The sequence below is a fragment of the Ruditapes philippinarum genome, unplaced genomic scaffold (assembly GCF_026571515.1).
Source record: "Ruditapes philippinarum isolate M1 unplaced genomic scaffold, ASM2657151v2 ctg1577_1_1_1_1, whole genome shotgun sequence".
NCBI classification, from domain to species: Eukaryota; Metazoa; Mollusca; class Bivalvia; order Venerida; family Veneridae; genus Ruditapes; species Ruditapes philippinarum.
Genome location: NW_026863342.1, coordinates 1040 through 73128, shown reverse-complemented (window position 1 = coordinate 73128; position 72089 = coordinate 1040). Strand labels below are relative to the sequence as shown.

General features: G+C 31.2%; 1 protein-coding gene across 1 annotated transcript; it reads left to right on the top strand.

The window, feature by feature from the left end:
- The first annotated feature begins 61901 nt into the window (after window positions 1-61901).
- LOC132721884 (proprotein convertase subtilisin/kexin type 5-like) lies at window positions 61902-69960 on the top strand. The gene is made up of 6 exons (XM_060706259.1): window positions 61902-62019; window positions 65199-65834; window positions 67191-67314; window positions 68213-68271; window positions 69451-69502; window positions 69675-69960. Exons 1-6 carry the CDS (start codon window positions 61902-61904, stop codon window positions 69685-69687), a joined length of 1002 nt encoding a protein of 333 aa, XP_060562242.1. The 3' UTR covers window positions 69688-69960.
- Window positions 69961-72089: the final 2129 nt, after the last annotated feature.

Below are 72089 nucleotides of genomic sequence, written 5' to 3'. Positions count from 1 at the left end.
ACAATACAATTTTTCTGTAACATAACTTTATCGGCAGACATATAACTAAAGATATCAATTTCTTAGGCAAATCACAAGTGCTGCCGATGATATGAAGACATCCAGACGTAAACTTAAGAATCCCTAAAGAACTCCTAAAACGGCAACAATAAAAACAAATGCTATGTACAGACTGTAGTTGATCCTGTTCACCTGTAAAAACAAGCTACCGGTCACGCAACCTCACAATCTTAAACTCTTATACTATATTAAGAAAATAAAATATTCTATTACAGTCAATACCATTAAAGATAATTAAATTTTTCTACCTTTTTATTATCGTCATATTTCAATAGCGCGATCACAAAAAAAATGTAGAGCTAAATTATTTTTTTCATATCAATAACATTTACGCAAAATATTTGTATCATATACAATATATATCCATTATTCTTTTTGTATACAAATGTATTCGCACGCTGACGTTGCATGACAAAGTGTAATTATTCTCTCATATATACACCATTATCACCATTTTAATATTGCACTAAAGAAATTACAGTTGGGAGTTTATTGCCGGAATTCGGCAAACTCTGACTCGCGATGTATTTGCCTGCCATCAAATATGATGAGCATGTACTTTTCTCCACTTTCGCTGACACGAGCCTTTACTGAGGAATGAGTGTCAGCATTTTCTCACACTGCGTACTGCAGATTAGTTTCAGAGTAAAAATGAAAACATAACATATCTGATTCTCGTCTATTGTTATAATTTTATTCAAGAAACTGTCTCCGCCATTTTCTTAAATGCCTTAGGAATAGCATTTAATTGGCAACGCTTCTGTTTTTTCCTATTTCTGAGAACTGCTAAAAGACGAACATATACCGGTGTTATTTTTTTAAGTAAGAACCATGTGAATAGTTGTGTGGCTGAATCCTTATTTATCAGCGATAAAACGGATAGAGAGACGTCTGTCTGCATCGATGACGTCATTTATTTTAACATTTAAAAAATTTGATTTCTGTCACGCACTTCCTCGTCTTCAAAACTTAGTGAACCCTTTTCCTTCCTCGACGCGTTCACAAGTGTGTCACATAAATACAATATAAAAACAAAGATCAACAAGAAAGGAAGGAAAGCCGCATCCCCAAACACAACCCAGCCGCAACTGACAAGCCCACGAGACACCAAACAAAATCAGGAGAGGGCAACACAAACGCTGAAGAGCATTTAAGCCACCGAATTCAGCACCTTTCATTTACTTTAGCGTTTGTTTATGTAATTAGTATTTACAAATGTTTATAAATTTCTAACTTTTTTAGAGATACATCATAACGTTAAACTTAGTTACCTCCCTTTAGAATTTATATGCTTATTTGAATAAGAGGTGTCCAATCAGCGTCATATTTGTCACGACGACATTAATAAAATTTAGATAATTGGCTGCTGCTTACAACTATGCGATTATGGCAACGTTGGGGTTATTGTTGTCCAGGGTATTATTTGTTGACACCTTGAATATTACCTAAAAAGTCTCTGAAACTTTTGTTATTGTACGCGGAAATACTTTTTATACACGGTAGTACTAAACGGGCCCATATATTTTCCTTGCTGTTTTAGGCTTGTTCAGATATGCACGCCATTTTTTTAATGCATATAAAGAAATTCTAAAATAACTCTTGCTTTAATTATCTGTTTTGCGTTTCGTTCATATATATGTTTTGTGAAGCCGTTACTCAAAAACGAGACAAACCCGGTCCTGAATCCGATAATAACAACAACAATAACAACAACACAATTATATCTAAAATCGAAACGACGTTACTCTCAATCAGCATTTGTAAGAAAGGAGAGATGTGAAAGGGAGTTAAGTACAGACGGAGAAAATCGTTCATTTTTTCAGTTTACGTAAATGTTAACAATATCAATATTTGGCACACTTAAAGGGACTGAAATTATTTGTTCGGTATTAATTTTCAATTTGATTTCGGTCTAGAAGTTGTGCGCATAATTTCAGATCCTTCGCTCACTCCATTTTTCTAGAATACTTATTTTAATAGTGAAAAAAAAAACACATAATTAAAATGTAAAAAAAGCACATTGCAAAATGTGTCACTAAAATCAGGCTATGAAAAGCATTATACGATTTTCAATTTATTTCTAAGTAAATTTCACATATATCGTTTGTTTATCTACACAAACTGATCTATGCAAGAAATTTATTTTTTAGGCTTTTGAACTTCAGTGTGTCTTCTTTTACTTATTCAAGAGGACCAAAAGTGTCTTGTAATCTATTTTTCAATAAAACAATGTTATTAAAGGTATACATTTATGGCGTCACAGTAAGTTAACTTATTGCTTGCACAATTGACATATTTTCCATAAGTATTTTATATTGATGATAAAAAATAGAAAAAAGAGAAAAGTATCATGTGCATATTCTTACGAATACACACTTGAAAAAGGTTGTTTGACTTTTAAGTGATTTTAAATGAACTTTTATATGATGAATGATGCTTTCTGTCTTTGTTTTTGTGTTGTTGTTGTTGTTGCTATTGTTGTTTTTCTTTTGTCCTAGAACAATTCATTGTCTGATTTATAAATGTACGTAACATCGGATTATGCATCTCACACTGATTCGAAACATTCTGATCAACATAATATTTATTTATAATTGTTTTACAATCATTTCTTTTTGACCATCATTATGTTGATGGTTGCTTTTATAATTACTTAATAACGCTCTATCTATGATATGCCTTTGTATCCTCTGCTTTTTGTGTTTCATATTTTCTGTTATTCACCAAACTGTTTTGTCGTGCACTAGATTCCATAAAATAACGTCATTGTGGTTTTCATACACCTTGATTAAAGGTTAAAAATTCCGCTCACATTTACTTTGTATTTTTCATTTGGTAACATTTTTCCGAAGGAAGACTTTTATTTTTATTTCCCAAAATATTTTTATTTTTGGTGTCCTGTTATACTTTCTGAAAACGTTCGTCATTAGGCAGTTACTTGAATCATCTTTTGTTTCTTTTGCCTTTTGGTAATAAGTACATTTATAGTTATTTTGTATAGAAGTCAAAATACTTCTTTGTTTACATTTCTCTACTATCTTGACAAGAAATATCACATTCTGCCTTTAGGCAACTTGCTTCAGGAGATAAGCATTTAGCATTCTCTATAGCAGTTATCTAAATGTTATGAATCTTATGTTTTCCCTATTCAAAGAATGACATATTTATTCGTTTCTGACGTATAATTTGCAATACAAACACGTGCTTTATGCGGCTGATACTTCATAAAGGAATTAATCAAACAATTATACGCTATTATCTTCAAAGTAGGCTTGTGCCCCCTGAGGTTGGTTTTATATTTCTGTCTTCAATTCAAAGAAAGTTTTCGTCAGAAAAGGTTCACACGTCGGTCATGGTGTGACACATTTCACCGACTTATTACGAGGATTAAAAAATATAACTTTTAAGTGCTTCTTATAGTTGTTGTGCTATAAACAATACGAATTTCATTAACTGCTAAATTGTTTACACTCAGTCTTATAGTTAAATGTTAACAAATAAGGGAACCATGTGTCAGTGTGCGTGCGCATGTGTGAGTGTTTTCTTTTGTGTTTTTGTTGTTGTTGCTGTTTTTATTTTAATTTTATTTTTTGTTCATCCACTTAACATAATAAAGAAAGAGAAAACATACACATGCGAGTAGGTATATGAAATAACTAAGACTGACTGTAAATCTTAAAGCCAGATAAATGATGTAAGCGTATTATTTCAATACTATAAATATATGTTGAGGAAGTATTATTTCATCCATTATTGTAATTTTGTATTATTCTTTCATATGTTTCATACAAAGTATATGTATGGTTTTCCCTTCATTGTTTTACGACGATGAGCTTGCATAGTCAAATAAAATATATGTTCTGTTCTGTTCTATAATAATCTTTGACGTTTTATGTAACAAACCTGAACATGTAACTGTTAAATGCACTGTCAACTATATGGTAAGAAATTTGTCAAGGGAGTTAATGTCTAAAATACAAGTGACTTGTCAATGTAGAAGTTGCGTGTCTGTGGATAATAAATTATTTTAAGATTATATAAGATTAAGTCACATAATGCGAATAACTGCCAGTGACATTCTTCGCTCATAGACTATTTATAAATAGCAATCAAAATGACCGCATTTTAATTTTGTCTTTTCTATCGTTAATAATGTCCACGTACAGGGTCGATCACACACACATTCAATTTTGCCGTTTTGTGCGTTTTTTAGGGATTCAGTATTTCTGAATTCCGTTATCTTTTGTTATTGAGCATTTGTCTTTGACTTACTTATAACAATATAAAGTAACATAATTAATAGAAATCATGTTCAATCGGAAAAAGTGTACAAACATGTCAAATTTAAAAGATGTTGTGGTTATCGTGCCAATTGTCAAATTATCTCCTCCAAGTCATTAGGAAAGATCATATTAAGAACACAAACCTACTGATAATTTGTTAACTACTTTAGATGAGTGTTAATTTAGTTTAAACAACATTTTATTTCAATCAAACATGTATACGCAATATACTTACAATCAGGTGCAATAAGGATTGACTAGAAAGCTAGAATATTTTTTTTCCAGAATTTATCGTTGGAATGAAATAATTGTCATAAATGATAATATTCAAGACTATTGACTGTTGCATTTACAAAAAGCATTTTGTCGCTGCACAGTAAACTACGTCATTACATGCATAGAGTTAGCATTTGTAGTTGTTTGATGGATAATAAAATGGTCAGTGGAGTTTAAAATGATGATAAATGCTTAGAAAATATGTTGTTGCCGTAAAAGCAAACACAGAAAACACAACTTGAGCACATTCAAAAAGATTGCACACTAGATAATATTTCGGAACGTGATTTAAATGTATTCTCCATGAAACTTTATTGATCCATTTTAACAGGTATGCTTTTAAAAAGTAATATTATCTCGTTTCAAATCTGGAGAAAGCTTAAAAGCGATTGCTTTGTGGCAAATGAGACACGTTACCTGACATTTTAACTATATCATTGTCATTTCGTCCTTGTGACAGTACTGTACTCCCCATTTACTCGATCATTACCCTAAAAGAACCATAAATGACAAATAGATTAGGATAATGACATATTTTTGCCGACAAAACATACTTAATTTTGAAGACAAAACGTCCCTAAACTTATCTCAAATTTATCAAGTGGTGATAATGATGGGCACACTTTACATTTGCTTTGAATGATTATTATTATTTCTATAGGAAAATATACTCATGCACAATTAATCTGCAGGCATGACTACCCCGGATTTCTATAAGCTCATGAGACCAAGGTTTAGGAAGATGAATATCGCAACAGGGCCACTATTATAAGTTAGAACAAGAGCCATGTTAGTATGGCCTTACCATGCCGAATGTGTTCGCTCATTGTAAGAATGTATATGTAGTAGAGCAGAATAATTCAATCTAAAGAGGTCTTTTGGTAATGAAAACTGATGGCTGAAGTGATTACAGATTTGAAACCTATGTGAATACTGATGGCTGAAAATAACAAAGGACAATAACTGAAAACTAATGCCGGGTATGTTATCATTCTTGTGTGCTGCACTCCTCCTCAATGAGATCTATCCACCTATGAAGTTTCAAGTTGATACCTCTAACACTTTTTGAGATAAGCTCCGGACAAAAAGGAAGAATGAAAAATAACAAAGGGCAACAACTCAAAAAATATGAATGGTAAAGTTATCTTTCTTATGCACTGAACATCTCCTGAGTGAGAACTATCCACCTATGAAGTTTCATGTTGATATCTCAAAGGCTTTTTGAGTTATGCTCTGGACAAAATTTAAGTTTGAAAAATAACAAAGGGCAATAACTGAAAAATTATGCAAGGTAGAGTTATCATTTTTGTATACTGCACTCCTCCTGAATATGATCTATCCACCTATGAAGTTTCAAGTTAAGACCTCAAATACTTTTTGAGATATGCTCTGGACAAAAATGTCGGACGAAAGGACGGACGGAAGGACGGATGTTCTAACAGGAGAGTAATAATGTGGCTACTCCTTTGTTCGCTTTATTGTTCTTTTTTGCCACACAAAAGAAAATAGCCACATAGAAACATTACGGAATGAATGACATCAAAGAGAAAGAACAGTTACCTATTGTCCCTCTAGCCACATAATTACTGTCCTGTGAGTGCGGACGGACGGATGGACGGACAGACGGAAGGAGACTATTTCTATATCCCGGCCGACTTTCGGCGGGAGATAAAAAACATGACAACAAAAAATTGTATTCCTTACCTCACCATGCTCACTGCCCTGAAATAGTGAGCAACTATGGTAGCTAGAAATTTCATCTGCCGTCCACTTATATGCGTATTTAAAACAAGCCTCCGATTTTTTTATTTTGCCGTTTTTTTTAGCGATTCTGTTTTCTCTATTTTACAGTCTACTTCTGATATTTGAAATAAGTATTAAACAACGTATTCTCTCTTGTATTTTTATTAATAGAAGGTTTAAAAGTTTATTGCATTTTGAGCAACCATTCTGACAATATCGACCTTATTTTGGGTTTGATTTATTTTATAAAATGATACGATGTAAGTAAATTAACTATGTATTTTTCCTGTGATTTCTATGATATTTATTTATAGGTGGTAATAGAGCGAAGATACGTGTAAAATTAGCCAAACATCTTATTTCTAAAATTACTTTGTAATACGAGTAACATCCTTTGAAACTTTGATCAGTCAAACGTATGAATTTTTCCATAAACGACGCTTCATTTCTATAATTGGAATTTGATTTATATTAATATTTAGATGATATTATTTTCGTTGGGTTCAAATGAAGATCATTGCAATGGTTTGAGTTTTGTTATGGCCGCTTGTTGTTTCATATAAATATAATAAAGATATATTGTTCTTATCATGATAATTAAATATAGAAAATCGGAATCCCTTAAAGATCCTGTAACACATTTTTTTATGATTTTATTTCATAAAAATGATACTCAAATTAGATTTGTCAATATTGTAAGTTCCAAAAAGCAATATTTATAAAGAAATGACCGAATTTAACATTTCATGAAAATAAAGGGAGGTAATTAGAAATTTATTTTCTTTAAATTTTAAGTCAAAGTTTTCAATAAGAAATGAAAGCATATAACTCATTGATTGCATATAATGTGCACAAATATTTGCAGTACATATTTTACATATTCTTCGATGTTTGAAAATTGTTTCATTTGTATAATTATATACATATATGATTTCTTGTGAGTGTGTTACACACACAGTAACAATATCCCAAAACATACGGGAAATCTTTAAAATTCCCTACAGGCCGGTTTGATCAAAGCCCTGTAAACCGCACCCCACCATGGGGAAAAGGGCTTTGGGTTTTTTAAGCAAAATTCCCAAATTTTTTCCCGAAAAGGGGGGAAAATTTGGTTCATACGCCTTTTGATTATGAGTTTAAATTGTGACAATCTTAAACATTCCCATAAAAAGCGGCTAAAAAAACCCTGTGACGCCCAAATCAAAGCAAAAAAACAAAAAGCAATTTTGAAAAGGGTTAAAAGGGGTTTAAATTTACCCCTTCAAAAAAAAAATTTTGGAAAATTACATTTAAAAATTTAAACAAAAAAGCATTGTCCTTTAACATTTCTTTTTTATGCCGCGACTTTTTCCCCCGGTTTGATTAAATGATGCTAGACATGTTAGGTTTATAAAAATTTTGAATTTTTACAGTATATTCCCCCTTAAAAGCTAAAGGTTAAGAACAGTGTCTGGCTATAAATCGCTAAATTCCACCTAATGCTTTTACATGTATCCTTTTATGGGCACTTCGGAAACATATTACTTTGCTTAAGGGCTAATTTTATGTAATAAAAGTGTGAAATTATTGCGGACATTTAAAGTTTATCTCTCTTAGACGTTTAATACGTCGACAGCGTTTCCGGTGTAAACAAAAGAATTGTGAAAGCTTTAGCAAATCAATGATCTTAATTTTAATAGCAGCGAACGAAATAAATAAGGCATTTTCTTCAAAAAAGCATATTGATCAGATAGGAGACATTGCATGACTATCAATATTTTTTTAAGACAATGATTATAATAACCATTCTAAAGCCTAATAGAAGCTGTATTTTGTTAAGAATTTTAACTTTCATTCTGGGGCTCAAATTGTAAAGGGGAAGAATGAGAAAAGGGAACTTTATGCTCACCTTATTGCGGGAATGAGTTTGGAACTTAGGAATTTGATTCAATTGAAGAGTGTATGAATTTACCAGAAAAACCTCAAAAATATTTTCCATTCTAAGAAGTTAAATTTATGTGACAAAATGCACTAACTTATATATGAGCTAACATTAAATTCCTTATTATCTTCCCGGTATCTATTTAATAAAATACTTTTCGTAAATGTCTTCGGTATCTTTGCGTTGTTCCATACCCGGTCCCAGTAAGGGTTAATTAACAATTAAAGTATGAAGACTGAGGACAGGAAACACTATTTTACTGGTAGTGGAATCTAAAAATAAATGTCTGTCCGCTCCGACATCTCTTGTCTTCGGTCCGTCTTGATGCATGTACAATAAGAATGAAAGAAACAAAAAACAACACAGAGTAACGGCCTAACTAATTGCTATGTAAAGAATTATTTTTTGTTTATTTATTTTTTTTAATTTGTACTCTAATCAATTATCAATTATCAAGTTTTATATTTAAATGAAGAATAGCCAATATTTTGTTCGATAAGGTGAATGCAGTATCATTAGCCGTGGCATGTCTGCAGATTCATTATTTTTTTTTTGATTTAAGTAGAATAGTGTGCAGGTAACAAAGAAAGTTATTTACATATTAAAAATCCAGGTAAATTGTCAAAAAAATCAACATAATTATGCATAAATAGTATAAACTGAGTTTGTCATTCAGTAGAGGTGGTGATTAATTAATACAGCAAAATCTGTCGATAATATCACTAAACATGTTATTTATTACATGAGCCTTGAATCGTGTTACTTTTCTGTTAGCATGCAGCTTTAACCTTTCTTATACACTATGCTTGAAGAAAACATTTCTTATCGTTACTACTTATCTTATTCAGTGAAGCTGCAGTCTTGCTTTCTTAAATTGCAAATTGATAATTTTGAACTTTTCTATCGGTAATTGATTTGGGATTGAAATCATGTTTTTTTCATAATATATGTTTTTCAGACGTGATAAATTAAATACTCGTGTTTTTCTAAAAAGTCAACCAAATACGTTGTGTTGTAAACGAATAAGTTTCTGTCAATGACGTTTCTTACTACTAATAATTCAAGTGAAGTGAAGTTTTTTTTTGTGTTTTAACAATGCAAGTCGATTATATTAAATTACCTTAATACACATTTCTAACCCATGCATGTTCAGTATAGGGTTTTAGAATTTAGTTTATTAGCACTAAGGCACTAGTCGTCTTTACATTATATGAACTGTTCAACACTGTTACGTTATCAACTAGACATTTTGTCTCACGGAGCCAAAAACTATTTTAAATTTACTTCCGTTCAGCGGATGAATCTAGCAAGCATGTAATCATCACCCCTCCTATTACTGAGAACTTCTCGGGTCTATTATCGCATATAATAATTATCTTTCAATTAAGCTAAATTGTTCCTCTGTTAACACTACTAGAAATAGACAGGCAGTCAAAGAAAATGATAACTTTCAGGACGTAATGACGGCCTTATAAAATTCTTTTTCCAGACAAAATGTCCCACCGTCTTACGCTATGATCTTATATTAAGTCGCTCTCCTTATTCACAACATGAAGTTGTACATGCATTTGATAACCCGTTTCGCCAAAAAAAAATGATATTGTAAATATAATCATCTATATTTTGATCTTGTCATCAAATGAACACAAAAATACCATTTACTGTACTGAACAAACCAACTAACAAACTCTTCAGATATTGTAAGATCATTTTTGGATTTAACCACTTCATCATTAACAAAAATAGTTAAACTAAATCTATGATAAAAGTGATTATCTGATTAAAATATCTTAAATTATCCATCTTATGAAATTTGATCCCATTTAAAAGTACAACTTTATTTAGTTTCGCTCATTAAGTTCTTGTTAAGGGCACACGAGTTTTTCTTGGAGACAATACTTTTCATGGAATTGCACGTACGAGTCACATTGAGGATTCCATAGTAATCGCCGTATCTGCGCACCTGTGGATATTTCTAAACTCAAAGTACATGTTAAGTGTTGAATTCTGCTTTAGCTAATGGACGATGACAGTTTTTGCATATTCTTATGTGCGTCATTTATAAACATGGTAATTGATAAACAAATGAAATATTTTTAATAATGAAATGTCTTCTTAATACTCAATGTATCATAATTGCAAGTCATATGTCTGTAATTCTATAGTTCTTAACTTTTTTATTTTTTCGGTTAAACATTAATTTTATGCTTTCAAAAAAGTGTTGAAATAAAGTAACCCCTGCGAGACTTACAATTTAAAGCCTGACGCTTTCATTTTCCTCAAAGGTTCCCCCATAATTTAACGCGTATGATATAATTATACCTCAATTTTCGCTAATCGCACTCTCTTTTAATATACCAAAAAGGACATTACATGGAAGAAAATAACAATTTGCAAGACGCTTTTACGACCTAACTGAAAAATATTCTCAACAGAATGTCTCATTCGGTTGCGAGGCAGTCGTGTCCTTTATGACTTTGATATAGACGCATTATTTACTGCGGGATAACACGATTAATTATGTTAGTATTAAAATAAAGTAAATAAAAACATTCACATACATATGCTTAACATTTTTGTACCATTTTTTTCAGTTTATTGCAAAACATTGGTTATTTATATTTTTGGCTATTTGACGAAACATTTGTCCTTATCTCCGTAAATAAATAACAGACTGTTTATCTGGTTTATTTCCTATAATGAGGAAGATTTTTTAGACTAAGTAATAAGGAACCAGACTAAAAAGCACAGGAAAAATAAATGACGCCTTGAACACGTTTTTCATCTATTTAAAGGTGTATTATTTTGCATTGGACAACACTGCATCAGCGAAGGGACCTTATATGGTGATAGTATATTCAAAATCGGTGTAATCAATTGCTTTTCTTATTGTTTCCGTCGCTATTACCCACTCAGACGTATTTTCGAATTTACACTCGCGTGAAATAAGATACACAGCGATTAAAGAAATAAAAAAAGACGAAAAAACTGCGTGCCGTTACTGAATTTCGCTATGTGTGAGAACGCTTCCCAATTAATAAACTCCCGCAAAACTATTCTTAAAATATATTTTACCCAATGGACAAGCGATTAGTAAGTACACGTTAATTATTATTACCCCTCACATTTTTCGTAATGCTAATTTCCCATAGGCCTCTGGGAGTTATTTTTACTGTTAATGCAAGTGTACCACGTAACTAAGAATTTTGTACTGTTACATAGGTAACAGTATTTTTTAACAGTATAAAATCTGGTCACGTGGTCTATTTTCTAAATAAAATGAAATAAAATGGCCGCCATTTTTTTCTCGATTCATTCTTATTTTCAACGTTAAAACCCGATAGGACATCAATTTCTTCTCTGGAGTAACTATGACACTCATAAAATTTAGTTGTTTGCAACCTGGTGTGCTTTTTGCGTATAAAATATCTTTTTGTTGAATAGTTAAAAAGTGAACATCCGTTTTCAACGGAAGTAATTGCAATGTAAATAATAATGTGTCAAACTGGAACATGCAGACGATTTAAGCATGCAACAAAGGATTATTTTACAATTTTAATCAGTGAAACGATACAGGTGGACAGACATAGGATATCATCGTTATTTTGTCAAAAACCATACTAAGAATATTCTGGAACAGAAGGATCAGATTTCACAGATCCTAATCATGTAAATGGGTTAGTGTTTTGTTTTCTAAATAAAACCTAGCTTATTGTATGTTTATGATTTGTAGATATCATCACTTGCTTAAAGAATAAAAGAAAAAGAAAACTTCTCATGTAGGCCTAAAGTACACTTAAAACTTAAAAGGTAAGGACAGTTTAGTAATTGTTACTCTTTGTTTATTTTTGTTACAGTTAGATTTAGTTGACAATTTCAGATCATTACAGTATTTTTGTTCGGAGTAATAAAATAAATAACACATGGGTTTGTGAGTAACAGTAAAAATATCATCTTTCGTAAAAATACTGTTACCCTTGGCTACGCCTCGGGTAACAGTATTTTCCTCGGGATGATATTTTTACTGTTACCCACAAACCCATGTGTTATTTATATACTGGTAATATACATGTTGTTAACCAGCGAATAATTGCAATATGTAAAGAATTTATAAATAATTGTAAGAAGAAACAAGTTGAAAATCGAATTTATTGTGAAACGGAAAGGGACAACTAAACACTGTGCTTGTGGTACTTGCAAAAGTGACTCAAGACTCGATATACACTGACAGGTCAGGAATGGATTATTTTTTTCAAAGGATTTCTGCAAAATAAAAGGTAGCCAGAAATGCACACGCTGGGGAAAAATTAAAGAAATACACCATAATTTGCCGGTGATTTTAGCCTAGTATAGTTATGGTTATTTAGTATTTTGAACGGAAGTCAAATTCTACTATCACATTCTGCTACTTTTATGACAAATCATTTCACATTCATCACATGTTTCTTCAGATAATATTTGACTTATCCCTTTCCGTTTAACCAATTCCTTCGCAGCCTTTTTACGCTTGCGTAAAACCTCGCTTGTTAGTGATATGTAGTTTATAAGACATATAACAAAATTGAATAAAGAATACAGAAAAATAAGATCGCTAACGAACGCTCAACACGGCTAAATTGAAAATGTTGCAGGCTCGATTTGTTTGAGCCTCTTCATGGACGGTTGTGAAAAGTGCATGTTCCCGTCTATGCCCTTTAGCACTGGCTTAAGCAGAATTCAACATTTAATCATGGTAATGGTTTACCTATTAGTGTTGAATTTGACAACTATGTTATAAAACATCATGATGACCCATTATTAAATATTTTTTGTAACCAGCTTTTTGATCATTATGATTTCCTTTTACACACTTTGCAATCGCCCAACATAGTTTTGTTTTACATGTTCTTTCCATTTTAAAAAATTATACATCCATTGCAAGTGCACTAGATTGAGGATGTCTTTTTTATTTCCTATCTCCCTGCTTTTTTGCCAAGTCGATAAAATGTGAATAATTCAAAAGAACCAATGCAGACAACGTGTCTTTTAACACAGACACATGTGCTTTGTAACAAGAATAATGTTTGTTTCACACCTTTTAAAATATAAACAAAGCACTTTCAGCATTAAAGCTTCTTCTTCATTTCAGGGTTCCAAAAACTCCATATCAAATGTTATTTGCATCCCTTAAAGTCTCGTGTCCATTTCCAGTGTCCAAAAGATTGAAATCAAATCAATTTCGTATCCGCATACAGCCTCGCTTTCATTTTCTCACAGTCCAAAACTGGTGTTGTGTAAAAAGGATGTCATAAACGAAGGTGTAGAACAGTACTTATTCTATTAGACACGTACACAGCTGCAAAACCTATGACACACTCATCCCGCCTTTCGTCCAATATAGTTTTGAAAGCTGGTTGTGTACTCGTCCAATGTAATAGTAATACAGTATTGTATTCAACAATGTATTATAACTTCATAATATTTCATCTTTTCAATATATGAATGCTAAAAGTGTTTAAACAACAAAACATTGCATTTATACAAAGTTCATGTTGTCGACTAAATTGTGTCTAGACATCTCTTAGCTCCAGCAGGTAAGGCAGTTTGGCACCTGTTATTGCTTTAAGTGTGTAACACCTGATATTAGCCAAATTCATATTTCCTGTTTCGACGCTAAATGCTTTAGTTTTGTTAGTGCACCGAGAAAGCAAAGGAAACATATCATCATGAAGTAAATTAACGTTCGTGAAGCGGATTACTCACGTTATCATCACCACGCTTCTAAGTAAGATTTTCTACAGATTATTCTCCCATATTATAATTATGTTTCAATATAAAAGCTAAACTGCTTGTCATTAAGACCGCATATAATAGTCAGTTAGTACCACAAAATGATAGACTTCCAAGACATTATAACGACCTTATTCAGTTCAAGACAGTATGTCCTGACCTCTCACGTTTGATGGTCCAGTTTATACTATAATGCTTAAATTAAAGACTAGTCACAATTAATTTCTACTGATAATTTAATATCTAACTCATGCCTTTCTATGGGAACGGTTTAATGAACAGGCTTAATCAAATAAAACGTGCACAATTGTAATTTTGACGTTTTGAACTTTGTTTATAATATTTATAATCTGTTTTGTCTATTTATCGCAACAAGCGTTGTTGGCACCATTTCAGGATAATGTCACCCTGTACATTTAGTCAGATTTTTATGCATCCGGCAGGGCATAATTGTTGTGTTTGTGGCATTAATAATTTTTAATTGGTCTTTTTGCTATAGATGGGTTCCAGTATTCCACGCGTGACTGTATAATCAACTTTATGATATATTGGTTGTTTGTTCAGTTTTTTAGAAATAAAATACATAAAGAAACAAAACGACATTAAAGTATACCAAGGCTCGACCGATTTGCCAAAATTATTTACAATTTAATCATATTTTACTTAGCGGAGAATGAATTCCAAGCAATTTTATTTGCTGTAGATATGTCCAACAATTGTTATACATGCACATTAGATGACGCCGTTCTTTTTGATAAAACGGCGCCTAGCTCCTTACCGCGAACACGCACTGTCGCAAATTGGATGTAAGTTTGTATGAGATATGATAACCAGAACTGATTGTCTAGATAGACTTTGAATGATAGCAGGAATAAAGTATTCTGTATGATTATCTAATACATCATGTTTAACCTTAAATGTCAATCTTCATTTGAATGGTTTCTAAAAAATGTTGTAATCTGACATAAATTTATATCAATATAAACATTTGTTGGGTGTGCATATATCTAGATTAAAGTTTATTGGTAAAGCAATATGATAGTTTGAACGTATTCATTTAGGATTGAATAATTATCATTGTTACATGCAAATAGAGGAAGAGATACTTTAAAATCAATCTTTTAACAAGGAATATATTAATGTCATGCTGTGGATTGATTGAGTATAATTTATTTCCACCTTTCAACTGTATACAGCAATAGGAACCTAATGCACTTATAGTTATTAATTGAATTTTATTGTAAATTGAACATGAACGTGTAAAAATATTTTTTCAAGCTTATAATTTTATTATACATTTATATATGAAAATACACGGCTGTATAAGAAACAATCTCAGCTAGTTCTTTCTTTTTTGTACGAAAGGCGTGGTTTGTAGACATGCATTATTTGACAGCTGCAAGTTTTAAAGACACATAAACGCCATCTTATTTATTTTCATCTTGACTCACGTTTGTCATATAAATTTAAAACGTAGACGATGATTTTAATTTAACAACACAAGTGTGATATTGAAGAGAGACTGTACATGTATATAGATATCAAATGACAATTTTTTTATAATAAAACACACACGCTGAGGAATCAATAATTTATACAAATCAGTATCTTTGTGTTAAGAAACCATTCTGTTAAATACACTTCCCATGCAGCTTAAGGATTGAGTTTCCGGTCATGAGTAAGACAAGAATCATCTTTTGGTTCTTAATATCATGAGGATTGGTGTATAGAACTAACCTTATATAACATATTAAAATAATATTTAGTTATTTATATCTTTATTATTATTTCTTATCTATATCTTTATTATTAAAAATATTCATAAATTATTAAAAATGAATTTTATTATTCTCTTAAATAGCCATTTCAATTTTTATAAAAGAATAAAAACAGTTAATTTTGTTGAATTAATTATAATTACATGAAAAGTACCGGAATAAATATGATAATATGAGAACATTGACGTTTTGGGAAGGGCTGTTGCTAATGTTCTTTTTATAACTTGTAGCCCTATATCTCTTTGTGAATATTTGTGTTTGTATTATTCCTATAACTTTACATTTATGTATGCATAGCATAATAGTTACAAATGTACAATAAAATATTATTAAACTAAAGAAGAAATTAAAAAAATGATTAAAAAAGTAAAAAAAAAACACACACAGAAAAAAAACTGGATGATGCAATTTCTGATAATAATCGGATAGATACACTGTCTCAAAATTCTGGAAAATGGGAGAAATATTTATAATCTCAGAAACAAGAACATAATTTAATATGCAAATTATGTTAGTAATACAAGCTTTATTTGAGAATTAAAGCTTACAATCGCAGGGACCCATATGCATTTTTATTGGTTATAAAATATTAACCAATAAGATGTTTTAATAGTGTGTTGATTTATTTATATTTATAAAGCCAAAGGTTGAAACTCTGGTCAAAACTAAATTGTAGTTGCAGTGATCAAGGCAAATATGGATTGATCATTTCCCACGTTTACAGCTACTTATAAAAACAAAGCGTAAAATGGCTGCTTACATAGAATTGTCATGTTTATTTCTCTTTTTTGTAATAAATTGCATATAGGAAAAAAACGACAATAAGGTATACCAAAGCTCGACAGATTGTTATATAGCACATTAGATCACGGCGTTCTTTTTGATTAAACGGCGCCTAGCTCCTTACCGCGAACACGAACAGTCGCAAATTGGATGTAAGTTTGTATGAGATATGATATCCAGAACTGATTGCCTAGATAGACTTTGAATAGTTGCAGGAATAAAGTCTCCTGTATGATTATCTAATACATCATGTTTAACCTTAAATGTCAATCTTCATTGAAATGGTTTCTAAAAAATGTTATCTGACATAAATAGTTATCAATATAAAAAACATGTGATGGGGTATACATATCTAATTTAATGTTTTATTGTAAATCAATCAGATCATTTGAAAGTATTACTTATTGTTTGAATAATTATTGTGTTATCTTTAAACGGAAGAAAATGTATTTGAAAATCAATCCTTTAATAAAGACACTATTAATGTAATGTTGATTAATTATTGATTGATTGATTAAATTTTCATTAATATAATTTGTTTTAATCTTTCAGCCGTATGCAGCAAAAGGAACGTAATTACTTATATTTAGTTATTGAATTTGTAGGTGTATTCCTCCAAGTCAATGTAGCTATAGTAAATTTAACCTGAATATTTAAAAACATTTTGTCAAGCTTATCATTTTATTTTAGATTTGTATTCGAATATGAAAATATGTGCATCAGTCTCCGCTAGTTTTTTTTCCAGTACGAAATGTGTGGTTTGTAGAAATGTATTATTTGACAGCTGCAAGTTTTAAAGACACACAAACACCATCCTATTGATTTTCATCTTGAGCCACGTTTGTCATATCAATATGAAAGGAAGGATAAAAGAAAACTTAAAAACGAATTATTAATTAACAAAGCAAATGTTTGCACACGAGTATCATTTTCAAATGGCATTTTTTTTATGAGAATCACACACACGCTGAGAAATAAATACATAATACACATGTGATATTAAAGAATGTTTGTACATGTATATCAATTTCAAATGACGACTTTTAATGATAAATCACACACGCTGAGGAATAAATAATTAATACAAATCCGTCTCTTTGTGTTAAGGAACCATACTGATAAATACACAGTAGCCTACGGCTTAAGAGTTCAGTTGTCGGTCATGAGTAAGAATCATCTTTAGTTCTTAATATAATTTTGATTGGTGTCTAGCACTAACCTTACAAACTATTTTAAAATAATATTAATTTATTTATACCTTTATTATAAACATTTGTTTTATAATTTACTTAAATAGCCTTTGGGCTCTTTTCCTGTGGTTCTGTGTGGGGGTTGCTTTCATTGAACGCCGCCCTTCCTTGTTGATCACGTTTATCATATTTCATATTTTTTTCTATTAAAGAGCACAAACAGTTATTTGTGTTCAATTAGAAATAATTGCATGAAAGTAGCGGAATACATATGGTATATATAGAACAATTGACGGTTTTCGAAAGGGTTGATGCTAATGTTTTTCTGTTGTTTTTTTTATAATTCGTAGCCCACACCTTTTGCACTATATCTCCTTGGGAATATTTGTTGTTTTTGTATTGATATTTGTATAAGTCATGTAACCTTACATGTATTTATGTATAGACAATACGCTATAAAACATTATGATTCTAAAAGAAAAAAATGTAATATAATAAACTTTAACATTAAATTAAAATAAAAGTAAAGCTTACAGAAATAACGTCTGGATGTGGTATTTTCTGATTATAACCGAATAATAACACTGACTCAAAATTCTAGAGAATGGGTGATCCTTAATGTTCTCAGAAACAAGAACACGTGTAACATTATAGGCTTTATGTAAGAATTAAAGATAACAATGACAGGGACGCATGTGCGTCTTTATAGAGTATTAAATATTAACCCATAAGATGTTTAAATGATGTGTTGATTTTTTTCTATTTATAAACTCAAGAGTTGAAACGATGGTCAACTATATTGCAGTCGTACTGATGAAGGCAAATACGGATTGTTAATTTCCCACGTAAACAGCTCCATATGGAACAAAGCGTAACCCTGGGGTTTATAAAGGAGGTCATGCGTCGTTCTATGCATGCAAGGCCGTTTTAAGACCATACATCAATAACATATTTCTGGAGTAAAACAGTTGGGCAGTTAACGTGACGTGATAAAAGCGAAGCCTCTGATCAAATGCAGAACTTTATAAGCATTCGAATTAGATTTTTATGTTCCAAATAACAGCCATTTCTAAAATAAAAATGTATTAAACTATATCCACAATGAATATAATATTTTTAATAGTACAATTATATAAGTAAACGAAAATTAAATTTATATAAATATCCAAGTTATTTAAACAGAAAATTACATAATATTATAAGTAGGCACAATGGACAATTCAATTCCCTGTTGACAAATAGAAACATCTCAATTATAATACATAAAATATAATCAAACATAAGACACATAGAAGACAATATTACAATTATATGTTATATAAGTAGACAATATATCAAATGAACAAGCAGACAAGTAAGCGATTTTAAAAGATGTTACAGTTATATAGAAAACAGAACAATTATATGTTAAGACAATCTTAAATTTAAACAGACAATAACACAGTTTTTTTTCAAACCTTATCAATTGTAACCAGTGAAATAACATCGTTTAAACCAGTTAATGTTCCAATATAAATCATTTCTGAGACAATCTTTTCAATTTAGCCCCGTTGCTATTTCCTAATGTCCAAAGAAATCCATATTAAATGTATACAATACCTAGAATATTGATTTTCACGATATACTCGTAAAATATCAAAATGCATTATACTCCATCTAGACTGAATTTCCATGCTAAAGCTATATTAGACTCGGCTAGGTCGTCGTCCAGTTTATGTTTTACAACAGTGTTTTTGTCAAAAAAAATCAGTATAAGTGTACCTTACAATGTATAAAAACCTCATTGTATTGAATGCTAATGGTGCAATTATAGAAGAAGACAGTCATAAAGTTATATAATTAGACAGCAGTACAAAATTAATATAAAGCAATTTTGTAAGACTAGTATGCAATATTCAAAATTGAAAGACAAAAGTAGGATAGTAAACAATAAGAAAACACAAGTTAAGCAACAATAGGACAATTATGTAAGTAGAAATTATTACAAAAATATAAGTAATCAATAGTATAATTATGTACAATTGTTTAAGAAGCCAATAGTACATTCAATTGAATAAGTTGACAATGGTACAATTGCATTGCAGTGAACGTCAGAAAATTTTGTAGTTATAATTATGCAGGCGTCACACTGTCCCGAAATTAACACCAGATGAGCACACGAATTTGGAATTCGAAATTTCACGCAAAGATGCCCCGAAATTGGTCGACAGCCCCTTAACAGCCAAAGCAAGTACGATTTCTACCGAAGGTCACGCGATGGCATCAGGTCCACACACGAAGTTACCTCAAAGATGCAATTTTTATTAAGTAGTTAACCCGTAAGACATGCGAAGTTCTTTACATGTATATATGCATAGAATAGCCGCTATAAAATATTATGAAACAAGAAGAAAACATGTTATACATGTATAATAAATTTTAAATTAAAATTAAAATAAACAATAACCTTACAGAAATAACGTCTGGATGTGGTATTTTCTGATTATAACTGAATAATAACACTGACTCAAAATTCTGGAGAATGGGTGATCCTTAATGATCTCAGAAACAAGAACACATGTACCTAACATTATAGGCTTTATTTGATAACTAAAGCTAACAATGACAGGGACGCATGTGCGTCTGTATAGATTATTAAATATTAACCAATAATATGTTTAAATAGGATGTTGATTTTTTTTCTATATATAAACTCAAGAGTTGATACGCTTGTCAATAAAACTAAATTGCAGTCATACTGATGAAGGCAAATACGGATTGTTAATTTCCCACGTTAACAACTCCTTATGGAACAAAGCGTTACCATGGCGTTTATAAAGGAAGTCATGCGTCGTTCGTTTCATGCAAAGCCGTTTTAAGACCATACATCAATAACATGGAGTAAAACAGTTGGACAGTTAACGCAACGTGATACAGGCGATGCCTCTGATTAAATGCAGAACTTTATAAGCAATCGAATTAAATGTTATGTTCCAAATAACAGCCATTTCTAAAATAGAAATGTATTAAACTATATCCACAATGAATATAATATTTTAAGCAGTACAATTATATAAGTAAACGAAAATTAAATCTATATACATATCCAAGTTATTTAAACAGAAAAGTATATAATATTATAAGCAGACAAAAAGACAATTAAATTGCCTGTTGACAGATGGAAACATGTCAATTATAATACATAGAATATAATAAAATATAAGACACATAGAAGACAATATTACAATTTTATTTTATTTAAGAAGACAATATTGCAATTAAATGTTATATAAGTAGACAATATATCAAATGAACAAGCAGACAAGTAAGCGATTTTAAAAGATGTTACAGTTATATAGAAAACAGCACAATTATATGTTAAGACAATCTTAAATTTAAACAGACAATAACACATTTTTTTTTTCAAACCTTATAAATTGTAAACAGTGAAATAACATCGTTTAAACCAGGTAATGTTCCAATATTAATCACTTCTGAGACAATCTTTTCAATTTAGCCCGTTGCTATTTCCGATGTCCGGTATACTCGTAAAATAACAAAATCAAATGCATTGTACTCCATCGAGACTAAATTTCCATGCTAAAGCCATGTCAGACTCGTCTAGGTCGTCGTCCAGTTTAGGTTTTACAGCAGTGTTTTGTCCATTATAAGTCAGTATAAGTGTACCTAACAATGTATAATAACCTCATAGTATTGGATGACAATGGTGCAATTACAGAAGAAGACAACCATAAAGTTGTATTATTAGATAACAGTATAAAATTAATATATAAGCAATTTTGTAAGTATGCAATATTCATCATAAGATAGTTAACAATAAGAAAAAAAGTAAAGAGACAATAGGACAATTATGTAAGTAGACAATATTACAATAAGATCCGTAGTTAATGGTAAAATTATGTACAATTGTTTAAGTAGGCAATAGTATATTCAATTGAATTCAGTTGACAATGGTACAAGTGCATAAGTTGTTTAAGTGATATAATTTTATAAGTTGACAATTGTATGTTTATATAAGTAGGCAATTGTACAATTACACACGTAGACATTAGTACAGTTAAATAAGTTGACAGTAGTACAACAGTTTGACTGTTTCACCAATAATGATGCTGAGTATATAATTTTGACGTCACGGGAACTGGAAATTAATTTGATAAAACCCATTCGCCCATATTCGCGAAAAGTTTTATAGACTTTACGACAATTTGCAACGCAAGTAGCTTATATAATTCAATTGTATGACATGTGTGTATCATGTGTGTATATATAAAATATCAATTTACACTTTATCAAGTAAAACCATTCATAAAATTATAAATTGTTGTTGTTACTTTTAACTTTTCATTATTAAAAACAAAGGTCTGATTCCTGAAGGACGTCAGCTGATCTCCAATTTGATCTGATATATTTAGATAATAAACGTACATGTATATCTAAAATAATTATCTCATGTTGTGTCTGCAAATTATCATGATGACGTCATCTCAGATTTTGATAACATTAGAAACGAATGAGAAAGGGAGGAATGGAAACTGGCATGTTACTGTTACGTTAGAAGAAACAGAAAAAAATATAATGGCGACGTCAAAAGAACTGCGGCGCAGGAGGCAGTTTCCCAGATCTCCGCGGACCTCGTTATGACCTGTTTTAATTTTGCACATCACAACCAATTCACCGCACATGAAATATACGCAGCAACATATTTCCTGCATTTGTATTCAATATGAAAAACAAGATCAACAAGCAAAGGGCGGCGTTCAATGACCGCAACCCCCACACGACCAAAGACACCGGACCACCGGCAAGGAGCCCAGCAGGACACCAAACAAAAGCAGAACAGGGCACAATGCAAAGCACAGACGTATGTGAACTTTAATAATAAAAATGGCACCGGCATTGGCTTTGTTACTATTTCAGTCCTATGTTAACGGTTTTTTTGTCCTGAATGTGTATTTTTTCGTTCCGCATATTTGTAGTGTACTGTCATTAAAATGTGTCGAAATATCTTAAACATTTTTATGTGGATCGGTGTCAAATAATTTATGGCCTTACTTATCTCCGATTTGCCATTTAAATACTATTGACTGCTAGTATTTAACCAATCCTCCTCTAATACGTGTGTTTGGACGTGTAGTCCTGCACAAGCGTCTTAACTACTTGTGCTTTAATCCTTATAACATTTTGACCAATCTTTATCACACCATACGAGAAAAATTCCAAGTTATATCAAGAGAACATAAAAACCATTCGTCACAAATTAAAGGCCCCAGTGGCACAGACACGTCAATTATTGTAGTCTTACTGAGAGGAACGAGGAACCACGAGGAAATAAGCTTACAATGTATTGTTTACGTCTACCCTTAAGATAAAAAACAGACATTTCAATTGATTATTCATATGGTTCACTGTATTATTATTTAATAAGGAAATTATGGACAGTTTCCTAAAGGACAGTTGCTATCATTTATCAATTTAGATGTAGTCAATACTACGGATATTACTAATAGTGTAGACAAATTAATTAACAACTAATGCAGAATCAGTTCGAACATTATTTTTAGAAGTGATTAGTTACCGATGCAACGTTTATTTGTTCACACACCGTCAAACAACAAATATGTCGAATTTACAGTTTTTATTTTATATTTACATAAAAAAAAATATAACAGGGAGTTGTTGTCGGTGGTTATTAAATTTAAGGCATTTAAGGCAAAACATGCAACTAAAAGACATACGTTTCGTTTTATTTTGTAAAATATTTTAACTGTATGCAATAAGGTATACACTATAAGGCATTAACATGTCTTTTTTTTACAAATACCATAACATAATAATAATAATAATAATCGAAATAATGATGTTGGTCTTGAACCTTTGCTGTTCTGTGACATTACATCTTACTCGGTTGCCCACACGTGCCTGATATAGTGCACGTAGGGGCATCTTAGGTATTTCTCCACCGACCAGTTAAGCTAAAAACTCGAAATATTACCATAACAGTGCCGGTGTAAGATAATACTTCAAAAACTCGCTTTTACAACAAAGTAGATTTCGTCTTTAAGATTTTAAGTTTTTAGATTTTTTCGGGCATTTAGTACGAACGGATTTTAAGTTTAACGAACTTACTTTACCAAGCCAAAAAAGTTCAGGTTACTAGTATTCATAGAGAACGCGAGGATACTTATCACATGTTAAAATTCTCGGTGGCATAGAAATGTCATTCACTGATAATTTATTGAACAATACGTGGCGCAGAGTACAAATGCCGTTAGTCAAGTATACATGTATATCTCTAAACTTTGAGTAACAACGCTGTATTAACTTAAATATCCTGTAACACAATTTTTTATGGTTTTATATCATAAATATGATGCTCAATTGTAGTTCTAAAAAGCATTATTAATAAAAATATTACCGAATTTAACATTTCATGTCAATAAAGGGAGATAATAAAAAACTTATTTTCTATAAAATCTAAGTCAATTTTTTTAATAAGAATGAATGCATATATTTTAATGATACCATATGCAGTACATATTTTACATATTCTTCGGTGTTTGAAAATTGTGTTATAAGCATTATTATAAACAAATATATCATTTCACTTAAGTGTGGTATGCAACATCAATTTAAAAAATACAAGGTCTCTAATAAAGTGTAAGGGGCAATTGTAAGTGTTAAAGGCAAACCCTTTTAAAATTCTTCCAGAGAAATGTTTCAAAAAGAAGAGTTAAGAAATGGAGTTATTGCATTAAAGGGCATTTATATAGTGCTTTGTTTTGTAACGTGTAGATTTCCATTTTGCATTTTCTGTACATAATTGACATGAAATATGTTCACGAAAATAACATTGTTTATCTCCATTGTGTTGGGTAATAAGGTCTCATTTAAATATAATATGACTGTTTAAGTGTACGTTTAATTAATTTCTTATTCAATTGTCAATATCATCATTTTAGAATACCTTTAAGAACTGTTACTTAAGAGAAATGTTCACCAAAAATCAAAGAAATATACTAAAAAGCGTCTTTACAAACACAACAACAACGACGACGAAAAAAAATATGACTGTGCATTACACTGCCGGGATTATTTATTATATATTTACATTGCAATGCAACTATTTTATATAACTGTTTAATTTCGTTTCCAAAAATGTTTTTATTCTTCTGTTCTAGCAATTAGAAATCTAGCTATTTTTATATAAAATATTCAATTGTTTAAGAATAATGAACATAATAATGAAAAGAAATTCGCAGTTAGTGCATTTGTTGCATATCTTATCGTTGTAAAATTTAGAAATATCTGTTGTAGTATACTAAAATTATAAACTTTGTAACTTGTCGACATGTGATATTCTGAGTACGAAATGAATGACGAATCATGCTAAATGAAAATTTGTCGTCTGAAATGATGGACAAACAGTCGCTGACAATGAACTTCGCTTGAACTACTAACGATCATATATTATATCCATTTTTTAGAAGATTAGACATTTTTCATCCGTAAGAGAACACCTACTAATTCAGCATACAATTAAAGGTAGGAGCGTTGCTGAGGTCTTATGTTACCTTAATTGCCTTCATAAAAAGCCGACATGTCCAGGTATACGAGTATATGCTGTAGGAGATGATTAATCAGTTGATAAAGTAAATTTCACCTTTAATACAAGTCATCGTCATCCATGATTAAATCTCAATAGCGTTATTTTTAAGACCGTCTAAAATAAAGTACATGTGCTATTTTTGTTGCGTCATGTCTGTCAAAGTCCGGTCAATGTTTCAAATTAGCAGAATTTATACGAAATAAAATTTTGAAACAAGGCTAAAGGTAGGGGTATAAATGCAAAAATGTACTACACAGTTCGTATTCATGTATTTGACAGGTAAATTATTATTTTCAGTCATGTGGGAAAGAAGAAGCCTCAGTTTAAATGATGTTATGGTTCATACTTCATGAAAATATTCAAATAAGATATGACTGCCTTCTTGAATTAGATTATAATTTTATTTAAGACACACGACGCATTGTTTTTTTTTATTCCTGTATTCCTAGAAACTAATCCGCGCTATTTAAGTAAGCGCTTTACGCGGTAGATACATTTTAGCGGATGTTTGTATCCGCTGAAAGGTTGCATGTTACCAATTCGCGAATATTTGTTACTTGAATAACTAAGGTTATCATCATGTCATTAAGAAGAACCATGTAGTATTCATAATTTTTACAATGTAAATATTCTTAACTGATACACATTTCAAGTGAAAATTTCTATTTGCCAAACATTCTTGCTGTTTGAAAGTATTTATTATTTACAAATTAAATGAATCATATAATACGATATTTATTTACAATTTGCATGCATACTTTGAATGAAGGTAATTTTACTCGCTAAACAGGAAGCCGATTGTTTGTTTATTCTACATTGCAAATTTGTGGACTCTTAAAGGCAACGTGTACGCACAGTGAGCTATTATTTGCAATTATTACAATTAAACTATAGTTTTTAAACACAATATAACTGTATGTTACTTTTATTTCAAGATATCAACAATGTATATTTACATCCAATCATGATTAGATGGGTCACTTAAAAGAAACACTAGCGTGTTTTCAACAATTAATAAAATAAAAATTTCATATACCAAAGCCAACAAACCATTGTATTGATATTTTGAATATATTCTTTCCAATTAGAACAATGTTTTGAAGATGTAGAATAAATCCAGTCTTAAACAATAAACGCTGTTTTAACTATAGAAATCAGTTTATAAAAAATAATAAAACGTTATTATTGAAATACATTTAATAACAAAAAAGGATACATTTAGTAGGCGATAAACAAGATTTTGAAAGTTTGGTCTGATTGAATTTGTGAGGCACTCAATCCCAAAACTATCCGCCTAAGAATTACTCGTGGACATAATAAAGATAAACAGTGCAGAATTCATAATCATTCTCAATAAATGGCGAATGACACCCCCGCCCCGCCCAACACACACACACACTTAACTTTATTTAAATATCACATACGTTATTAGATATTTGTTTAGTTAAAGTGTATAAAGCTATAGCTCAGGTTCCTGCAGTTACCAAAATTTATATTTGAGTTTTGAAAAAGAACATTTCTTTAATGCCTGCTCGTTAGAAATATGTTCGATATTTGTCCTTTGGGCGAATTGCGCATGGACGAAATCATTGCTACATGTACAAGAAATGGGTTACAAAATTAAAAAAGATTCATATCTGTTCTGTTCTTAATTCGTTCTTAACGCGTTAAAGATTTTATGACACATTGAGACAACAACAGACACATTGTTATAATAAAAAAGTCCTTTATTTTGCTTAATAGCCTTGCAATTTATCTGTTATTATCAAATAATTTGAACTTTAATGTATTGAATGTTCTTAATATCCATATTCTCTGATTTGGAGTGAAAATGGTAATTATAAATATTGTATTTTACAAAGCTGCTGTATGTACATATATTTTGAATTTACATTCAGTCATATAAAAATTTGTTGAAATAGTTTATCTAAAAAAACAAATCTAAACTAAAAACAAAACACAACAACTACATGAGGATCTGAAAATAAATATTGGAAAACAATTTGCTACCATATTAAATTTTAAAATACAAATATTTCTTTACTATGCGAAAAAAATAAATGAAAGTTGCTTAAGTTAAATAATGTTTAAATTATGAAGTCACATTAATAAATTAATAAGTAAAAAATATACCGTCGTCAGTACAATTTGCAAAATAAGTAAAGCCTCTCTTGGGTCATTAATTTAGAAATAAAAATAGACATAGAAGTAATGAGTTTTGACATAATTACCTTAAATCGTAATTGTTTATTTAGTACTTATCCCGTTTTTCGGAAAATAGTTTTTATTTAGTTTAAGGCGTCAATACACGCACGAACAAACGAACGCACATACACTCATATACATATATTATCATATCATAGATAGGGTCTCTTTTCAAAAAAGCAATCATAAGTTAATCATTTGCTTGTTTTTATCTTTTATTAGAAAAATAAAATGATAATGCCATTTAAAAATATATAATCAAAGCTGTTACTTTACAAGAATTTACTGTATAGAAAGCAAAACTATGCAACAATTGCTTAAAGCTGTAATATAAGTAACCATATCAAGTGATCATGTGTTGAACTACTGGGATGCTAAAGACAAAGATGGAACTGTGATGAATGCTTTTCGGAAAGAACATAACAAAAAATACGCACCTACACGAACAACGAACAAATGAACAATCGCACTTACACTCATATACATATAAATATAATCATTATATAAAACCATAACTTTATCATAGAAAAGGCCTCTTTACAAGAATGATGCATTTATTGCTCACTTATGTAAATCTTTTGTTTGTTTTTATTTTTAGATACAGCAATCATGGTATATGACATTTGAAAATCAACAAAATAGCTACTTTACGAAATATCACTGCATAGATAACAAACTTCAAAGAAGCAAATATCTATTTATCATGATTTTGTTGACTTTTTGTGTATAGAAAACAAAGAAATGGAGATGATCAATGTTTTCCGGAGACAGCTTTCAAATGGTCGTTTGTGACTGCCTACTCGATCAAATTGATATTTGATAATGTCGTTATTATACACATAGGGGTATGCTATCATCTGTTTCAATACATTTCACAAGCTTCAGAGCTAGTATAACAGGGAAAAAGGATTTAAGTGCATTAAGGCCTGTGCTTTGATATGAATATGTGTATTAACGTGTGTAAATATCATTCTTCATGATAAATTAGTTTCTAATTTACAAGTGATTTTTTATATAAGACAAAATGTTTTTTATTGAACTGTCTACTTTGTAGATATGTACAAATTAATAAACGCTTTTGTTTATTCACAACTTCAATAGAGGATTGAATTAGTTTTTACTTTCAAAATATTGTTTGCAATAGAAATCCCTATACTAGATATAACTATGCTAAAAACAAAATCGCAAACACTTTTCTGACACGGTAAAGCTTGAATTTGACTTAAACACTGATACAATAGGCCGACCAGATTGAAAATATTTACTTGTTTCCCTAAGGAAATTGTAATAGAGCGATCGTAAATATTGTAGAAAAAATATTATCAAGGTAATAACTTAACTTAAAATAAGTTTTTTTTTTTTTTTTACTTTATTTTTATTTCCCTTTGTGTATATTTTGCAATCGGATATTATCTACGAAGGATTAAAAGTTGATAAGCCTTGATTGGCTACATTCTCTCGCAATATTCGATGAATTAAAATACAAGTTAATGAGGTCATGGAATTTAAATAGTGTATTAACTTATTTCACTTAAATATAGGAAAGAAATTCTATTCTATTCTATTCTTTCAAAAAAAAAAACAACAACAAAAAAAAAAAACTGAAAAAGTGCAGGTTGTAATGTATTGATTAAAGCCGTTACTTATTATTTGTGTTAAGAATATGTTTAATTTTGTATCTGATACATATCTGAGCAGAATTATAATACTATTATGAAGACATTTCTTACAAAACTGTATAATTTCACGATAACACAATAAAATCTCCCGAAACAATAAAGTAAAAAGACATATTTTCAAAGATGTTGCAAGATGAAAACACCGAAAGCGAGACATTTTTCTTAATTAAATATAAGTGTACACAACTTGCTTTTGAGATATTAAAGAAACTTCTTTTTATTAGCGAAAATGACCTGATCTGTCACAAACTTTTATAGATAAAAAAGTGTACTGTCCATCCCTTTATAATCAAAGTACAAGACTTTGCAAAGATGCAAATGTCATAAATGTACCTTTACTTAGAGAATTGCTTTCAGACAACTTGACATATTGTTTGCAAATGTTAAAGGTTAGTCAGAATCACATCAATCTCTACGTTACGCTGTACAAATGTTCTTATTGAACTTGTGCCTTAGTTGCGTATGATATGTTCGTAAAACCGAACCATCGACTTATTTGTATAATATATAAAGAGATGAGTGATCGGATTACTTCTTTACTCTCGCTCTTTTAATTGAAAGGGCGGACAAGTTCTAATACAACTGCCTGACTATTCTCTATACTATACTCAGGCATGTCATGACTGACCAGTCTCTAAACTACTAGCTGACAAGTCTCTATACAAATGGCTGATCGGTCTATATACTACTTGCTTACAAGTACCTGTACTAGTGGCTGACCAGTCTCTATACTACTGGCTGGCCAGTTTGTATACTAGTGGCTGACCTTTTTCTATACTAATGGCTTACAGGTCTTACGTATTTATACCAGTAGTTATGACAACAATTCAACAGAATGAGTGAACACTTGAAAGATGATCAATTCAATACAAGGTCAATTTCAACACCTTTAATCATTGTTTGCAAACTCGTGTTTTTGTTTCTCTACGGAAGCATTCATATTTTTTTTATATTCAATTCGGAAACAGGACGAAACGTTAGTGAGTATATGTCATACACAAAGTCATAAAGATGGCGATTGCTAAAAAAGACAGGTAAATTCTATACACGAATTCTGTAACACTGTATAAAGAGCATTTAAAAAAACATCGAGCTAAGATAACCGTATACAAAAGATTCACAGCAAGAACTGTCGGAGGACAGTAACGCTCCACTATTCGAAAAGTTGTCACAAGGGTGTTTCATTGAGTATAATAATGCTTACCTATGTAAATACATAAAATTGTCCGAAAAGGTACAAAGGCTTGTTATTAAGATGTGTATCGAGTTAACCACTGCTTTATTATTATGAATGCATATAATTGTTCCAAAGAAGACACAAATCCTTCAGTAGTTATGCAGATACAAGCTTAAAAGCAGAACTTTCTAAGCTCAAAAAGGGGCATAATTATGCAGAAAAATCAGAGTTATGGGACTTGTGCCAATCATGTTAGATATTCACAAGAGAACAAGTGTGTGAAGTTTTAATCCATTCCTTTCAGTTGTTATGGAGATACCAGCTTACACGCAAAAACTAACCGAGAATTTCTAAGTCGAAAAAGGGGCATAACTATGCAAAAAAAAAAATCAGAGTTATGGGACTTGTGTCAATCATGTTCGATAATCACAGAGAACAAGTGTGTGAATTTTCAATCCATTCCCTTCAGTAGTTATGGAGATACCAGCTTACACACAAAAACTTAACCAAGAATTTCTAAGTCGAAGAAGGCATAATTATGCAAAAAAAGCAAACCAGAGTAATGGGACTTATGTGAACCATGTAAGATGATCACAGAGAACAAGTGTGTGAAGATTCAATGTATTCTCTTCAGTAGTTATGGAGATACCGGCTTACACGCAAAAACTTAACCACAGGTTAATAGTCGAGCTAAACAATATTTATTTCTGAAGTAAATATCTTTTTCACATCAGTCATATATACTGTAAAAAATTAAAGATGAATCAAGAGCTTATTTTGATATGGTTTGAATATCAAAACTAAGGTACGACTTGAAAATGTTAAGCTTTACCTCATTCTCAAAAAGAAAAAACAAATTTGCATATAATTCACTTCCATAACTTTTTTATGAATTGTGGTTTCGATTGAAAACTCTTTACGACGCTTATTTCTCCATGATATTTGCTGTTACAAAAATAAAACATAACGATATAAACTTAAAATGTAACTTGTTTTCATTATGAGATAAGAAAGGTTTGATGTAAAATAAAGCAAACTACATGTAAATTATCAATGAATATCACCATGTATATGGTCATTTTAATACGAGCGGTAGTATTGTTTAATGGGCAAAAGGCATTGTTAATTCATTTAATCCATTTAATTCATTAAGAACGTTCATTGCACATATTTTGTCATGAAATGAGAACCATAAGCTTGTATAGTTATGCACTAAATATGACCATGCGCAATTTCAACACATTTTGGTGATGCCAAAAAGATAGATTAGTTTCCTTTCTGCTCTAATAAGCATTAACTCAATACTTCGAATTGGCATGCGTCACTGAAATAGATTTACAATGACCAGACACGATTGTGTGACAGAAACAACCTTTAAATTATATGTAGATATCATCATATTGAATAATAATTTATGTTTGCTATTACTACACAATCAAATTGATCTAATTGGAACCGTGGTGTATGATGTTACAGATTTTGAAGACGGACGTTGTATTAGCATTTAATTATTTGTTAGTGTTCTTCTTGAAAAATGCTGAATCTGTTTTAACATTCATTGTTAAATTTATTGTTGTTAAGAACATTACAAAACGCTTAATATACATTCACGTTAAGCTACGAATGAATTACATAATCAAAATTGAAAGTCAAACAAAGCTATGATTTAATGTCAACCAAACCCAACTAAATGATGACAAAGAATATTGCACACTTGTTTCAAGCAAGATTATTGTTACCTAAGTTTCGTTTGAAGCTTTGATACACAAAACATTAACAGTGAAAGGAAAAGATTGATAATCACTCGATGTAACCTTTAAGCTCTGTCAGAAATCTACAATATCATTGCTATTGGAGAAATCAAGCACAAATATGCACTTAAGAATATTAGAAATGGTACGAATATACCGAATTAGAAAGTCAAAGAATAAGATATGGCAGTATAATATGTTATAGCCACTTTTATTATGCATTTTTTATCTTGTGTATGTTTTAAAATAATAATGCCAACGTTTTTGTCAAAGATAATGTTAACCTGCGAATTAAAAACGGTGATTTTCCACAAAATTGATATTCTTTTCCATAATATACTTTTTATACATTGTAACTGTTTTAATCACAATTTAACCTGTTTCAACTTTTAAACAAAATGTGTGCTTTAAATTGAAAAAATAATGTTAAAAGAGTGCCAAAGCACAAACAATTGAAATTGAGAAAAACAGAATCCCTAAAGATAGCCCAACACGGCAAAATTGTAAAATGATACAGGCTCGGTTTGATTGAGCCTCTTCATGGACGGAACTGGAAAGTGCAAGTAACCTTCCACGCCCCCCTAGTATTAGCTTAAGCAGAATTCAACATTTAAACTCGAAAATGGTGAAATTTTGAATTTAGAATCATCTGCGGATGTGTTCATACGGCAGTTATCATGGAACCTTCTTGAACAGTGTGCCCTAAACGAGAAAACAATGGGCGGAACTAAATAAAATATGATTTTGAAAGGGGATCTGAGGTTATGAAGCCTGCATATCACAGACAAGACGTCAAAAGACAAATTTAAAAAGCAGGCAACATATCCTAAGGTTGATGATAAAGTATTCAAGTAGGAATACTGGAACCACCCAAGTTGACAAAGGCCAAATACAAAAAACTAAAAATACCATCTAAATGTATACACAACAATAATGTCGTACTGAACGATCTTCAAGGATCGAAAATAAAACATTATTGATTAAATGTACGGGGAGATTTTTTACAGCCGTCACACGGCACAAATAACATTGATGTGACAATGAAATAGAGAAAAACAGAATCCCTAAAGATAGCCTAACACGGCAAAATTGTGAGATTGTGGTAAATGACACTGACTTAGGATGTAATGGGACATAAACAATAATTATGTTCGCGAAACAAAATACTATATATTATTAATTTGGTCATTTTGGTGTAGTGTTGACTTTACAAGTGTCATTTAATCAAGCTCTGAAACCTTGACATCACAAATAACAAATATGATTCTATGACCTGCCCTGTTATTAAGAGACCCTAATTAGTGAAGTTGTGGTATAAACTGCAAAACAAAAAGAAATGAACGTTAAACTTAGGAAATATACTTTGCATTTATTGTAAGGTCGTTATAAAAACAAGGAAGTTTTTTTATATCTTCATACAATGACGCATTCTTTTACTTGGGGACCATACGCCGCTTTTCATGGAATGGCACTACCAAGTCACATTGAAGGTTCTATGATAACCGCCGTATGAACACATCTGCGGATGTTTCTAAATTCAAAATTTCACCATTTTCGTGTTTATATGTTTAATTCTGCTTAAGCCGGTGCTAGGTGCATGGACGGTAACTGGCACCTTTCATTACCATCCATGAACAGTCTCAGTCAAACCTAGCTTGCAACATTTTCAATTTTGCCGTTTTGGGTGTTCTGTGTGGATTCTGTATTTCACTTTTTTAAATATCATGATTGTATTAAAGTCAAATGTAAGTCACTGGTAATTTATTGAAAGCACGATAAGCAGCATGTAAAAATTGTAAGCAAAATAAATACACATCACAAACAATATTAATATGTTCTTGACATGTAACAGTTGACGATCATGTTATATACTGTTACGGACAAAATGACAAAATCTTTAATCACGATTTATTTTACAAAAAAATATATGTTTGAATAACAATAACTTTTTTTGAATGTTTCTAATCATGGTGTCAACGACAACTTTAAAGTTCCGATTTTGTATTTTCAATACAAAATTGAAGATAAGGTCATAAAAGTTACATCTTGAATCTGATGTTAATCTCTTTTTTTTAAAATGGGTATACGTTCTCATTTGACTTATGAAGTGTATATAATTAGTTCGGTGCACTTTTATCAGCGTTTGCTTAACAATATTATACAATAGATGTTCACCAGTAATAAATATATATCCGCAAAAGTGTTTTCAAAATGCAACAGATACGTAATTATTTTGATGATTATATTTGTGTGTTGCGATGTATTTAACTTATACAACTGTACCACTTTTATACCAGAAATGTTTTAATGCCTTGGTAAATCATTCAATGATATAATTTTGGATATTTAATTTTTCAGTTTATTAATTTGAAACTATCACTGTGAGTGCATTCAGTGCATATTATTACTCGTATGAAAAATTAATTAATTTATCAGCAAAAGAAATATCTTTACTCAAAAAGGAACGGTGTGTCGTAATATAATAATGATGGAAATGTCGGACAGGATGGAAAATAGATGCGCTAGCATTGAACTATTTTTGAACTTAAAACAATAACATGTATATGATATATTCTTATCTTACTAGATTACGAATTTTTCACCCGTAAGAGAACACTAACTTAATAAGTGAGCAATTAAAGACAGGAGCGTTTTTGTGTTCTAATATTACCTCAATCGCCCTCATAAAAACCGTAACGCTAGCAACTGTGTGGGAGATAATAAATGATATAAGAAATTTGAGTAAGATTTGATGAAAGCTATTGCTGGCGAGCATATTTCACCTCGAACTGTATGTGATAAAGCAATTTTCAGTTAAAATACACCATTGTTCGTGCTTAAATCGTCACAGCGATAATTGTTTTAAATCTTTTGATAAAATAATAACAATGATATTAATCATTACGACATCTCTGTCAAAATACGTCAGTTTTTAACAAAAAAATAAAATAAAAATATTTTCTTTAACTGAAACTTACATGTTGTCATATAATTGTAAACATGTGCAACCGTTGTCGTTTTCTTGTATTTGACAGGTTATTAATTATTTTCATATATGTTTCCATTTGAAAGAAGATGCTCATTATAAAGATATTATGGGTCATGTTTTTTTTTAAATAATCATAATTATACAAAAAGATGACTGTTTTCATAAATAAGTTTCTAATATATACATGAATAAGAAACACAGTATAACTTGAAATCAAAGACACATTATGTATCTATATTTGTTTAATTTTTTAGAAATGTCAAACATGAATTTAGTAATGTTTTAATGTTTTTATTATAGATTATATGCATGTTAGATTTTTATTAGCTACCTAAAGTAGCGCTTAATATGCAGTAATATTTCGTTAAGGTAGCAAAAGGTAAACAAAGTCATTTTTTGACTTCCACACAAAATACTAATATTTACTTTAATTATACCTTTTGGCAACAAATTAAAAGATACATAGACAGTTCATCTAAAAGGCTAAAGAGTATTTCTGTGAAAACTGTTAGAAGATACCAACAATTTAAAGTTTTTGTAAACTAAAAATGATAGCATTTCTGAAGCAGAATGGGATTTTACTATTTACTCTAAATAAATGGACGCTAAAAAGCAATGTGTATGCTTATATTTTCAAAGTGTCTCAATAAGAATAATGTAAGGAAATATCGTTTTCAAAAACATTATGACTATATGTTACACTTCAAAAACTTGAAATATATTCATTTACTTAAACATCACTACGTAACCATATTAACGAATATTTTAAATATTTTCGAATAGCAAAATTCCTTGATACTGAAGAATTGCTATTTTCCATTCATTTAATCATTGGACGTTTAGATGAAGCAATATAATAAATTGATGTTAAATTGACCATTATCAATCCATCGCTGATTTTAGTGAACAAATTATTTTGCTTAATTTACGTAAAATAAGAGAAAAATGGTATGAAATACGATTAATGTTTTTATTGATAAGGAAATCAACTTTTTAAATGTTTTGTAGAAATAATTATGAAAACGGAAAACATTAAGTCTTTATGGTCGATTTACATGATTTTGCAAGTTTGGTGTAATTCAGTTTGTTTGGCATTGGTCTAACTCCAAAAAAACCGCATAAGAAGACATAAAAAGTTGTTTGGTCCAGAATTCAAAAATGTTCATATGGTGTTTACTAAGAACCATACATGTGATATTTTCACGACGTAAAGCAATATATGGTGAACGCTATCCATGTCCCCTCCCTATATTAACCTGAAAATATGTGACCCAACTGAATTAACAGTAAAAACACTGGAAACAAAAGTCCTTAATTTTAAAAGAATTCTTATACAAAATGATCTTCAAACAACATCAGTTTTATTTATTGTTATAGTTTTATTTCATTTTCGTATATTCCGATATTTTTCAATAATCTATTCTAATCACAGTAATCTATGTACTTTTTTTTTCTTTTACAGACACAGTACTTATAAACAATATCTTAAAATTTCCTTTTTTCAAAAACTTTTGTATTTTAGGTATCCTGATAAACTGGAAAAAACATAGCTGTGTTATAATAAGCTATTTTGTATTTCGACAATTAGATTAGAATTAAAGTGATTAAATTTTTTGTATTGAAGTCAAAATACCAATTTCTTCATAACGTGCTATCTTAATCACATTTCTCTTAACATTCATCGCTATTATTTTCACATGATAAACATCTTAGTACATGCTCTTTAAAGCTATTGAAAAAAAATAAGTGCATTAAGTTCTCCGTTTTGATATAAATATGTGTGATAAAGTGTATAAATATATTTTTATTAAAAATTGTTTCTAAGTTAAAAATGATTTTTATGTGAGAAGAAGGTCCTTATTGAACTGTCGATTTTGTAGATGTGTAGAAATAAGAAATATGTTTTGTTTTATCACAAATTTTAACTGTCAAATACATCGTTTACAGAAATACCTATACTAGATATAACTTTACTGAAATCAAAATTGCACTTTTCTGACACGGAAAAGCTGGATATAGACTAAAATAACACAGGTACAATAGGCCGACCAGATTGAAAATATCTACTTTACATGTTTTCCCTAATAAAATTGACATAGACCGATCTTAGATATTGTAGTTATTTATTATCAATGTAATTACATAATTTAAAATAAGTTTTTTTCTGTATTTTTTATGGGTTTTTTTGTAATCGAATAATATCTACGAAAGATTAGAAAATGGCGGCTCGCTATTATTACTCGCAAAATACGATAAATTAAAAACTGCGTTGATACATGTAAATTAGATCATGAAATTTGAATAGTGCATTACTTATCTCACTTTAAGGGTATAAAACTATATCTTATGAAATATTTCAATAAATTTTATCGACAGTAAAATTGTATTGGTTCCATTTTTATATGGCTGATTACCGAAAAATTTGTAACATAGAAAGTCTCTGTTATGTAAAACACTTGAAAAATGTATGTTAATAGAATAAAATGTTCCGGACTTTTTTACTATTTTAAGGAGTGTTTTATCCGTTTAGCAATAATTTTGTGCATCCGCCATTCGCTTTTAAGACAATAAATAACCATATTTTTTCATACAAGTATTTTGTTAATATACTTTTTTTTTTTAAATTAAAACAATAATTTTTTCATTACATATATAGCTTTATACACTTTAAATGGCGTGAAAAAATCGTTTTCGGCTGCGAAGCAGCAGAGTCTCTCATGATTTTGAATTAGACGCATGATTTACTGCGGGATGACACGATTTATTTTGCTGGTCGTCAATAAAAACATACAACTATAAAAAAAAACATTCACTTTATATCAGTTTTACACTTCCTAGCCAATTTTAAATTTCTGGCTTTTTTGCATATCATGTTTTTATTTACATTTTCTTTAACAGGAAAGACAATTATTTCATGTTTACGTAATTTTGCAAATAATAGACAATAGACTGTAGAATTCGAAATTTAATATCGTAGATCCAGGCCAAAAATAATCATTCGTAAACACGTTATCTCCAGCTAAAGGGGAACTATTTCGCATTTTGACAAAACGCATCGGTGTAAGAGCTGTTGCATTGCACTGTAATAAATCCTCTGATTGTTTTAATATATCCATTTGTTGACTTTTAGAAATAAGGGAACACGTTCGTTTTGAAACAAATTTATCTTATAAAGTTTTGTATTTTTCTTCTGAGATGATTTGGATGGTGCTGGTGGACATAGGTCTTGTTTCAAAAGTTTGAATAGCCGCATTTTATATATTAAAGCAAGGTCACACGTATGTTTGTTTTAATTTTTTTTTGTTAAATCTGGTAACGGGTCTGATTCCTACATAGCCATTTTACGTGTGCGTAAAACCTCACTTAATCTATTCATATTTTTTTTAAACAGAAATGATGTAGATCTCAATGTATTATTTGAAGCAGATACTAATTACTTTTGTTTAAAATATGTTTGATTTCGTGTCCGATACATATAAGTTGAGTAGAAAAAGCTATAATATTCAAAGACATCTCTAATAAAACTGTATTAGTGTGTACGAGTGTTCGGGACTAGCTTTTATTAATCGAGTCTATGATAAAGAAACTCCCCTCAAAATGAAAGTGATCTGATCTATGACAAATTGTTATTGATAAAAAGGTGTACTGCCCATCCCTATATATTCTAAGTAATAGACATTGTAAATGATTCAAATGTCATAAAAGTACATTTACTTACAGAATTGCTTTTAGACAACTTGACATATTGTTTGCAAATGTTAAAGGTTAGTCAGAATCATATTAATCTCTACGTTACACTGTACAAACGTGTGCTTTAGTAACAAATGATTTTATTTTCTTTACACACAACCTTCGCCTTATTTGTATAATACGTAAAGCACTCGCACTGCTGAAATTGAAATGGCGAAGGTTTCTTTTAAATATTATGAAGCGATATATCTGTTCAGTCTGAGAAGTCTCTTTCTTACAGTCCCTAAATTTATGACCAGTCTCCATACTACTTGATGACAAGTCTTTATACTACTTGCTGACCAGTGTCCATACAATTGGCTGATCAGTCTATATACTACTTGCTGACTAGTCTCTATACTACTGGCTGACCACTCCCTATAGTACATGCTTATAATTCTCTACAGTACTGGCTGATCAGTCTAAACACAACTGACTGATTATTATTTATCCTACTGGCTGACTAGTCTATTTACTACTGGCTGACTAGTCTATTTACTACTGGCTGACTAGTCCCTATACTACTAGCTTATGAGTATCTATACTACTAGCTCATTAGTCTCAATACTATTTACTAATTAGTCTCAATACTATTTGCTAATTAGTCTCTCTACTACTGATTGACTAGTTTTCATACTACTTGCTAATTAGTCTATACTACTGGTTGACTAGTCTCTATACTACTTGTTGACTTGTCTGTATACAACTGGTTGACTAGTCTATATGCTACTGGCTGACCTGTCTTTACTTATGGCTAACTAGTCTTTATACTACTGGCTTACTAGGTCTTTATACTACTGGCTGACCCATCTCTATGCTACTGGCTGACAAGTCTATACTGCTGGCTGACTAGCCTTTACATAACTGGCTGAACAATCTTTATACTACTGACTGACTAATCTCTATACTTCTGGCGTATCAGTCTCAATATAACTGGCTGACGAGTATTTATACAACTGGTTGAATAGTCTTTATCCTACTAAATGACTAGTCTCTATGCTACTGGCGGACCAGTCTCCGTTCTATCGGCTGACTAGTCTCTATGCTACTGGCTGACAAGTCTCGATACTACTGGCTGACTAGTCTTTATACTACTGGCTGGTTAGTATTTATACTACTGACTGACTAGACTCTATGCTACTGGCTGTCCAGTCTCGATACTACTGGCTTGACAATTATATAGAGTTATACTAAAAACATGACATTATTTTTTACGAAAACTAAATTAATGCAAAACTTATAAAAAGAGGATACACAATTGTTATTATATATTTCGAGATGCATAATTATGATATTAAGGTGAACTAACTGTTAACATATCGGACTTGCAAATATAGATTAATACCGCAATCAACATCACACTATCGGAAAGCGTCTGCTTACCCAGGCATCAATGAAGAATGCATACAGTAACACGATTAACTTTCTAAAACCATTGTGTAACAATGATTGTTATTTAAATTCTAGCCACTGAGGCGTTATTTCTTCTCGTCATGTTAAGTGTAAATATTAAATTGTCAATAGTGGAAGATTCACGCAATAATTTCCAATTAACAGCAGCGATTTTCTGCTATGCCTTGAAGAGTCTGTTTAAACTTAATAGTAGCGTTTTCCAATACTGCACTGAACCATTGCCTTGCACTGTAACAAAAAATCATGACAAGTTGATAACACAAAAAGAGATATGTTTTACGAAATCGTTATGGTATAACGTAAAATTTGAAAGAATATTTGAAAAAAAATCGAGTAATATACTGATGTTAAACGATTAACTTGAGCGTTGTATTGATAATAAAACAAATGTACATCGTTATATATTTAAGAGAAATGAAAAAAGCAATCTTTCCAAATGATTATATAAAAAATATCAAACTGTTACAAAAGCGGAAGAAAAAAATGTTTGTTTGTTTCATTTTACGCCTTGTCCAAACAGTATTTCAGTCATAAAGGCGGGTAGTTTCCTAACCATCGTTCCTGGTGAGTTACACCAGTACTAGACTACCTTCCTCAGCGCTAAACTACCAAAGCATCTCCCGGGGATCGAACTTAAGCCAGAGAGGTAACTGGATTAGAAGTCATCGACTCTAACCCCTCGACCACGAAGGCGGTATGTGTAAAAATTTAACTGTGTTAGGTTGGAAAAATGATTATAACATTTGATGTTTCTTTGTTTTTTGTTGTTGTTCTTTTTTTTAAATTGAAATTCATAAGTCCGTGAATCATAGCCATAATAAAATAATACAATATTTATTTAATTTCAAAGATTTTCAAACCGTTACATAGCGTTCTTTTTAAAATAAATATTCTTCAGCAATTAGGCCTCTAACATGAAACCCTTCCCTAATCACTGCGGCAAGGTGTCACCTGCAGAGTCCGTGTTTTGTCGTTAATCAAATTTATGTCACAATGTTAAATGGTAACGAAATAAGCAACTTTAACTTACATTAGAATATGAGCAACGGAATGAGAGGTCGTTATAAAAAATTGAATTCAATACTTATTCTGTTGAAGTCATACCTTGTTGTCACTTGAAATAAGTTCAATTCAATACAGGGTCAACTTCAACACCTTAACCTTTGTTAGAAATTGGCAAACACGTGCAATTGTTTCTCTACATAATCAATCATATCATTTATTTATGAAAACAGAATGAACGTTTTTTTGTTGTTTTTTTATGTTTTTTTTTTAATACACGGACGTCAATGACACAAAGATCAACCTCATAAGTGATAATCTATGTAATGATTAAATAAGAACGTAAGTATCGTGAAGCATCAAGATAATAATTATGACTTATCAAGATAAGGCATTATTTGTAAAATTTAATTATCATAATTTATCATTATTATTATATCAATCAGTTTATATTACATTCACGTACGATTTTCTTACTATCAAATATATTTCTTAGATATGATGTATCTTTTATGCAGTGCAGTTACAATTATACTTTTATGATTGTTTTTTTTTTGTTTAATTTAAACTTCAATGCCATCATTTCATTAGTTTACTGTTTACATGAAATTAATTTTGTTGTTTATTTTTTACAAAGCTGTAACAAAACACTGGTGTCGTCAGAGGTAACGAAACACCGATGACGTCAATTTCTGTCTTCCTCAAAAGATTGAAACCGAACATAACAATTTGCTGAAAAGACTTATCAAAATATGACGGGTGACGAAACAGTGAAAAACAGAATCGCTAAAGAAAGCCCAACACGGCAAAAATGTAAAATGTTGCAGGCTCGGTTTGATTGAGCCTCTTCTAACTTTAGTTAGGTGAAAAAAAAAATAAGTACACAAATGTTGCTGCTATTTACAGAACAAATGAACAACAATGCCAATACCCGTCCTGGTCTGAAAAACAAGACATCATTTTGGCAATTATCTCTGACAAAGATAGACAACAGTCATAAAAGAATGATTTTTCACAATGATTTCACTTTGCATTGCTTTATAGCGGAAATAAAACGTAATTTATAAAAATGACATCGGCCTATGATTTGCCTCCTGCAGGAAATAAAAGATAAACGAAAATAATTTTTTAAGTGAACTGATTTTGTAAATAATACAAATAAGTTGTAAAACTCTATGGTTAATTTTTGCTCTCACTATTAAATACAAAAATAATCAAAAGGGATGGGTCTAAAAATATTAAGCTTAAACTAATTATTCAAAAAAGATACATTCTACCACAGAATTCACATCAATAACTCACCTTTGAATAAAGTTTTCAAACTGTTAGCGATTATGAAATTTGCTTTTACATAGCCTATAAACATCATAAGATTGTGAAGTAACGCACTAAGTATGGACAAGCTCTATTTCAACCGATTGGGGTGATGACAATAACATAGATAAGTTTCCTTTCTGCTCCGATAAGCAAAAACTCAATACTCTGATTTGGCATGCTTCACGGAAATAGATACACAATTACCAGAAATTATTGGCAACTGACATAATAAGTTTGACTTTGATTTTGTTTTCTCATCATTGGTAATCGTCCAAATGTCAATTATAACACAATACTTTTCTAATAATTCTGAACAATAGCTGCTTAGTTGGAATCATGCAAAAAATGAAGAAAACAAAAAATACTGATAAGGTGAGTTAACACTACTTTTGACAAAAACAACTTTTAATGCAGCTATCATAAAATTACTTTATCTTTTTATGATAGCAAAGTGTATATTCCAAATACACTTAATTTGAGCAATAATTTTAAGTTTATTAAAGTTGATTTCAGACATAACGTTGCCCATTTTTGCTATAAAAGGCCTTGATGAAATCAGGACATACATGTATATAACACTACGCTTTAGGATCAGACAGTCACAAACAGGAGGTCAGATGCCATTTACCTTTCATTAAAAAAAAAAATGAAAAAATATAAAAAAAATTGTCACATTTTAGCAAATGACAAGCCCGTTTAACTCACAACGAGTGAAAAATGTCCATCGGTAAAAATGTTGTGAGCAACTTCCGTTCCTCGTTGTGAGCACCCATCTTTGACGTGTGACACGATAAACAATGTGAGTTTTTCATAATTTTTGAAGATTACAGACATTTATGTAAAAATATCGGAATGCAGTTAGCTAGCGATGTGTTTTCCGAGTATGCACATGTAAGGATATTGTCTGTTGGTGGACAATTTGATGGAAATACCGTGCGACGCAGTCACTCGGGTTAGCTGGAAAACTGGAGACAACTTCTCTTTGGAACTAATTTAACATTTAAAACGTCGATTCTGGTGACGTTTTGTGCATTTTAACCTAAAACAGATGCCCACAAGTCTTCAGCGTAAATTATTATCTGAAAGTCTTCATAGAAACGAAGATATACCCTTTTTTGCTTTAATCCTCGTTGTGAGCACCATAACCTCGTTGTGAGCAAGACAAGCGCAGTGCGTGTATGGTTTTAATATGTACTTCAGATGGTGAAAATATAATTTTCAATCTACCACAGCAATTAAAACGTTTTTGCACAGCAGCATTTCTTTGCAAGACGTTGTGCATACCCAAAAGGGAGGCATATTAGTTTTGAACTGTCCGTCTGTCAGTCCGTCAATCTGTCCGAAAACTTTAACATTGGCCATAACTTCCTTATTAGTGAACGAATTTGATTCATATTTGAACACAACATCCCTTAGCACAAGACCTTCCTACTGACCTGTATTTTTTTACCTTGACCCCTGAATGGCCTTTACCTTGAAGGTCAAATTGTCCAAAAACATTTAAGATTGGCCATAATGCCCTGGCATAACGTTTAGGCACAACACATCTTTAGACAAGGCCTTTCAACTATCCTATATTCTTTTGACCTTGACCCCTGAATGACCTTCACCTTGAAGGTCAAATTGTCCAAAAACTTAAAAATTGGTCATAACTTCCTTATTAGCATACGGATTCTACTCATATTTTGAAACAACACCCCTTTAGGCAAGACCTTCAAACTGATCTGTATTTTTTTACCTTGTACCCTGAATGACCTTCTAGAACATCCAAAAACTTTAACATTGGTCATAACTTCTTTATAAGTAAGTGGAATTAATTCATATTTGGACACAATGCCCCTTTGGACAAGACCTTCCAACTGACCTATATTTATTTCACCTTGACCTTGAATGACCTTCACATTGAAGATCTAATTGTCCAAAAACAAATAATCTATCTGGTCCATAAATCAAAGGACAAAGCACCACTTCAGGGGCATTGTCAACTTACCGTGATAGTTCTTGTTTTACATAACTTTGTCAGTCTTCAGCTCAGGATAAACACATGACTGTATGTGTGTATCACACAGATTGTGAAATTGTTGAAATATTCATAAACTCCCCGTGATGTTCACTCGTGCCACACTAGAGTATACGAAATAAAATACCTGATTTACCTCCACTGATTAGTTCTACTGTTAATCTGACGACTTGTGAATATGAAGAATAATTTTCAAAAAAAGAAAAAGAAGAACTATTGCAAAGAAAAACTATTGTACAAAAACGTTTTGGTTGCTTTTGGTAGATTGAAAATTGTATTCTTGCCATTTGAATTACATATTAAAACAAGACAAGCACTGCGCTTGTCTTGCTCACAACGAGGTTATGGTGCTCACAACGAGGATTAAAGCAAAAAAGAGTATATCTTCGTTTCTATGAAGACTTTCAGATAATAATTTACGCTGAAGACTTGTTGGCATCTGTTTAGGTTAGAATGCACAAAAAGTCACCAGAATCGACGTTTTAAATGTTAAATTAGGTCTAAAGAGAAGTTGTCTCCAGTTTTCCAGCTACCCCGAGTGACTGCGTCGCACGGTATTTCCATCAAATTGTCCACCAACAGGCAATATCCTTAAAAATAATTTTACCAAATGTCTTCTTATTTATCATAATTGTAATGATCAAGTTTAGTGCAAAATTTAAGATCTTGACAACACATTTTTATCACATCATTAAATAAATTATATAATGACAAATTACAACAAACTTGTCAAGACGTCGCAGACAAATGGTACAAAAGCATTATAAAAAAATGCGCTTATTGTAATAAACACATATTGTTACCAGGGTGACCAAGTACAAAGACCTGAGCAAAACACAAGGTCTAATACCGGTGAATGACTTCAACAGATCATGCACCGAGGCATAAATAATATGTAATTTATTTGCTATTTATAAACTATTTATTAAGTCACTTAAGTGTAAATGATATACCGATGGTAAAAAGAATTGACATATAAAGTGTCTATTTATAAGTGCGAATGCCTAATACATCTGCGTGATTAACTAAACATATGTTATCTGACACATGCTTATCTTTAATTATAAATAAAATAAAAGGGCTTTCCTGAAACATGTGTAAATGAGTGCTACCTCGCGCAAATAACTGATTTGAATCTGAGACACGTATTGAGACAAATATACCCTTAACAATGTGGTTGAAGAATTAGCTATTAGACAGCATATCAAGTTAAACTAAGGAAATTTACTTGGCATATATTGTAAGGTCGATGATCAAAACTAAGATGTTATTTATTTTATTAACGTATTTCTCCCTGAAAAGCAATAAAAAGAAAATAAAGTGTCGATAACTCCTGACAGACACTTCAATGTCAACGCAATTAATAGTACACTTTCAAGAAGTGAATAGCATGTATCAAATAATGAAAGAAACGTACGTATTATCATGATACTTTGATAGCAATGTATGCCCCAAAGAATTCTATTTTCTCAATCATGTTGATGAATTTGTTAAAATTGTCCTTACCATCTAAATAAGGGATTACATGTAGCTATTATGATATAATTATGATATATCAGTAGTTTATAATGTTAATGTGGATATTAGATAAGGTCATTGTTGTATTGAAAATCTGTTAAATGATACAAAAGAAAACACTGTAGCCTTAACAATTGTGTGGTAAAAACCATGTCAGTAGTTGAGCAAATGAAATACATTTTGATCCTCTAATACTCTTATTTTGTACATTTTAAGGGTAAATTCTCGGGTGTTTCAAAATTCAATATTTCACCATTTAAGTTTAATTGTTAAATTTTATTCAAGCCCGTGCTGCAGAAGGAGAAGGGGACGTGGTCGGTTACTTCTGCTATATAGTCCCGCCATTGAAGAGACTCAATCAAACCGAGCGTGAAATATTAGAGTTTTGAGTTTCTTAAAGGATTCCATTTTTCTCTTATTTTATTCTATCTCACGCTGTAATATTCAATGTATAGACCAGTTTTGATGTTTATTTGTTATTTTTTGAAACGAAATATATATCATTTTCATTAAATATGAAATAAACAACATTTATGTGTTAAAGGCATTTGTAAACAACTGAATCCGAAGTGATCACGATTAAATTCTTCATATATTCAATAACTATTTTTATGAAAGCAATAATAATATAATATTGACTCTGATTTGATTACACATTCATGAAGTCTCATTGAATTCACAACAAAGACTTGGTAGAAACATTTATCACTTATAATAATTATTACTGTCACGATCGCATAAAATTGAAATCAAAGTTTTCCTGAGAAGAGCATATAATTTATCTCATTACGTCGAGGAAATTGTAATTATATTATTTTAACATCTAAAAATTTGGTATTCATTTTTAGGTTAATCATGATAACAATGTTGTAAAATACTTATCCATACTGCAGTGAGAATAAAGATTTATAGGGTGACCAAGAACAAAAACAGACGTTTATGCTCTGAAAAATAAAAGGTATTACTCCAGTTAATGTCTTGAATAGATGATACAAAATGACAATGAAAAGTGGCTTTCAATTGTCAGCACATAAAAGGTAAGTAAGCAAAACAAACACTATGATAAATAGTGAAAAAAGTGCTCCCTCGGAAGCATTTAAAACAGCAAAATTACATGACACGGTTTGATTCATTCTGCACATGAGGGTTAATGAAAAGGTGCAACATCCCTCATGCCCCTTAGCACCAGGCTTAGCGGTACTGAATTATCAACACTTAATAGACGCAATGAACCCGAAGGACCAGAAAAAATATTACAACACTGGAGTGAAGTTTGCATTTCATAGGTTTATTTATGTGTAAAGAGTTCTCTTTATGCAAGTGTTTTATAAGACAATTATTGTATATAATGAAATTGCAGATACTTACCAATTCAGAGTAAGAAAATAAAGGGTCACTTAAGAATGCTCAAAACGAAAAAACAATAGAAAAAGATTCAGTCTCAGGTTTAAATGGCATTTTCATGAACGGAATTGTCCAAAAGGTTAAGGTGAGGCTGCGTGATCGTATGAGACGACTTAACGAGTTCGAGTAACTTGAGTTTCGGTGAGGTGGTTTTGACCTCTGGTGTTGCTTTGATGTTGGTGTACTGTGTTGGTCCGCCGTAAAAACAAACGCATCAAATAAACAAGAGGGCCATCATCAAGAGGGCAATGATGGCCCTAAGTCGCTCACCAAAAACAACTGTTTTTCGGTGTTGGAATATCAATATTTTCTAATTTTGAATTTGAGCATAGAATATGTTTAAACATTAATTTGAAGAAATGCCATGACCTGGGGCATTTAAGCTTTGGCTTAAACGGCGCTAATCAAATTAATATGAGCAAACTTGATAAAATACAACCTAAGAATGCTACAAATTTTGGTGATCATCAATTATTTCACTAGGAAATGATGTTCGAAGGTTTTTTTTTTTCAATTTTTAGCTTTAGGGGCTACTCAAATTTATGAGAGCAAACTTGATAAAAGATTACCAAAATGCTACAGGCAAAGTTTGGTGATCATCCATCAATTAGTTCTGTAGGAGAAGATGTTAAATGTATTTCTATTTTTAATTTTAGCGGCCCCTAAAAGGGGCCTAATCAAATTAATATGAGCAAACTTGTTAAAAGACTCCCCAAGAATGCCACAGACATGGTTTGTTGATCATCCATCAATTAGTTTTGTAAAAATAGACGTTAAAAGGTATTTTATTTTTAGCTTTAGCCGCCCTTAAAAGGGGGCGAATCAAATCATTATGTGCATACCGTATATAAGACTACCTGAGAATGCTACAGACAAAGTTTGGTGATCATCAACCCCTTAGTTCTGTAGAAGAAGACGTTAAAAGGTTTTTTTTTTATTTTTAGCCCTAGAGACCCATAAAAAGGTCAATCAAATTTATATGAGCAGACTAGATAAAACACTTCTTACAAATGCTACAGACAAAATTTTGTGATCATCCCTCAATTAGTTCTGTAGAAATATTTTAAAGGCATTTCTATTTTTAGCTTAAGCGGCCCCTCAAAGGGGCCAATCAAATTAATATGAGTAAACTTGATAAAAGACTCCACAAGAATGCCACAGACAAAGTCTGGTGATCATCCATCAATTAAATTTGTAGAAATAGTCGTTTAAAAGTATTTCTTCTTTTAGCTTTAGCAGCCCCGCTAAGGGGCTAATCAGATTAATATGAGCAAATTTGATAAAAGCAATACTACCCAAAAAATGCTACAGATAAAGTTTGGTGATCATCCATAAATTAGTTCTGTAGAAATAGACGTTTAAAGTTATTTCTATTCTTAGCTTTAGCGGCCCTTAAAAGGGACCAATCAAAATAATATGAGGTAACTTGATACAAGACTACCCAAGAATAATGCTACAGACAAAGATTGGTGATCATCCATCAATTAGTTCTGTAGAAGAGGATCTTTAAATGTTTTTTCTAGTTTTAGCCCTAGAGACACCTAAAAGGGCTTATAAGTAAAATATGAGCAAACTTGACAAAAAACTACCCAAGAATGTTACAGACAAGGTTAGGTGATCATCCATGAATGAGTTCTGTAGTAGAAGATGTTGAAATTGTTTTTTCTTCTATTTTTAGCTCTGTTGACCCCTTAAAGTGGCCAATTGCAACGACATGAGCAAATTCAAGTGTGACTGTCACAAGGATGCTTCAGACCAAATTTGAAGTAAATCTATCCAGCGGTTGACGCATGACGATGGAAGACGGACGCCGGAGTATCCCCCTTTGGTACTAATAGCTCACCCTGAACCTACGGTTCTGGTGATTTAAAAAGATGAAACATAATTGTATTTATATAGAGTTTAAACTTAATAGTAGCGTTTTCCAATATGCACGGAACAATTGCCTTGCAGTGTAAAATAAAATCATGACAAATTGAAAACACAAAAAGAGATATGTTTTACGAAATCGTTATTGTATAACGTTATCTTTTGATAGAATATTTGAAAGAAAAATATTGAGAAATATACGGATGTTAAACGATTAACTTGAGCGTTGTCTTGATAATTAAACACATGTACATTGTAATATATTTAAGAGAAATGAAAAAAGCAATCTTTCCAAATGATTATATAAAATATATTAAACTGTTACACAAAGGGAAGAAATAAATGTAAAAAGAGAACTGTGTTAGGTAGGAAAAATTGATTATAAAATTTGATGTTTCTTTGTTTTTTGTTGTTGTTCTTTTTTTTTAATTGAAATTCATAAGTCCGTGAATCATAGCCATAATAAAATGATTTCAAAGATTTTCAAACCGTTACAAAACGTTCTTTTAAAATAAATATTCTTCAGCGATTAGGCCTGTAACATGGAGCCCCTCTCTAATCACTGCGGCAAGGTGTCACCTTGCAGAGTCCGTGTTTTGTCGTTAATCAAATTTACGTCACGATGTTAAATGGTGACGAAATAATCAACTTTAACTTACATTAGAATATGAGCAAGGGGATGAGAAATAATATAAATGAGGTCGTTATAAAAAATGAATTCAAAACTTATTCTGTTGAAGTCGTATCTTGTTGTCAAATATAGGTTTTACCGTTTGAACATTTGAAATAAGATCAATTCAATACAGGGTCAACTTCAACACTTTGAACTTTTGTTAGAAATTGACAAACACGTGTAATTGTTTCACTTCATAATCAATCATATAGTTACATTTATTTATGAATGCAATATGGAAACAAAACGAACGTTTTTGTTTTTTTTCAATACACGAACGTCAATGACACAAAGATCAACCTCATAAGTGATAATCTATGTCATGATTAAATAAGAAAGTAAGTATCGTGAAGCATCAAATAATAATTATGACTTATCAAGATAAAGCATTATTTGTAAAATTTAATTATCGTAATTTAGCATTATTATTAAATGAATCAGTTTATATTACGTTCACGTACCATTTTTTTACTATCAAATAGATTTCTTAGATATGATGTTTCTTTTATGCAGTGCAGTTACAATTATACTTTATGATAATTGTTTTTTTTTAATTTAAACGTCAGTGCCATAATTTCATTACTTTACTGTTTACATGAAATTAATTTTCTCGTTTATTTTTTTACAAAGCTGTAACAAAACACCGCTGTCGTCAGAGGTAACGAAACACCGATGTGGTCAATTTATTCCACCTCAAAAATATGAAACCGAACGTAACAATTTGCTGAAAAGACTTATATCAAAATATGACGGGTGATGAAACTTAAGTTAGGTGAAGAAAAAAATAAGTACACAAATGTTGCTGCTATTTACAGAACAAATGAACAACAATGTCAATACCCGTCCTGGTCTGAAAAACAAGACATCATTTTGGCAATTATCTCTGACAAAGATAGACAACAGTCATAAAAGAATGATTTTTCACAATTACTTCACTTGGCATCGCGTTATATCGGAAAACATAAAGTAATTTATAAAAAGGACATCGGCCTATGATTTGCCTCCTGCAGGAAATAAAAGATAATAGAAAATAAATAAAGTGAACTGCTTTTGTAAATAATACAAATATGTTGTAAAACTCTATGGTTAATTTTAGCTCTCACTTTTAAATACAAGAAAAAATCAAAAGGGATTGGTCTAAATATATTTAGCTTAAACTAACTATTAAAAAAAGATACATTCTACAACAGAATTCACATCAATAAATTACCTTTGAATACAATTTTCAAACTATAAACGATTATGAAATTTGCTTTTACATAACCTATAAACATCATAAGATTGAATAGTAACGCACTAAGTATGGACGAGCTAAATTTCAACCAATTGGGGTGATGACAATAAGATAGATAAGTTTCCTTTCTGCTCCGATAAGCATAAACTCAATACTCTGATTTAGCATGCTTCACGGAAATAGATAAACAATTACCAGAAATTATTGGCAATTGACGTAAGTTTGAGTTTGATTTTGTTTTCTCATCATTAGTAAACAATAAAATGTCAATGATAACACAATACTTTTCTAATGATTCTTAAAGCTGCACGCCTCCAGATGAGCCAAAATATTTCAAGACAACCAATATTGGGAACAGTGCACTAAACTTTTAAGAAAGGTTAAAACATTCAAGATCCAAGCTATATTTTACATATTATGTAGGTTTAATACTGATTTTGTAGTATTTTATCACCATATTTCTACTGTGTTAGTAACGCAGAAAGGGCTGTGTTTGCATATGCTGAACACTTTTTGGTAATTTTCGTTGATTGTAAGTGCCGATTGCAATATGCACATTACGTTATTTGTTTACCTCACACTATTTTACTTTTGAATACATTATCAAAATATTTCATGAAAATTAACATAAGTCTGGGGACGTGCTGCGTTAACAATAGCTTCTCAGTTGAAATCATGCAAAAATTTGAAGGAAACAAAAATACTGATAAAGTGAGTTAACATTTCAAGGATAACCAACATGTCTAGCAATTGTTTTTAAATTTATGTTTGTAATTTTATTTAAATGCGAATATTTGTGACTGAAAACAAATGTGTTTCTTTTTTATGTGTTACATGTATCCGCTCTGTTTGTTGGTTTAATGGATATTTAAAAAAAATCTAATTTATATTTGTTTTGATAAACTATAAATTACCTCAAAGAATACTCATATACATGAAGTCAATACAAATATAAAAAGGTTATCTGACAGAAACAACTTTTAACCCTTTACCTCATATATACGCAAAACAACGCACTTTCGACCTTTAGGCCTGAAATAGTTAAAAAAAAATCCTATTTGGGCCCCAAACACATGTTTTTGTTTGAGAAATGTTGCTTAAAAAAGTGAGCACTTTTTCGGCGCCGCCCCCATCCAAAACATACATCAGGGGGTTGCCAGATTAAGGTTGTGCACCCATCTGTTAGGGGGGGAGGTTTGAAGGGGGCGGAGTGCCCCTCATCGCCAGAAAATTTTGGACTTGTGAGAGGCTAAAAATGACCCCAGGTCGATCATAAGGTAACGTGTAACCAACGCTGAAAAGCCTTTGACTCTATCTCAATCCCTTGAGAAGTTGCAGCACTTTGAATTAAATTTTGATGGAAAAAATCGAGGCAAAATAGTTTGTTTTTTTGGCAATTTGGAGATGTCCCGTCGTTGCCATGGTAACAGGAAATTTAAGACTTAGCATGTTGTTACAAAGGCAATGGTTCAGTCAACATTTGTGCCAAGTATGATTAGTATTGAAGCATTTTTCATAGTTTCATAGCAGTTTGAACGTGTAACAGGAGGCTTTTCAGTGAAAACGGCCATTTTTCACAATATGCTCATGAGGGAAAATGGTTAATGTAGGTAATAACATTATTTATTTTTATGAAAGCAAAGTGAATATTCCAAATACACCTAATTTGAGCAAATATTTTAGGTTGTTTGAACTTAAGTTCAGACATAACGTTGCCCATTTATGCTATAAAAGGTCTGGATGAAATCAGTTTATACATGTATATAACACTACGCTTTAGGATCAGACAGTCACAAACAGGAGGTTAGATGCCATTGACCTTTTATTTAAAAAAAAAACAAAACAAAAAAACAAAAACAAAAAAATACAAAAAACATCAAATTTTTGTCACATTTTAGCAAGTGATTCAGCAACAATTACCTTGATGATTTTCAACGTGATTACAAAAATTGCGGCGCTCAGGATTTTTTGTCAGGCACCTCGAAACAAAGTCGCCTATAACATAACATAACCTAATGACCTGCTGAACACCTTCTTTGTATATCTAAACGATATGATCACATAAGATCAGGCATGTTTAAAGAATCTTAATATTTAATTTTATTTATATTCCGTTGTATTTCTTTCCTTATGTGTTTTAGGGGAATATTCGTACATAACTAAGCCGGTGAAGTAATGTTACCAAATGCCATTTAATTTATCATAATTGTAATGATCAAGTTTGGTGCACAATTTAAGATCTTGACAGCATATTTCTATCAAATTATATAATGACAAATATAACAACAAACTTGTTACTCAAACAAGACGTCGCAGACAAAGGGAACAAAAGGGAGTTTTTATTTAGATATATAGGCAAACTGTTCAATTAATTGTCATTCAATTCAACTTCGCATGTTGTTAGAATGACAACGCAAACATTTAAGTTGACAAATTGGGGTTCACAGTTTAATTTCTTTAGTTATCTGAAATTAATACCATTTATAAACATGTCTCATATTTTATTTCTACCTAAAAATTCTTAACGTTGGTTCAAATCACAATTTCATCCATAGTTAATTCTTCAAAATGCGCTTATTGTAATAAACACATACTGTTACCAGGGTGACCAAGTACAAAGACCTGGGCAAAACACAAGGTCAAATACCGGTAAATGACTTCGAGTTTATGCACCGAAGCATAAATAATATGTAATTAACTTGCTATTTATAAGTTATTATTAAGTCACTTAAGAGTAAATGATATACCGATGGTAAAAAGTATTGACATATTAAGTGTCTATTTTTTAGTGCAAATGCCTTCACATCTGCGTGATTAACTAAACATATGTTATCTGACACATGCTTATCTTTAATCATATATAAAGAAAAAGGGATTTCCTGACACATGTGTAAATGAGTGCTACTTCGCAAATAACTAATTTGAATCTGAGACATACTTTTTAGACATATATACCTTTAATAATGTGGTTGAAGAATTAGCTACAAGACAACATATCAAGGAAAACTAAGGAAATTAAGTTGGCATATAATGTAAGGTCGATGATCAAAACAAAGACGTTATTTATTTTAGTAACGTATTTCTCCCCGAAAAGCAATAAAAAGAAACTAAAGTGTCGATAACTCTTGCCAGACACCCCAATGTCAACGCAATTAATAGCACACTTTCAAGAAGTCAGTTGCATGTATCAAAGAATGAAAGAAACGTACGTATTATCATGACACTTTGTTGGCAATGTTTTCCCCAAAGAGTTCTTTTCTCAATCATGTCGATGATTTTAGTTGCCCTTACCATCTAAATAAGGGATTACATGTAGCTATAATTATATGTCAGTCGTTTATAATGTTAATGTGGATATTAGATAAGGTCACTCTTGTATTGAATATCTGTAAACTAATTAAAAAACACTTAAAAGGATGTGGTGAAAATCAAGTCAGGGTGTTTCAAAATTCAATATTTCGCCATTTAAGTTTAATTGTTGAATTCTGGTCAAGTCGGAGAGAGGGGGCGTGGACGGTTACTTTCGCTGTCAAGTCCTGTCATTGAACAGACTCAATCAGTCCGAGCGTGAAATATTAAAATTTTGTCGTTTTGAGTTTCTTTGAGGATTCCATTTTTCTCTATTGTTTCTGCCTCACGCTATAAGTAATATTCAATGTATAGTTTTGATGTTTATTTGTTATTTTCTGAAACGAAATAGAATCACAAAATCTTTTTAATTAAGTTTGAAAGAAAAGAAACGTTTGTAAAGAAATTAAATTCGAAGTGATCACGTTTAAATTCTTCATATATTCAATTACTATTTTTATGAAAGCAATTGTCATATAATATTGACTTTATTGACTCTTAACCGCCTCTGTGGTCGAGGGGTTAGAGTCGATTACTTCTAATCCAATTACCTCTCTGGCGTGGGTTCGATCCCCGGGAGATGCTTTGGTAGTTTAGCACGGAGGAAGGTAGTCTAGTATTGGTGTAACTCTCCAGGAATGATGGTTAGGAAACTATATGACTAAAATACTGTTGGGAAAGGCGTAAAATGAAACAAACAAACAATTATTGACTCTTGATTTGATTATTTATGATAGCAAATCTCAATATGACAAGGAAATTGTAATTTTATTATTTGAACATCTGTAAAGTGTTTAAATTTAGTATTCATTTGTAGGTTAAACATGATAACAAGATTGTGGAACACTTATCAATACTGCAGTGAGACTAAATTTTATAGGGTGACCAAGAACAAAAGCAGACTTTTATGCTCTGAAAAAAAGGTCTTACTCCGGTTAATGTCTTGAATATATGATAAAATTAGATAAACAAGATCAACAATGAAAGGTGGCGTCCAATTATCAGGACATAAAAGGTAAGTAAGCAAAACAAAACACTATGATAAATATCTTGAAAAAAGTGCTCCCTCGGATGCATATAAAACAGCAAAATTACATGACACAGTTTGATTCAGACTGTACATGAGGGTTTATAGCACAGGCTTACATTTGTAAGCGGTACTGAATAATAAACACTTAATGGAGTCAATGATCCCACCGGACCAGAAAAAATATAACAACACTAGAGTGAAGTTTGCCTTTCATAGGAAAATGTTCTCTTAATGCAAGTGTTTTATTAGACAATTATTGTTTATGATTAAATTGCAGATACCAATTCTGCGTAAGAAAAAAAAGGGTCACCAAAGAACGCTCAAAACGAAAAACAATAAAAAAAAGCTTCAGTCTCAGGTTTAAACGGCATTTTCATGAACGGTACTGTCCGAGGCTGCGTGATCTTAAGAGACGACTTAAAGAGTTGGAATTACTTGAGTTTCGGTGAGGTGGTTTTGATCTCTGGTGTTGCTTTTATATTGGTGTACTGTGTTGGTCTACCGTAAAACCAAACACATCAACTAAAAAAGGCAATATATTGTCCACGACATCATCTTTTTCACAGCTCTCGCTTAAGCAGAATTCAACTTACATGATATCGTTTAGAAACATCAGGAGATGTGTTTAAACAGCAGTTACCTAGCACTTGACACTGAAGTGCCATGCCACGAAAAGTGGCGTATAGACAAAAAGTAAATATCATTATTATTTTATGTTTTCTCACTTATAAAGTAATGGATTGTTGAAAACTGTGTACACGAGTGTTTCAAAATCCCCCACAAAATTGATCTGATTCTAAGATATAAATTGTAATGAAGAGAACAATAAATACCGTGGCTGCGAAATAAACTACAACAAATAAGTAATGACTGTAAGAAACAGTAATCAACTTGACATATATTACTACGTTGGTGATTACAACATTCTGTTGTTTATTTCATTCACAAAGCAGTAAAAGTAAATCGAAGTGTCGAGAAATGTCACCAGTTATTTATAAATAAATGCGATATACCAAATAATATAAGAACATAATTGAAGAAACTATACTCGTTTTACTGTCCATTAACAGGCTCAAACAAACCATGCCTGCAATATTTTTAATTGTTCTGTTTTTATTGTTATTTTTGAATTCTTATTCGCTCTTTTAAAACAGTTTTGTTTCCGCCCAGTTTGAACATATGTGTTTAAATGTTGAATTTTGTTTAAGCCGGTGCTGCGGGTGTGGACAAAAGCAACCACTAACATAACCGTCCAGGAGCAGGCTCAATCGAACTTATGCTGCATCATATCAATTTTGACTTTTCTGTTTTTTTTGTTTTTTCTATTCTAAGATATTCTATTTTATATCATTGTATATAGCAAGTTTGAAAATTTCCTCCAATATTGTATAAATAAATAAATAGATAAAGGACATACATCCTTAAATGTAATAATTGTTGTCGTCGCATCAACACAGCAGAGGTGAAGGTAGACCTCAGACACACTGCAATGCACCAAACATGCACGAACGGAAGCCTGCGAACCATCGAAGCTCCGTAAGCTATTTTGAAGCTTCTTTACAAGACAGAATCAAAATACCCTGACAGGATTCGTACCAACAGCGGTGAGGAACAAGAAAATTAATATAAAGACCCTAACCATTTAGCAAGAGATGTAATATGTCTAGAATCAAGTAGGGTCCGTTTGTAAATTATTCAGACTGTGTACCTCACGTTGGTCTTTTTCCCGTTTATTTTACAAGATTTTATGATTTTATATCCGAAAGCATAACTTATAGCTTTTGTGTTTAAACTGGAACGAAAAATAGGACGTTCAAAAGTTTTACATGGTTTTTAGTGATAAGCCTGTAAGTGCTCTGTCTTGTACCCTATCCTGTTTTTGTTTGGGGTCCTCCTGGGCTCCTTACAACTGGTTCTTGCTGAACGTTGCCTTTTTTTTGTTGATCTTGTTTATCATATTTTGAACTTGATATTTACTGATGCAATCCTCATCGAACCAGTCGGTTACATTCTGACATGAGTTAAAGTTTACCAAGAATTTCATCAATCTTCTACTCTAAGTAAATCCGCATCCTGACAGTATGTCTCAGTTACAAATGACATTTGTGTTTAAGTAAATACGGAAACTATACATGCATTTGTATTAGCATCATCTTGTGTTTACTTTCATGTGTTCATACATTCATAACCAAATGTGTTTGTGTTCTTCTCTTTGCCCGTTTTAGACGAATAGTATGTAAATATATCAAGGACATTGGCCATGTATCATTTTATCTACGTGAAAGAAAAACACGGAAAGTGCAAAAAAAAATGAAAAAAAGACTTGCTTACTTAAAACTAATCGTGTCCGAAATATGAACTTCAGTTTTGAATATTGGCATCGTTGGGATGGCGCTAAAGGGACACCAGAAATAAAAATAAGACTAATTTAAATATTTAATAATGAGTAAAAGAGTACATAAATTATGTATTGGCATGCATAAAAGTGGTGACAACGCAATTGAATTTCCATTTTAATGACGATGAAATTGACTTTATATAATTCATATATATTTTATATATACAATTTAATTGCTATAAATGCATTAGTGTATAAAATAGAGAAAATAAGAATCCAATAAAAGCCATTCTAAGAAACGCGAAAACTGTTTCACTTTTAATTTTCTCTATTTGCAAAACACCTTTGCCCATTTTTATTATCGTTTTTATCATTTTGATGACTCTCTCATATCGCATGGTTGGGAATTCTTTCTTTTAAGGCATGTTTCTGGGGAAAAAAATGTGTCGGTCTAACGGCCTCGCCATGGTTTTAGCAGAAACATCTCTCGATGTCGCCCAGCCAGTGTTATATCCTCATAACTAACTCGTTGCATATGCTATAACTATCACTTGTCATTCAGGTTTTTTTGCATTGCTGATGATATCAAACGCCGTTATTTAAAATAACGATTGTACTGTAAATGAATTAAGTACCCACATTTTCGCATATATATATATTAAACATTTATTGTTGCATTTGATCAACCTGGACGATTTTATCTATGAATTATTTTTATTCAAATTTTCTTAAATATAACAATAATATTTAACCTGAAATTAACCATTGTAATAATCCGTGTTAAATGTGCGTGTGTATGTGTTTTGTCACCCCTAAGAATATTGTCCCAAATTTAGTCCACTGAAAACATTAATGATATCATTTTGATAGCATTTAAAGGTAGCATATATACCCTTTTAACGTGACTTGAGTGTTAAGCCTATTGTTAAATACTTAAATCATGAAGTTGCATCTTTAAGTTAATCAATAGTTAAAACATAATTGTATCAATCAAGTTATGAGTTTGAATGTTGTATATGTAAACACAAGGTTGAATATTGAATTCCGCTGAATATTGAATTCCGTTTTTAAAAATGTCGATTTAAATGAAAGAAATAAACAATGTTTAAATTTTTCATTTTTTGTCTTCTATTTTTGAGTTTTAGTAAACCAACCAACAACACTTTATGGTTATCAACATAGGGAAAATGATATTGTCTACTAATATCAAACATTCAACTTTCTAACATGTAGATTCTGGTTCAATTCAAAATTATAATTGTAAAATTTTCATTTGAATATAAAACGCAGTTTTATTGTGTCAATAAGCATTTTAAATGTTAGACTTTATAAGTGTATAATTAAATTTTTCCCTACTTATATAGCTTATTTGAACTATAATGTTTATAACTGATAAATGTAAGTTGCGATAACATTCTTTTTCATTTGATTCAAAAACCCTTTTTTCTCGTCCATTTTCCATGGTTAAAAAATTATTTTTGGATAATACCGACTTTCATTAATTACTATGCTATTAAATGTCCGTCTTGGTGGTTTTATTTTTGTTTCGATTGTTGTTAGAAATCTTGATTTGGTATTGTTACTTGATTTTAACGTTTCTTTAAACAAATTTTAAATAAACATTAGCATTACATAGAGGATATTGAATGAGTGTACAATCAAAACTGGATCTACTTGTTGAATAAAATTATAATATGCAAACCTTTAGCGAGAGTTATAATACTTTATTCAACGAGTTTAATTTATTTATTATTTTTTCGTTACCGCGCCTATAGTGTAACGCTTACATTTAGTGCGTTTTTTGCTTTGAAATAAGGCAAATGACATCGCGTCAAAATTTTTGCCCGGCTATCCGAAAGCGGCACTGATAAATCAAGATGCTAATTTATCTTAAGACGTAAGCCAATGAATTACATATAATAAAATCATGAATAATTTCCATGTACTGGACTTTCTGATTTAGTGTGTATAGAAAAAAAAAATTATTGTCCGGTTAAGTCGTTCACTAGTATTTAAGTTAATCTACGTGCATTTAGTCAGTATTTTCTGCCATATATAAGTGCCTTTTGCTGGTTTAAACACTCAATATGTAAGTATTAGTAGTACTTTAGAACATGTAGAAGTACTCTTGAATTTCTAGTATTGTTTCAGTAAGTACATGTACTTTCACTCCCATATAGATAAATAATACGCAACTTCAGAAAATGGAAGATTGTTAAATGTCTTAAATTAACTGTCTATAAATACTAAAATTTCATCAGGGAAAACATTAAATGAAGATTAGTACCGAAAACATACTTAACGTATAATAAAATACACGAGACGTGCAGATTTACATTCAACTTGTAAGTATCGGAAGCACACTTGAATTAAATAAGTACTCCACTTATATAACAGAAGACGAGACGCAAAGTCGGACAATAACATTGATATTATGTCTCAAATTTACTGCCTTTGAATATTATATAATTTCCTCAGAAACAACAGGCAATTGAAATGAAAAATACCGACAATATACTTAAGGTTTTCTTTTGTGCACATACACAATTTGGGGTATATAGCGTCGAAAACGGTAAAAAGACTTTGGCTAACCTCGGATGTTACAAACTTTTTATAGCAGCACCAGAAGCGAAAATTAACACACCTGCTCGAGCTAAGAGATGCATAGTCTCCAGTAATTCGAACCCGTTCAGTCGCCTCTTACGATCGCGCAGGGATAAACGGTGACTGCAATTCTGATGCCTTATTCCTAACAGGCAACCCCTTGGCCACCTTCCTAAATATGCAAAACAGAAACCTGGCCGACAATTTCTTATTTTATAAAAAAAGCTAATTAAAAGGTAGACGATATAATGTTAAGATAATCATATATATGTACAGTATTTGTATTTGTACGAGAAGTATCGACTAATTACAAACAAAAGGGTAATTCACGGATGTATAGAATATTCATGACAATGGAAGTCAACGAGGTCAGATAATGATGATCAAGTAAAACCTTTTATTTCTATTACAATATGTGAAGCATTTATACGAATTTAGTGGAAAAATATATAATATCCCGTTCGAATTTGTACATCTACCATGTACTTTTAAAGTCTGTCAGATGCTGAGTTTTTGTTATTTTAAATTATATTTTAACGGAATTTCATACACGAATACACAGGCAGAGTGACACTGGTATTATATAATAATAATGCTGATGATAATAATAATAAACTTCAAAAGTGAAACAATTAGATTACCCCGATAGTGGTACGCAAATGCGTTCCATTTCCCCCAACCGAGTGCCTAGAATTTTACCGATAGTCACGTGACATGTGCGACAGATACCAACCAAACAGTAAATCACGTTAAGAGTTGGAGAAAATCCTGCTATAAACTGATAATAATCAGCAGCTTTTTAATTGGTCAAATGTCACTGGGTCATAAAATGTTGATAGAGTATGTAACCACAACTTGTGACCCCCTTTCCCAATATATTATAAGTATGTTTATATTCCAAAAGTTTGTTGACAAAGAAATAAAAAGTGACTTTGATATAACAATTCAAAATTTTAGAATTTTTGTTCAAAATCAATTATTTACAAAGGCATTTGTTTTCAAATATGTTATTTTTTATGATGATCAACGACATTTTATTAAAATAAGTTGGTTTAAATGGCATTTATGTGAGTACCACGGAAAGTGTCTGTTGTCACGTTAACATTTATCTGCAAACATACATAAAGAAAACATACATAAAGAAAAGAAAACATACATAAAGAAAACATACATAAAGAAAACATACATAAAGATGCGGCCTTGGTATAATCACAAATGGGGATTTAAAACCAGGTTCTGGTTCACCAACCTTAACTCCTCTACCCGACAGGTTTCTTTGAGACGAGGCAGAGGAATCAAAATTGAAGGAGGTGAAATAGAGAAGGCACATGATAAATTTGAACGAACCAAAATTACATCTTTAAATTATTTCAAATGTATAAGATATTACAAACAATTTTTATGATGTACAGAACATGTTCAAAGTGACACTTTGAAAAGAGTTACTTTAGTTTTTTATACCACAAAAGACACAAAGATACACCAAAAATAGAACACTTCAAATAATTATTACGAAAACAACTTAAAATTAGTCTAAATTATTTGTTAACACTTAACTCATTAACAAACATTTAGACTGGCAATTAAAACTTGCCGCAATATGTTGCATTTGTGATTTAAAGATATATTCTATCACACCATATTTTTCATTTAATTGCAGGAAAATAAAGTTAATGCACATCATCATTTAATTACCTATTTAAGATTTTCAACTTTTTTACGTACTGACTAAATTTTCTACAAATGGCACTAGTTGCTGTTTGATGAAAGTGTATTCGGAATAAACATCAAAAACGACGTCAAAGATGGTAAGCTTCTTTTTTATTATTTCCTACTTTTACTTATTAATTAACTTGGAACTATTAAATAAAGTATATATACATTCCTCTGAACCTGAGTATGAATACACTTAATTTTAAAGAAAATTAATAAATATACCCGTAAAAAGATGCAATTTAGTTAAAACATATATATTTTAAGCTCAATTTTTAAGGGAAGTTTTTGCAACTTATATTAATGGGTTTCAAGTCGGCTTCCCTGAATTAACCATTAATGATACCATATGAACCAATATGGTTGTGACCAAAGTAGGGCTTAAACCCATGGTCCCTTGGTGGAAGGACAGATGCCTGAAATATTTTGTTTAAATTAAAAAAGAAATAATGTTATCTTCATTTAAGGCATGACCATCCTAACGAGCACTATAAGGAGCTGAAAAATTGACAAACATAGGTCAGATATATGCCTTATAAGACAGCGGCATGCAAAATTTAAGTAATCTTTACCGTATGGTAAACGGGTCATGATCACTTTTTCTTAACTTAAGCTTTATTGTTAGAAGGGCTTATTTTCAGTATTGATTAACATCTAAATAATCTACGCCTTCATATTAATGAAAAAAGTATTAATGAAAAAAGTTTTGCTATTAATAATTGTTAAGAAACAGATAGCAACATTCTGCTTACAATTCACACGAGTAAAATGATTGTTCCTGCTCATTTTATGAAATATGTATAAAAATGTCTCCCTATCCCATCCGTTTTTAACACGATGTTTGTTTGTTTGGGTTTTACGTCACACCGACACAGTATAGGTCATTTGGTGACGTTCTAGCTTTTCTGGTGGAGGAAGACATCAGGTGCCCTTCCGTGCATTATTTCAGGCACGAACGGGCACCTGAGTAGAACCACCGACGTTCCGTAAGCTAGTTGGATAGCTTCCTCACATGAAAGAATCCAAAGTCGTCCCTGTCGGGATTCGAACCCACAGCGGTGAGGGGCAAGTAGTTTGATTTTTCAACACGTCTTTGACATTTGACTACTTAGAGAGCTTAACTAAAAAAGTCACTAACAATCATGGTTTACCTTTAAGACTCAAAAGTATTGGTTGATCTTGTAACATATTAAATGATCTTATTAGACTGTGAAATATAAGGTACCATATTTGTACACTATTTAGCATTATGTAGCCGATATATACTTATATTAACTATATAGTTAAAAATTAAACACATTTTTCTTTCCAAAAGTGAAATTAGAGAAACGTGAATAATGTTAAAAGAAAAAAAGAAAGAAATGAAGTTTACCCTTTTATGGTTTGAACCAACGGTCCCCTATTTCAACGCAAATAACAGTAGTTCTAGCCTATTTGAATACTCGCTTATGCGGAGGTAATACATTAGGATAGTCATGCTTTAAAATGATCCATTATCTTTGTATAAAAGATTATCATGTCAGATTAGGCCTCGATTTTATGTTCTGCATTTCGCAGACAAAATACAACAGAAATCTAGCGTAAGAACATATGTTGTACTTCGTCAGCTATAAAACATGAAGTATACTTATATTTTGAATCAATTGAGTTCTTTTAAATGGATATCGTTTAAAGGAAACACCAATAACATGTTTAAGAATCTAGTAAGTTTTTCTTTTCAGTCCATTTAATGTATATGTGATGCGGTAAGAATACGATTTTCTTTGTATGTTTGTACTCACTCTGTTTAAATAGGAAAATACGTAGGCATCATATCATCCAATATTCGATTTGTTCGTCATTTAAGATGTCGTTTGACGATGATTTTAATTTAGATCAATAAGTATTCACCGTGTTTTGTTTCAGACTTAAAAAAATGTAATTTATATATGCAGATATGCACATAAAGTAGTAACTGGTTTCATTCAAGTCAATACATTTATGGCTGTATTATTAGCTTTCCATTAAATAAGTTTAAAGTTTAAAGTTCACTCAAATCAATACATTTTATGGTTTCCATTAAATAAGTTTAAATGAAACAACTAACGAAAATGCTATTTATAAGTGTTGAGTTTTTTGTCTGCATCAAAAAGAAGTTGGGATGCGTTTATAGAATGACACTCATTTTGATCTTCTTCGTAATGAATATAATATTCTCATCTAAAATTATCTTTTATTTTAAAAATAATAATACATTTTTTTTTTCACAGCTTACATGTTACATTTGGATATGGCTTCTTATTACAAAGTCAGCAAGAGGTACATGTTTGGCATTAACATATTTAAAGCAATTATACTATTTTGTATCAAATAAAACAGCGTATGTTAATGATACTGAAAATTCTCAGTAATCACGAACATATTATTTTCTAGGACGTATTTTGTTTTTGGATCGATCATAAGCAAAATGCTCCATGAATAGAATACAGTTTAAGTGGCATTATATCATTTTATGTTCATTTTGTTTCACTGTCAAACAAAGATAAAAAGTTTGTATATTTTAAAAGATAAGTACTCAATTGCGATTATTAACAATAATTTATTATAGCAAAACATTATAATAATAAAAATGTTTAGTTTTGATAATAATAATGTGAATGTTGGAATATTTTCAATTCAAATAAATATGCGTATATTGTTATGCAATTTTGTTTTATTAAGTAAAATAAATCGGCAATCCAGATCTCGCAAAATACACATTTAATGCATAGAAAGAAATTAACTATTTTAATTGTAGGCAGGGGTACTGATTGTCAGGTAGAGTGTGCGTGCTGCGTAGACAAAAAATGTGGTCAAGGAAGATGGTATAAGAATGAGTGTACTTCCGGTTGTATTGATGGTTATTGGGGTGCTCGATGTTACAAAGAATGCTCGCACAGTTGTAAGAAGTGTAAAGATAACTTTTGTATTGAGTGTAATGATGGTTATTACATGAATTCCCCCGGTACCTGCTCAAAATGTTTAACCGGATGTAAGATATGTACGTCAGGCAACACGTGCACATCCTGCAAGAATAAATACTACAACGACAATGGTCACAATGACTGTCGTAATCGTGTAGATATCTGTCCCCAAAATTGCAATTGCAAAGATAATCAGTGCGAGTCCTGCAAGGAAGGGTTCTACGATCCCAGTAATTCATGCATCAGTTCATGTCCGGTTAACTGTATCACGTGTTCATCAAATAAAACATGTGAAATATGTAAGGATGGGAACTACAATGGTTATGGGTACGGCAACAGTAGTCGACGTTTAAGGAACGACTGCAGTCACGTTTGCCCGGACAACTGTGATGAATGTACCTCATATAACAACTGTACTGTATGCAGATCTGGTTTCCATGGATTAAGATGCGAACAGCAATGCTCGTCAGGTTGTATCATTATTTGTAAATTGTAGTATTTAGATGAGCATGTGTTGTTTTTTTTCTAGTATCAGGCGTATGAATTATGTCTCGGAAGATTTCTTATGTTCTCAATCCGAATGCGCAAAAGGCTAAATACATTTTCCTAATTATATCACAGATTATTGAAGGTAGCAAAAAAATGTAAATGTTGACTTCAAGGTGACACTAAATGCTTAATCTATGAGTCGAAAATGCAGTTTTTATTCCGCAACATTCCTATGTGATAATAAAGCGTAATGGCTTTCAATTTAAGTTACTGCCTTAAAAACACCCGAAAAACAAATGATGTACTGAAGATGAAACGACATGTCTGGGAGGAAGGCCGCCTTAAATCAGAACATTTGTACTTTGTCTTCTATTTCAATGCCATCCTAATCAGTTAAGGAACAAGAAACTACCTGGAGTAGTTTCTTTTGCACCAAAGGATATTTTTCTAATACTCATTGTAAAAAATCCGAAATCTTAAGCATTTTCATGGTTTGCCAGTGCAATATTCAACAAATCATCGTTAAACTGAATTAAATTTCATATTCTTTCTTTTTTTTGCAACAGCTTAGGTTATAGGACACCTGCAACATTTTTACGGAAATAAATTAATTGATCTTTGAAAGAAAACAACCTTAATGAATTGTAAGACTAAAACATAAAAACAAAGTAGGTACAATTGTCTGTTTAAAGCGGCCGACCACTTTTTTGAGATCGATCTTTTTTCAATGTATTTCTATTTCAAAGAGGAGCGTAAGTATGTCCATGTGCCCTGTCCTGTTTTGTGTCTTGTGTCCATTGAATGCCGACTTTCTTGATTGATCTAGTTCTGTTCCTATTTAAATAATGCTGAAACGTTTGAAACATGGAATTTCAAAGACAACCTCTAACAGTACACGGGAATTAATTAAACGTATGATAATTATGCTCTAGGGGCTACTAAGAGATGTTGGACTTTTACATTATCTCTCACGAACATATTCAATCAAATAGAAATAACGTATTCACTGAAGCGCGCCCGAACCTTATCTATGATAATGTTGTTTTCAATGCTTACAATAGATTTCCTTGTTTTTGTCTTAATTTTTTTTTCTGTAACAGTGTTATGAGTTTGCCAAGATTGATGGTTGCTTGTTAAACAACCTTCAAGAATCTTTATAACTAACGCATTAACTCATTGTGTACAGAATGTTTCTTTTTCTAAGTAAATATATAAAATACTGACTTAAGATAGGAAAAATTGACTTATTTCAGTATAACTACACTCAATGTATTTCATTCAAAAGATAAGTTGCTTTTAAAAATTTAATTGTGCATTACGTTTCAATGTCGATTTAGCTCCAGCACAAACTGGATGGACGGCAACATCAACAGTATTTGTTTTGGTGGCTGTTCTTGCTGGATCAGCGATTTGTATCTTTGTACTTGTTATCACTTTGATCAATTTGAAACTTCGTTACAGGTATTGTGAAAGTTTTGCTTAGTTTTATTGGTACTGTTCTGACACTTTATATAAATAACGAGATATAATAATGTGTCCAAAACGTCGTTAGAAACATAATTTATATACGTCCCGTTACCATAACATAGAGACAAACGAAATCCCTATAGTTGACGTAACATGCCAAAGAAACTATGATTCATGCTTTATAGCTTCTAAGGAAATATGATGACTAAACACAAACATTTAAAAAGGGCAAGTTTTGACCCTATGCACGTGGTTTGAATGAACAGGTCCTGGAACATTTTTAAATTGCCGTTTATAGCGTTCTTTCGGTTTGTGTTTCTTGTTTCATGTACTGATGCACTTAGACCTTAAATTTGGGTTATAAGTTATATATAAGACGTGTGTAGAGTACTACAATTGTATGTTTGTGGCTGGGTAGTTGATGGTTTATAAACAATCTACGATCTTAGCATTGAAGTGTCTAAGTCTTGTTCTGCTCTGATACTTTCTCATTCATCAAACAGGAAGCATTTTTGTATCTTTTGTAGTTGGCCTCTCAAATTTTTGGTCATAGTTTCATAATTATGTGGTTTAGAATATGGATATGTTGATAATGACGAATTGCGCAAGTCGGACACCATGCTCACATTTGTGCACGTTTTGCTTACTAGGTGAGCTAAAAAAAAGAAATTACTGTGAAAACAAAGTTTTTCAGGCATTGGTTTGAAGTCAGCGCCCTTAACTACTCTGTCACGGACTGAAAGAAATATAATAATTGTACAATCATGTCAATATAGATATATATTAAATCATTCTATATAAACATAATTGGTAAACCGTTATTTAATTCCTAAAATTTTAGACTATCTTACAAACGTGTTATACTTGTGTAAACTTTTCGTTTTTTTTGTAGGTCGCAAGTCAAAAAAGAAGAATTTGCAATACATCATGACAATACATGCCCGGAAAAAGGTAATTGATATATTTTAATAAATCTCCTTGGACCATATTGCATACTTCTTGTTTCGTAATTGTTCTAAGTCGTTTTTTCTTAGGCAATAAATCTGCAGGATCTTGTTTGTAACGCTTCGGTCATATTGCGACTGTCGTGATTTGCGGCTCGGGAAATACATCATATGCCTTTCCTGGCATAATGTCAGATCTGAGTATGCACGTAAAAGCAACCAAGATATTTCCTTCAAACCTGTATGCAGTTATAATACGGAAAACGTTAAAGCCTTGGTACTTGAGTTTCATATGGTGGCATATTTCTGCCATAATTTCTGCTGACAGTTAACCATAAAATAATTGCGTTTACTTTACTGACTGACTATTTAGTTTTCGCGTTGACACTATAAATAACAGGCTTTTATCAGACTAACTAGATATTGTTATGTAAGATAGGTAAATATTTAAGTTAAGTCTGATACTTAAGCAAACAAACAAATAATGTTTAACAGATAAACAAATAATTATCTTTTATTTAAGTGTTGCCATTTCTGGACACGTTTAAGTGTTATCGGAAGTTAGATACTCATTTGTTATTGATCTTATCTAACATAGAAATATCTAGATAGTCTGATAAATATCTGTTATTTATCGCAGAAATATGCCACCATAGTTTAAATATTAATCTAGTAACATGAATTTATATTTTAACGAACAATGGTTTGTACCATATAATTAAATCTAGTGTAACATATGCGATTCCTGAGTAACATAAGTCGGTGAAATTACAAAACTCATGTCAGATATTCTGAGACAAAAATACAGGTGCTTTTAATATACGTATCAGTATTTTTTTTGAGGTACATGCCAGTATTCTCAATACAAAAAATATTTTAACTAAAGTAATTTTTCAAACCATGTGCTTGTTTTATTCTAATAAACTATATATTAACAAAGCACTATTGAAATACTCTTTAAACTAATATGTTCGTGGCTAAGTCGCTATAAAATGAGTGACAATGCAAATACGCAAATGCCTCACAAGAAATGTCACTTTTATACCCCTGTTTTCAGCTAGGCCTGCCATTAATTCGATGAATCGAATGCACAATTTCTAATCACAATTATTATGATTATTGTTATAAATGCAAAGCAAAAGGATTTATAAATGATTTTTTTATTAATGATAATTTTATTTTATAGAAACTAACATTAGAGTCCCGACATGTCACTACGAGAATACCGATGACTTAAGGTAATATGAAATGAATAAATACATACAAATAAATTTGCATGTAAAATATGACATGTTAAGAAGATAGTAATAATTTTATAGCTTGCACTAGACAATTTCAAACAACATTTACTCAAAGTTTAAATTGTATTTGCAGGTATTTGTTCAATTATTTTTTTATTTATGTTTATAGGAGACCTGTTTAATAAGGACCGAACGCGTCGTCAACCTTGTTGAAACTGACAACCAAGTATGGCGTCGATATTTCAGATACATTTATATATGTGTGTTGTTTCCTTTGTATATCAAAAAATGATTTCATAATTTGCATAAAGTATGTGTAAATGAGTTTACAATAGTTTGAAACTCATGCAAGAAGCAGCATCAAATTTAAAATGAAATAATTATACATTTACATGTATTTAAAAAAATGTTCAATTTAACTATCGTCTCTCTGGGCTTACCTATTGTTGATATTGTAGTGTTTGTTTGTTTGTTTGTTTGTTTCATTTTACGCCTTTTTCAACAGTATTTCAGTCATATAGGCGGGTAGTTTCCTAACCATCGTTCCTGGAGAGTTACACCAGTACTAGACTACCTTCCTCCGCGCTAAACTACCAAAGCATCTCCCGGGGATCGAACCCACGCCAGAGAGGTAACTGGATTAGAAGTCATCGACTCTAACCCCTCGACCACGGAGGCGTAGTGTAATACTTTTATGTCAATTCATTGTTTAATAGTCATACCTCAGGCAAATTCTTCCTTTTACAATACAAAGGACAAGATTGCATTTGTGACAAAAACGCTACAGCCCCGCATAAATACAACAATAAATAGAAGGACCAGAAATAGATCAGTTCTGTTTGTGTTTCTATAAAATTGAGCTTTGTCATAATGCAGTATTGTCTAAAGATTATTGGGCCAGGGTCATATTTCAGCATGTCAAATGAATCACAATGTGCAGATGTTTCTATTTCTGATTCAAAGACAATGGTATAATAATTTATTCAGAATAAAAGCATTCTTACTTGATAGAAGAATATATATCAATAAGCTTTATTAAACAGAGAAACATGCGTGAGAGTAGACTGGTAGTATGACGTACATATCTGACACTTGTTACGGATTATCTTAAGCATTGTATGTTACCTAGCCGTCCGTGACCGAGTGGTAAATGTCGTTCACTTTAAAACCACTGTTCCTCACCGCTGTGAGTCAGAATCACGACACAGTTTTTGGATTCTTTCATGTGAGAAAGCTATACACTGCCCAGCTACCTTACGGAACGTCTATATTCTCGTGCCTAAAATAGTGTACGTAAGGGCATCTGAGGTCTTCCTTCACCAGTTAAGCTTGAACCTTGTCATATGACATATATTGTGCCGGTGTGAAATAAAACTTAATCAATCAAGCAAACAAACCTGGTCTGACCATTCAACCTGTACGCCGTCGTGAATAGCTTAAAAGAAGCCCATTTTAAACCGCAATGTATATTACTTTTAGATAAATTAAAGTTATGGATTATTATAACTACATTTCAAGTGGACACTTCTTACTGATTCAAATACATTTTATCTGGCATCACTATTACCTTGCATTTTTTATTATGAAAGGATCTATGTACATTTGAAATACTAATTTTTCAACAGTAATGGTGGAGAGAGACCCTTCATCATAAGCATCTAACATGCTCTTAAACCATTGTTTGAACATTATTAAACTTATGTTTTACCTTTCTAGAGAATGATTTTTTTTTTCGTTTCTGAGGCATAAAATTAAAAAGTAATTATTTTAAACATAGAATATTCTTACAATTACATTGTCATTGAAGACATAATGCAAATTGATGGAAAGAGCCAAAAACTTACTATTGATTGTTAAGCACCTTTCAGTCCGTCCTGTACCATTTAGACTGACACACAAATTCAGACAGTGCATAAGAATAAAACACTTATGTTTTAAAGTCAACGACCTTAACTATTGTACATGGACGCCCTATTGTGGATATACATGTATATACACCTAGATATCAATAACCATTTGTATATTCAATTCATAAAAAACCTTCTTTGTTTCTGTTTGAACATTTATTATTGCCATAAAATATCAGGAAAATGTTATTTTCTATATTTTCCTATTATGAGTGGCTGAATTCATTGCTTTACTTAAATAGTAATATATCAAGAGTTTCATATATATATATATATGTAAATGTTACAGAGAAAATGATGATACCATTAATTGTAAATATTCAGTTGACATTAAAACTCTAAAGTCTATTGCAAAATATTCAAATTTTAAGGTTTGAAATGTAGTTCATTTTATATTTTACAAATATGCATATGGTTTTATTATATTCGGGACAGAACTGCTTTATTTCCGTCATTCAGTTTTCATGAGGAAAAATGTATTTTATGGTTCATTTCACCAAATAAATGTCTATATTCTAGAGCACAAATCTTAGGCATGCCACAATTATTCTAATGGGGTTTTCTCGTAAAGTGTCATTATGCATGAGAAAGTAGCATTTCTTAAAAGGTTATTAAATTCAATTATTGTGTTTTATAATTCCCGAGAGTCCCATTTGCGTCGATTTTCAATTATTTCT

What these genes read in the sequence shown, in the direction of transcription:
- LOC132721884 (XM_060706259.1), top strand. Translation starts at nt 61,902, where the DNA reads ATGCGGCCTTGGTATAATCACAAATGGGGATTTAAAACCAGGTTCTGG. An exon ending in CGAACAGCAATGCTCGTCAG is followed by an intron (nt 65,835 to 67,190) that starts GTTGTATCATTA and finishes ATGTCGATTTAG; the next exon opens with CTCCAGCACAAACTGGATGG. An exon ending in CAATACATGCCCGGAAAAAG is followed by an intron (nt 68,272 to 69,450) that starts GTAATTGATATA and finishes TTTATTTTATAG; the next exon opens with AAACTAACATTAGAGTCCCG.